We start from the raw sequence: 72,089 nt of genomic DNA, 5'->3' as shown, positions 1-72,089 counted from the left end.
CAATTTCTTTTATCTAGCAACTGCATATCCAAAGAAAGGTTGCTTGTATAAAATAAGGTTTTTAGTATTATGTGTATAATTTCTGTATTTTTCCAATTTTTTAAGGGAACCTCTTTAAAGGGTGTATCACACACTAGGAACAAGAATTGCTTCAAGTGTCTCCACCAATCAATGAAACCTGTGTAAAAATGTATGTTTAGTCAGATAACAATTTACAGGAAGGATGTAGCCTTAATTTTGCAGTTTTTAATTTCATCATTAAACCAAGATTAGGCTTATGGCCTTACAAAACAGAATTGCTTTAGACTATGTTTTAGCTTCAAAAGGAGGGGTATGTGTCCTAATTGAGGAACAATGTTGTGTTTTTATTCCAGATCAGAGTAGCAATGTGAATCATGAACTAGATAAAATACAAGAGATTCAAAAGAGGCTTAGAAATGAAGATGGGATGGAATGGGACCCTCTGGGGTTAGGTGAATGGCTTAAATCACTTGGAGCAAATTTTTTGAATGTTTTGGTGTGTTTGGGGGTGTTACTTGTTGTCATATATGTGTGTGTCACGTGTTGCAAAGGTATGATCCACAGGTGTGCGACCCCCTCCTCCAATCTGATGCCACTCTTTACAGATGCCAGAAACAGCAGTCCCTGGAAGAAAGAAGATGCCGATCACAGTTATTCATCAAAAGACAAATTGGCCGCAGCGCCTTACGAGACTATGACAGTGAAGGGCACGCGCCCTTGCCCTCTGAGTGATCCCTGGACTATTAACATAAACTTAATTCTCAAAAGCTATGTTTTAAGAATAAAAAAAGGAGGGAGTGACAAAGTGAGAATATGACTTAAGGGGGGGGTCTGACATAACAGCACTGGGATCTAAGCAACCATTTTAAGTCAGCATCCATCTTAGGTTTTGTCTGAGTGAACGGGTTATGAGATGAACGGTTTGAAAGGGATTTTTGCTTTCAATTTTTAAAGTGATAATAAACCAAGCAGCTAACTGAAAAAACCTTGAGCAATGTGCCAATGTTATGAAAATACGAGACTGATAGGCACAGTGTCTCATTCCGAAGGTAGGGGGCCATGAGTTCTGTATGTAGAGTAAAAGTCACCGGCTTGTATAAAGAATATTGCTGAATCATTTCATTTAGGCATCCCATAATGTTATTAACTCAATGTGTTCATGTTCATATTTTGTTTACGTAGTGACGACACGCAACCTTGTATAGGGGGCGTGGGTTTAGTATTTTGTGTATAAATAAGGCCTGTATGCCACCATGTCGTAGAAGGGTTTTATTTTGAAACTCTCCTCTGCGTGTGCACCGCACAAAGCAATAAACTTATTTGTCATTCTGCAAAATATATCCTCAGACTTGTGTTTTTTATTCACAACTTTATCACCTGGGACTCACCCTACCACCGCAGATGACCACAATAGAGATTTCTCTCCCACGAATGGTTCTGTTTGAAATCCTGTAAGTGCACATTCTTATGGGTTGCTGATTTTTTAAATAAATGTACCTTATTTATTACTCAGTTACGTGCTATGGAGCTTGCGCTTTTGTTTGTTTTTTGTTCATATATATATATATATATATATATATATATATATATACACACACATATATATATATACACACACACACATATATATATACACACATATACATACACACAGTCACACACGCATATATATATATATATATATATATATATATATATATATATATATATATATATATATATATATATATATATATATATATATATATATATATATATATATATATACACACACACACTATATATATATATATATATATATATATATACAGTATATATATATATACATACATACACACACACACCCTATATATATATATATATATATATATATATACACATACACACACATACATATATACACGCATACACACATATACACATATACATACATATTGTGACAGAAACCAGGGGATGGTAATAAATTCCGTATATAGGGCTCCCAGGATACTAGACAGTTTCTATCCTGTTTGGCCTGGGAGTGCAGCCTTATAATACATACACTCCATCCCACAGTTTGGCAAGCGCTGGAACTGAGGGATGAGAGATCCAGACCAGAGTTTGTCTGCTGCCTGATTTCTGTCACCTGTCATGCTAATTAGGAATCAGGTATGAAAGACTGATTTCCTGTTTGCTCTGGTCTCCCCACAAGAGCCAGGAGGCTGGAAGGCTGCTGAACTACAGAGGGGAGAAGCCTCTTCCCCAAACAGGTTCAATCTTTCTGTTCATTTGTGTAAGACTGCAAAAGTACCGTGTTTTGTTGTTGGAAGTGGAAAAGCCACTTCCAACCCTGAGTCAGGGATATCTAAGTTAAGTTATCGCTCAGGTGAGCAGCTTTTGTTTTTGATCTGTTTTCTGTTGTATGCACTGTGGCAGTCTCAGTGCCTGGGACTGAATAAACCAGGCATAGCCTGTTTAAAGGAACAGTACGTGACGCCTCATCATTTAACCTACCCTAAAAGACCGTGTTCTAAACAGTCCCGGACAAACGACGGAGCCCCGGAGTAAGCCGTTTGTCACATATGGTGGAGAATGCGGGCAGAACACTAGGGGGTCTGCGGGTTGAAGAACTTTGAAAGAAAAAAAAAAAAAAAAGTTTTTTCATCCTCTGCAAACAAGATGGAAGACGTGGTGGGTGCGCTGGTACGCAATGTCGCTGCCCAGAAAGACGCGAATGAAACCCAGCAACAGCTGTTAATAGCCCAGCAAGAAACTAATGCAAACCAGCAGCAGACGAATGCAGCCCAGCAACAGCTGCTAATAGCCCAGCAAGAGATTAATGCAAACCAGCAACAGGCGAATGCAAACCAGCAACAGGCGAATGCAAACCAGCAACAGACGAATGAAGCCCTGCAAAACGCGAATGCAAACCAGCAAGAGACAAACCGCTTGCTGAGAGAGGAGCAACAGCGGTTCGCTCAGGGCTTACAGCAGGAACTCGAGATCCTGAGGGGGACTATCAGTAACCTTCCACTGGCAGCGGCAGCCCCAGTTCCGAAAATGACCAGGGCAAGCCACTACCTTCAGAAGATGGGACCCTCGGATGATGTGGAAGCCTATCTTCTCACGTTTGAACGCACGGCACAGAGAGAGGGATGGCCAGAAGCTGAGTGGGCTGGTCTAATCGCACCCTTCCTAAGCGGCGAACCCCAGAAGGCTTACTTTGATCTAGAGCCAGCCGAAGCTAACGTCTATGCAAAATTGAAGTTCGAGATCCTCGCCCGCCTCGGCGTAACCACGGCTGTTCGCGCCCAAAGGTTTCACGCATGGTCCTTCACGATGGATAAAGCCACCCGAAGCCAGATGTATGACCTCATCCACCTCGCCCGGAAGTGGCTACAACCCGAGATCAACTCAGCCAGCCACATCGTGGAACGGTTGGTCATGGACCAGTTCTTGAGGAAACTTCCCTCTGCCTTACGCCGTTGGGTCAGTCGGAGTGACCCCCACAATGCGGATGAGCTTGTGGCCCTCGTAGAAAGGTACAATGCAGCAGAAGAGCACCCGCAACCCACAGTCGTGGAGCAACCCCACTACCCGAGGTTCCAGGACTCTTCCAGAGACGGTAAAAGGGTACCGGGGTTAAGGGGCGCTGAAGAGCGGCGACCACCTTCACGCAGCACCAGCAACAGTGGTTCGCACACTAAGGGCAATAGCCAACATGGGGAGCCGGGAAAAGGCTCTAAGTGGGACACAGACTATGTACCTAAATGTGTAAATTGTCATGAGAGGGGCCACACAGCAAAAATCTGCCCACTAAATGATGAGCCCATGCAATGCAACAGCGTGGAACCTTATTCGCTGTTGTCCCAATGTATGGGCCCTAGCCCAGAGGACCCCTTGAATAACCATCTGTGGGCATTTGTAAAGGTTAATGGTAAGAGGGTTCGGGCACTTCTTGACTCTGGGAGCATGGTCACACTAGTGTCCGAATACCTCTTGCCCATTAAGAAGAAACAGGGAAACAGTTCACAAAGAGTGGCAATTTGTTGTATACATGGGGATAATCATGAATATTCCACTATTGATGTTTTTTTTTGAAACAGAGTTTGGTTCTTTAGATTTCAAGGTGGGTATTGTACCCAAACTGGCACATGATGTGTTAATAGGGACCGACTTTCCCCATTTTCTAAAAATGTGGTCCCCCACTCAGAATAGCGCCCAGAGTTCAATAGCGGACCATAACGAAGTATTAGAAGAAACAAATCCTTTCCCTTTTTCAGAAATGGAGGTTGACGAGGGCCCAAATAAGAAGGGGGAAAAGGAGGAGTGCTGTAAAATTCCCTTCCCCATCACTACTTTGGTAGGGAATACCCCAAATCAAGATGTTGAGCAGACACTTACCACCCCAGAACCAGATAAGACCCTCGCTGACCTAGAGGTCAGTCCTGGGAGTTTTAAGAAGGCCCAGTGGGAGGACCCCACATTAGCGGTAGCAAGGGGAAATATACGGGACCAGAATAGTACTCCTGGCCAACCAGATAGGTCACTTGCTTACCCCTACTTCGAGGTAGAGAACGACCTAGTATATCGGGTTGATAAAAGGAAATCAGTTACAACTAAACAATTGTTGGTACCACGGACATTCCGTAACGTAGTATTACACCTCGCACATAGTCATCCATTGGGGGGACACCTAGGGGTGGAAAAGACAAAAGAAAAGGTTCTCCGAAGCTTCTATTGGCCTGGGGTTCTGGCAGAAATTACGAATTATTGTTCCTCATGCCCAGAATGTCAGATCACCGCCCCGTTCAAGGCGTACCGCAGCCCATTGGTACCCCTTCCCATAATAGAGGTACCATTTGACCGGATTGCTATGGATCTAGTAGGACCCCTAATAAAGTCTGCTAGGGGACATCAGCATATATTGGTAATATTAGATTATGCCACCCGATATCCGGAGGCAGTTCCCCTACGTAGCACCTCTGCTAAAAACATAGCAAAAGAGTTAGTAGTTCTGTTTTCCCGGGTCGGGATTCCTAAAGAGATTCTATCTGACCAGGGAACACCATTTATGTCCCAAGTAACAAAAGAGCTATGTAAACTCCTAAAAATCAAGCATCTCAGAACCTCAGTCTATCATCCACAAACAGATGGTTTAGTGGAAAGGTTCAATAAAACCTTAAAGAGCATGTTACGGCGGGCGGTTGATAAAGATGGGAAAAACTGGGATTGTTTGTTACCGTACCTCTTATTTGCCATTAGGGAAGTTCCCCAATCATCCACAGGCTTCTCCCCGTTTGAACTATTGTATGGCCGACACCCAAGGGGCTTACTGGATATAGCCAAAGAGACTTGGGAACACGAGGTTACCCCTTACAGAAGTGTAATAGAGCATGTTGCCCAGATGCAGGACCGCATTGCTGCAGTCCTACCCATAGTGAGAGAACACATGGAGAAAGCTCAAGAAGCACAGAGGAATACGTATAATAAGGGTGCTAGGGTCAGAATTTTTTTTCCAGGTGATAGGGTACTAGTTCTGGTTCCCACCGTGGAGAGTAAATTCCTTGCTAAATGGCATGGGCCATATGAGGTCTTGGAAAGAGTGGGAGAAGTAAATTATAAGGTAAGACAGCCAGGTAGGAGGAAACCTGAGCAAATTTTCCATATAAACCTACTCAAGCCCTGGAAAGATAGAGAAGTCTTGTTAACCCTAGTACCCCCAGGTCCGTCAGAGAATCAAGAAACTGACCCAGAGGTTAGCATAGCTGAAACCCTGTCTGTTCATCAGAAACGAGAGGTTCAGAATTTAGTGAGAAGAAACAAAGAAATCTTCTCTATACGGCCAGGTAGAACTAGCGTAATTGAACATGACCTAGTCTCTGAACCGGGGGTCCGAGTTAACCTTAAACCGTACCGAATCCCAGAGGCCAAAAGAAAGGCTATAAGTTTAGAGGTTAAAAAAATGCTAAAACTGGGTGTAATTGAGGAATCCCAAAGTGGGTGGAACAGCCCTATAGTCTTAGTCCCAAAGCCAGATGGTACAACAAGGTTTTGTAATGACTACCGGAAACTAAACGCGGTGTCAAAATTTGATACTTATCCTATGCCCAGGGTAGATGAACTTGTAGAGAGACTGGGCAAAGCCCGATATCTCACAACCCTAGACCTAACAAAAGGGTACTGGCAGGTTCCCCTCACAGAAAGGGCAAAAGAAAAGACAGCCTTCTCAACCCCAGACGGCCTCTTTCAGTATAAGGTGTTGCCTTTTGGCTTACATGGAGCTCCCGCCACATTCCAAAGAATGATGGATAAAATTTTAAAACCACATGCTCGGTATGCTGCCGCCTACCTGGATGATGTGGTAATCCATAGTGAAGATTGGCAATCCCACCTTCCAAAGGTCCAAGCTGTGCTTGACGCAGTCCGGTCTGCTGGACTAACTGCTAACCCCGCTAAATGCACTATTGGTCTGGAGGAGGCCAAGTATCTGGGATATTCTATTGGCAGAGGTTTACTCAAACCCCAAACACTCAAAGTGGAGGCGATACAAAATTGGCCAAGGCCAGTTACAAAAAAACAAGTAAGGACCTTTTTGGGGTTAATTGGGTACTATAGAAGGTTTATTCCCAATTTTGCAACTAAGGCAACCCCACTAACTGACCTCACAAAAGCAAGAGGACCGCTAATGGTAAAGTGGTCCCCCGAAACCGAACAGGCCTTTAGAAGCCTGAAAGAAGCTCTCTGTGCCCAACCAGTGTTGGTCACACCTGACTTCTCCAAAGAGTTCGTAGTCCAAACCGACGCATCTGAGGTAGGGCTGGGGGCGGTACTCTCCCAGGAGTCTCAAGGTGAGGAGCACCCCATCCTTTATTTAAGTAGGAAACTAAATCCCCAGGAGAAAAATTACTCCATAGTAGAGAACGAGTGTCTCGCAATAAAGTGGGCTGTAGAGACGCTCAAATACTACCTGTTGGGGAGAAAATTCCGGTTGGTCACAGATCATGCACCCCTTACCTGGATGTGTCAAAACAGGGAAAAGAATGCTAGAGTGACCAGGTGGTACCTAAGCCTACAACCCTTTAAATTTTCTGTGGAACACAGGTCAGGGCACAAACATGGCAATGCTGACGGGTTGTCAAGGATGCACTCCCTAATATCCATGGTCGCTCATCCCTCGAGGTCTGAGCTGGGGGGGAGGATATGTGACAGAAACCAGGGGATGGTAATAAATTCCGTATATAGGGCTCCCAGGATACTAGACAGTTTCTATCCTGTTTGGCCTGGGAGTGCAGCCTTATAATACATACACTCCATCCCACAGTTTGGCAAGCGCTGGAACTGAGGGATGAGAGATCCAGACCAGAGTTTGTCTGCTGCCTGATTTCTGTCACCTGTCATGCTAATTAGGAATCAGGTATGAAAGACTGATTTCCTGTTTGCTCTGGTCTCCCCACAAGAGCCAGGAGGCTGGAAGGCTGCTGAACTACAGAGGGGAGAAGCCTCTTCCCCAAACAGGTTCAATCTTTCTGTTCATTTGTGTAAGACTGCAAAAGTACCGTGTTTTGTTGTTGGAAGTGGAAAAGCCACTTCCAACCCTGAGTCAGGGATATCTAAGTTAAGTTATCGCTCAGGTGAGCAGCTTTTGTTTTTGATCTGTTTTCTGTTGTATGCACTGTGGCAGTCTCAGTGCCTGGGACTGAATAAACCAGGCATAGCCTGTTTAAAGGAACAGTACGTGACGCCTCATCATTTAACCTACCCTAAAAGACCGTGTTCTAAACAGTCCCGGACAAACGACGGAGCCCCGGAGTAAGCCGTTTGTCACAATATATACACATATACATACATATATATACATATATATATATATTAGAAAAAGAAAAGAGAAAAAGCGCCCGATCCTTGTGTAAAATCAGATGAACATTTTAATAGATCATGGACAAGACAAATGCACACTTACAATTTGTCTGATTAAAATAAGCATTTTATGGGACCTGCCCATGCACCAATCGAAGACTACACAGTCACCTCCGCTCTGCAATCTCACGATCAGTTCGAGACCCAGTAGTTGAGAACGCCGTTTTCTCCAAGGTGTATAGATTATCATCCGTCAGGAGCTTCTCAGCAGCGTGCATCCGCCATTACTCCCACGCATGTGGTACTGGATACCGGAAGGACTTTCCTTGTGGTTACTGTGTCTCTCTCTGGTGCCGAAGGCAGGTCAGCCACCGTAGTTGCAATGCAAACCGTCCCTACGCGTTTCTTCCGCCTTTGCGGATTTCATCAGGGGATGGACACCAAGGGGGCTAGCTGGTGTTAAATAGTCCCTCACATCAATGGCTCACAGGTGTATTTAATACCAATGGTGTCATTAAATCAAGTTGATATCTGGTGCAATATAATTGAAAACTCTAATACATTTAAACTTCACAGAATTTGAAACGTTAGTGCATTTAACAACAGCAAACGAGGATACTATTGCTGATGGAATAATTAGCCAATTTATATGCAGATTACATACTAACATGAATGGGATATGAACATAGAAAAGAACTTGTTCCAACATTTATGTACTAAAAAATAATAAAGAAATGTAAAGAATATATACAGAATATAATTAGATAGAATTAAAAAAATTTTATTTCTTACATATGTATATCAGTCATAAACAAATTAATTATCACATATTATATACATATCCTACCTATAACCAATAATATAAATATAATATCTTTAAATTCTATAAACCACATATATATATAATAAATATAAAAATAATGAATCCAAATACCGTAATAATATCTAGAATATAATAATTGTTCAGAAAACGAATAAATGCATACTTAAGCTTGAAAAAGAGAGAAATATTTCATATGTCTCTCTATGTATGAACTGGAAAGAAGAGATGAAACAGTGACTATTGATTGCAAGGGACAAGCCAAAATTTCTATATGGCTATAGATTTATATATGAAATGTAGCCCTTTTGGGTATTTTGAGTCCTAATTGGTCGAGTTACAATTGTTCCCAAATAAATTTATCTATATCCTTGTGAAGAAAGGATCCCTATAGATATAATGGGGGCAAAAATTGATCTAGCATATGAGGAAAAGGGGACCTAGATTAGAACCACCCCAAAAAGAATATTCTATAAATATATCAGTGTGACGACTAATATTCGTACTAGTTCTAAGTATAATACCTATATAAGGAATGAGAGTGTGTTAATAAATGTCTATTATTGACTAATATATATTGAGTAATAAGAGAAAAAAGCGGAGCTCTATTTTGCTTAAGAGAAAGGGAAAGAATTACCAGCAAGCCAAAAAACCAGCAATCCAAGTGAAATGGACTAACCAATATTTGAATAAAATTTAAATTTAAATTTGGTGTTTTATATTGTGTCTTGTGTAAACATAATTTATATATTTAATAAGTGAACTTAATTTCTAGTCGTGATTATTACATAGTGACTTATTATGATTCATAAAGAAATGTGATAAAAATAATAATTGTAAATGTTGTGTGTTTGTGATGCAGTGCTGACCAAAGGTCCCACAGTTACACCAACTAGGACCCCAGAGGGAGCATGCTAAACATGCTCAACCCAGACCTCTGAGATCCTGTCAATGGGAGTGAAATCTATATTACACTATAGTGCTTATATCAATGCAGTCGTTAAACCCCCTGGACACAATGTCTCTAACATGTAAATCCAGAAGGTCTCCCTTAGGTTCAGTTTTTTAACCCTGTCGCCACTTAATATTGCTAAAGGGATATGTTCTAAACACATGACAGTCAGTGATGATGGATCCTTGTTGTGTGTTTCCAAGAAATGTCTAGATAGGTTGTGAGTGGTAATGCCATGTAGAATGTTTCTTCTATGTTCTAGAAATCTTGTGCTTAGAGTCCTTGTGGTTCTCCCCACGTATTGGAGTCCGCACTTGCATGTAATGACATAGATCACAAATGAGGATAGACAATCCATATGGCTCTTGATTGTATGTGCAGATTTGTTAAAAAAGGATGTAACTTGATTAGTCTTGCACATATGTTTACATGTTATACATCTACTTTTACCACAAGCAAAGTTGCCATTTATTCTCGGTTTTGACAAAGAAGGATCCTTGATTTGTTTAAGGCGACTAGGTGCCAGAATGGTTTTCAAGTTTCTGGCTTTTTTGTATATAATGGGAACCTTAGTTGGTAATTTATTTCCAATTATTGGGTCCCTTAACAATATACTCCAGTGTTTGTTGAGAATTGTTGAGATGCGTTTGACTGAATTATTGAATGTCGTAATGAAAAATGGTGACCTGACTGATTTGACCCCAAAGTCACCATTGATCCTTCCAACCTTGTTTGATTTGGACAATAAAGATTTACGCTCCAGGAGACCTACCTGTCGAAATGTCTCATATATGATGTGTTTGTCATAACCCTTGGCCAGAAATCTAGCAGCCAATATTTCCCCCTGGGCCAAAAAATCAGAACGTGAAGAACAATTCCTTCTAATTCTGAGAAATTGGCCCCTGGGGATATTGGCCAACCATCTTTTATAATGGTTGCTATTGTTGTGTAGATAGCTATTAGTGGCCACTGTTTTAAAGTGTGTTTTGGTGATGATTTCTCCATTTAAATGAGCCTCCAGTTCTAAGTCCAGAAACACAATCATGTTCCTATTAATATTGTATGTAAACTTCAGATCCATGTCATTGTTGTTAAATGCCTGTAGTTTGTGTTCCAGGAATTCCTGATCACCATCCCATATTAGGATGATGTCATCTATGTAACGGCCATAGTACACAAGACTCGCCCCCAGATCCGCATCACCCCACACATGTAGTTCCTCCCACAAACCCATGTAGAGGTTCGCATAGCTGGGGGCAAATCTCGTGCCCATGGCCGTTCCACAGATCTGCAAATAATAGGTGTCTTCAAATAAAAAATAATTGTGTTCTAGTATAAATGCAATAGCCTGTAAAATAAATAAGGATTGTGTGTTACCTAAATTTGTGTCCAAATTAAGAAAATGTTTAACTGCGTCTAGACCTTTGTTATGTTTGATACAAGTATACAAAGATGTAATATCACATGTAGCCCAGATATATGTGGGTTTCCAGGTAATCCCAGAGATGGAGTCGAGGACATGCAACGTGTCCCTTAAATATGATTTTAGTCGTGTGACTAAAGGTTGTAAAAAATAATCCACGTATTGGGACACACTGGATGTCATTGACTCCACCCCTGAGACAATGGGTCTTCCAGGAGGATTAGATATGTGCTTATGTATCTTGGGAATGTGGTAAAAAATGGGTGTTCTTGGAAACCGTATGTAAAGAAAACCAAATTCTGACTTGTTAATGACATTTATATTTAGAGCCTGAGTAAGAAGATCTTTATACTTTTTTTGAAAACTTTCCATAGGGTCTTGCCCCAAAATGATATATGAGGTATTGTCACCTAACAGTCTAAAGGCCTCTGACAGGTAATCTGTTCTGTCCTGCAGAACTATGCCCCCTCCTTTATCCGCCTGTCTAATGACAAGGTTGTTTAGACTACAAAGTTCCTTGAGTGCGATGTTCTCCTCTTTTGATAAATTTCTATTCCGTATTGATGTTGTATTTAAACACATTTGTTCAAAGTCTTTAAGAACCATGGTGTAAAATGTTTCAACAAATGATCCCTTGGAATGGTAAGGAAAATACGTGGACTTTGCAGAAAAGGGAGAGTGGACTATTTTGATATCTTTTACTGAAGAAAGATCAGCGGATCCATCAATACTTGATTCTCTATCTAGAATTGGGGGTCTTCCTAGTTGTGATGTAATATTTAAATGGTTATTCGTGGATGATGTAGGACTATCTAGCTCATAAACGGATAGCTGACTTATATCCAAAAAATGTGACGACTCCTCTATTTGTATCCCTTCTTGTAACAGGGTGGACATTGCATCAATACAGCTATCTCCTGTGTGTTAAGTATATATTGTTGTTTTTCCTTGTTTTGCATGGTGAAATGTCGCATCAGTGTGATTTTTCTAATATATTTGTTCAAGTCTACAAACAGGTCAAATCTGTTTGGAAGACTACTGGGGGCAAATGAGAGACCCTTGGTCAGCAGTGCTATGTGGTTACTAGACAAAATATGTGTTGATAAATTAAAAATGCCATATGTCTCTGGATTGCTGGCTCTTAGCTTACCTTCCTTCTTTCTTTGTTCGCGCTTCCCTCCCCTGGTTCCTCGCAGCTTCTTTTTCTCCGTTGTGGAGTATTTGTGTGATACGTCGGTTTCCGATCCCACAGGGGATAGGATTTTCCTCTCTCCCGATTCTCTTCTTGTGTTACTAATTCTAAAAAAGAGGCAGTGTGAGATTTAATGGTAGGGACAGTATTTTCTGGATGGTTCTTATTACTATCTCTAGTATGTGTTTTAGGTATCGCCCCACTACTTTTGTCAATCACCACAGTCTCCTCACAACTTGCCCCCTTTTCCTGTAGGACTTCAAATCTATTTTCTGTGGGACAGGAAAATTGTGTATTTGCTGTTGTCTTTTCACTTCTATGAGTGTTCTGTCCTTTATCACTAGATGTTGAGTGAGTGTTTGAATTATCTCTACTCTTATCTCTATGTTTATCATCTTTGTAACTGTTTTTTTTGTAATATTTATTTGGAGTATAATGTTTCGACCTATCTCTCCTATCATGTCGTCTCCAATCCCTGATTTTATCAGTAGCATAGTCAGTTTGATCTCTAACATATTTGCTACTCTTGCGATCACTGATCTCCTTTTCATATTTGAGTACCCTAGAGTCAACTAGTTTATCCAACTCCTGGAATTCTTCACTTTCCACATATGGAATCATGATTTTTTGAGTTTCCTCTATTTCCTTTGCGATTTCATTAAGCTTATCTTCCCTATAATTTATTAATAATTTTATTAGGGTAAAGGAACATGACTCCATTGCGTCATTCCACTTACTTTTAAAATCAATATTTGTATCAAATGTTGTTTTTTTTGTAAACCTTAGACCCCTAGGGACTATTTTAGCATCTAGATAATTCTGTAATGAAAGGAGATCAAGCCAATGTTTCATCTCTTCCTTCGCCAACCTTTCAAGCTTAAAAAAATTGTTTTTTTAGATCAATTGTATCCTCTTTAAATTCTGTCATATCTATTTCAGCTGAATCTGCATATTGTTGTCTCCTAATGAGACGCTCTTTACTAGTTTTCATCATTTTGCCAGATGTCCCAGAGATGCAATAGCAAGATGGGCGTATATGAAAAACTGCTGCTGTCTATTGAGGATGACAATTTAAAGGAACAGTTTTAAAGACAGCGCTCCTTTTTCAACACACCCAAATTGCTGCCCCCCTGGTGACGTGTGCCAAAATGTTGCACCAAATATCAAAATTGAGTATGATGTTTACATGAACCAACTAGTGCCTACCTATAACAATTGGAATAAAATATATTATAGCAACATGAATCAAACAAAATCTAATTGTAAAAAATGTGCAAAAAATATAAAAAAATGAAATGGTCTGTTGAACATATAAAAAAGCATAAAAATACAAAAAATTTAACTATAAAAAATGATACTTAAGTCCAAATGAAGTCCATGAATGAATAAAACAAAGGTCCAGGCTGCTTCTTCTTGGGCTCACCAAGTTCCCATAGTGCCTATTAGAAAAAGAAAAGAGAAAAAGCGCCCGATCCTTGTGTAAAATCAGATGAACATTTTAATAGATCATGGACAAGACAAATGCACACTTACAATTTGTCTGATTAAAATAAGCATTTTATGGGACCTGCCCATGCACCAATCGAAGACTCCACAGTCACCTCCGCTCTGCAATCTCACGATCAGTTCGAGACCCAGTAGTTGAGAACGCCGTTTTCTCCAAGGTGTATAGATTATCATCCGTCAGGAGCTTCTCAGCAGCGTGCATCCGCCATTACTCCCACGCATGTGGTACTGGATACCGGAAGGACTTTCCTTGTGGTTACTGTGTCTCTCTCTGGTGCCGAAGGCAGGTCAGCCACCGTAGTTGCAATGCAAACCGTCCCTACGCGTTTCTTCCGCCTTTGCGGATTTCATCAGGGGATGGACACCAAGGGGGCTAGCTGGTGTTAAATAGTCCCTCACATCAATGGCTCACAGGTGTATTTAATACCAATGGTGTCATTAAATCAAGTTGATATCTGGTGCAATATAATTGAAAACTCTAATACATTTAAACTTCACAGAATTTGAAACGTTAGTGCATTTAACAACAGCAAACGAGGATACTATTGCTGATGGAATAATTAGCCAATTTATATGCAGATTACATACTAACATGAATGGGATATGAACATAGAAAAGAACTTGTTCCAACATTTATGTACTAAAAAATAATAAAGAAATGTAAAGAATATATACAGAATATAATTAGATAGAATAAAAAAAAAAATATTTCTTACATATGTATATCAGTCATAAACAAATTAATTATCACATATTATATACATATCCTACCTATAACCAATAATATAAATATAATATCTTTAAATTCTATAAACCACATATATATATAATAAATATAAAAATAATGAATCCAAATACCGTAATAATATCTAGAATATAATAATTGTTCAGAAAACGAATAAATGCATACTTAAGCTTGAAAAAGAGAGAAATATTTCATATGTCTCTCTATGTATGAACTGGAAAGAAGAGATGAAACAGTGACTATTGATTGCAAGGGACAAGCCAAAATTTCTATATGGCTATAGATTTATATATGAAATGTAGCCCTTTTGGGTATTTTGAGTCCTAATTGGTCGAGTTACAATTGTTCCCAAATAAATTTATCTATATCCTTGTGAAGAAAGGATCCCTATAGATATAATGGGGGCAAAAATTGATCTAGCATATGAGGAAAAGGGGACCTAGATTAGAACCACCCCAAAAAGAATATTCTATAAATATATCAGTGTGACGACTAATATTCGTACTAGTTCTAAGTATAATACCTATATAAGGAATGAGAGTGTGTTAATAAATGTCTATTATTGACTAATATATATTGAGTAATAAGAGAAAAAAGCGGAGCTCTATTTTGCTTAAGAGAAAGGGAAAGAATTACCAGCAAGCCAAAAAACCAGCAATCCAAGTGAAATGGACTAACCAATATTTGAATAAAATTTAAATTTAAATTTGGTGTTTTATATTGTGTCTTGTGTAAACATAATTTATATATTTAATAAGTGAACTTAATTTCTAGTCGTGATTATTACATAGTGACTTATTATGATTCATAAAGAAATGTGATAAAAATAATAATTGTAAATGTTGTGTGTTTGTGATGCAGTGCTGACCAAAGGTCCCACAGTTACACCAACTAGGACCCCAGAGGGAGCATGCTAAACATGCTCAACCCAGACCTCTGAGATCCTGTCAATGGGAGTGAAATCTATATTACACTATAGTGCTTATATCAATGCAGTCGTTAAACCCCCTGGACACAATGTCTCTAACATGTAAATCCAGAAGGTCTCCCTTAGGTTCAGTTTTTTAACCCTGTCGCCACTTAATATTGCTAAAGGGATATGTTCTAAACACATGACAGTCAGTGATGATGGATCCTTGTTGTGTGTTTCCAAGAAATGTCTAGATAGGTTGTGAGTGGTAATGCCATGTAGAATGTTTCTTCTATGTTCTAGAAATCTTGTGCTTAGAGTCCTTGTGGTTCTCCCCACGTATTGGAGTCCGCACTTGCATGTAATGACATAGATCACAAATGAGGATAGACAATCCATATGGCTCTTGATTGTATGTGCAGATTTGTTAAAAAAGGATGTAACTTGATTAGTCTTGCACATATGTTTACATGTTATACATCTACTTCTACCACAAGCAAAGTTGCCATTTATTCTCGGTTTTGACAAAGAAGGATCCTTGATTTGTTTAAGGCGACTAGGTGCCAGAATGGTTTTCAAGTTTCTGGCTTTTTTGTATATAATGGGAACCTTAGTTGGTAATTTATTTCCAATTATTGGGTCCCTTAACAATATACTCCAGTGTTTGTTGAGAATTGTTGAGATGCGTTTGACTGAATTATTGAATGTCGTAATGAAAAATGGTGACCTGACTGATTTGACCCCAAAGTCACCATTGATCCTTCCAACCTTGTTTGATTTGGACAATAAAGATTTACGCTCCAGGAGACCTACCTGTCGAAATGTCTCATATATGATGTGTTTGTCATAACCCTTGGCCAGAAATCTAGCAGCCAATATTTTCCCCTGGGCCAAAAAATCAGAATGTGAAGAACAATTCCTTCTAATTCTGAGAAATTGGCCCCTGGGGATATTGGCCAACCATCTTTTATAATGGTTGCTATTGTTGTGTAGATAGCTATTAGTGGCCACTGTTTTAAAGTGTGTTTTGGTGATGATTTCTCCATTTAAATGAGCCTCCAGTTCTAAGTCCAGAAACACAATCATGTTCCTATTAATATTGTATGTAAACTTCAGATCCATGTCATTGTTGTTAAATGCCTGTAGTTTGTGTTCCAGGAGTTCCTGATCACCATCCCATATTAGGATGATGTCATCTATGTAACGGCCATAGTACACAAGACTCGCCCCCAGATCCGCATCACCCCACACATGTAGTTCCTCCCACAAACCCATGTAGAGGTTCGCATAGCTGGGGGCAAATCTCGTGCCCATGGCCGTTCCACAGATCTGCAAATAATAGGTGTCTTCAAATAAAAAATAATTGTGTTCTAGTATAAATGCAATAGCCTGTAAAATAAATAAGGATTGTGTGTTACCTAAATTTGTGTCCAAATTAAGAAAATGTTTAACTGCGTCTAGACCTTTGTTATGTTTGATACAAGTATACAAAGATGTAATATCACATGTAGCCCAGATATATGTGGGTTTCCAGGTAATCCCAGAGATGGAGTCGAGGACATGCAACGTGTCCCTTAAATATGATTTTAGTCGTGTGACTAAAGGTTGTAAAAAATAATCCACGTATTGGGACACGCTGGATGTCATTGACTCCACCCCTGAGACAATGGGTCTTCCAGGAGGATTAGATATGTGCTTATGTATCTTGGGAATGTGGTAAAAAATGGGTGTTCTTGGAAACCGTATGTAAAGAAAACCAAATTCTGACTTGTTAATGACATTTATATTTAGAGCCTGAGTAAGAAGATCTTTATACTTTTTTTGAAAACTTTCCATAGGGTCTTGCCCCAAAATGATATATGAGGTATTGTCACCTAACAGTCTAAAGGCCTCTGACAGGTAATCTGTTCTGTCCTGCAGAACTATGCCCCCTCCTTTATCCGCCTGTCTAATGACAAGGTTGTTTAGACTACAAAGTTCCTTGAGTGCGATGGTCTCCTCTTTTGATAAATTTCTATTCCGTATTGATGTTGTATTTAAACACATTTGTTCAAAGTCTTTAAGAACCATGGTGTAAAATGTTTCAACAAATGATCCCTTGGAATGGTAAGGAAAATACGTGGACTTTGCAGAAAAGGGAGAGTGGACTATTTTGATATCTTTTACTGAAGAAAGATCAGCGGATCCATCAATACTTGATTCTCTATCTAGAATTGGGGGTCTTCCTAGTTGTGATGTAATATTTAAATGGTTATTCGTGGATGATGTAGGACTATCTAGCTCATAAACGGATAGCTGACTTATATCCAAAAAATGTGACGACTCCTCTATTTGTATCCCTTCTTGTAACAGGGTGGACATTGCATCAATACAGCTATCTCCTGTGTGTTAAGTATATATTGTTGTTTTTCCTTGTTTTGCATGGTGAAATGTCGCATCAGTGTGATTTTTCTAATATATTTGTTCAAGTCTACAAACAGGTCAAATCTGTTTGGAAGACTACTGGGGGCAAATGAGAGACCCTTGGTCAGCAGTGCTATGTGGTTACTAGACAAAATATGTGTTGATAAATTAAAAATGCCATATGTCTCTGGATTGCTGGCTCTTAGCTTACCTTCCTTCTTTCTTTGTTCGCGCTTCCCTCCCCTGGTTCCTCGCAGCTTCTTTTTCTCCGTTGTGGAGTATTTGTGTGATACGTCGGTTTCCGATCCCACAGGGGATAGGATTTTCCTCTCTCCCGATTCTCTTCTTGTGTTACTAATTCTAAAAAAGAGGCAGTGTGAGATTTAATGGTAGGGACAGTATTTTCTGGATGGTTCTTATTACTATCTCTAGTATGTGTTTTAGGTATCGCCCCACTACTTTTGTCAATCACCACAGTCTCCTCACAACTTGCCCCCTTTTCCTGTAGGACTTCAAATCTATTTTCTGTGGGACAGGAAAATTGTGTATTTGCTGTTGTCTTTTCACTTCTATGAGTGTTCTGTCCTTTATCACTAGATGTTGAGTGAGTGTTTGAATTATCTCTACTCTTATCTCTATGTTTATCATCTTTGTAACTGTTTTTTTTGTAATATTTATTTGGAGTATAATGTTTCGACCTATCTCTCCTATCATGTCGTCTCCAATCCCTGATTTTATCAGTAGCATAGTCAGTTTGATCTCTAACATATTTGCTACTCTTGCGATCACTGATCTCCTTTTCATATTTGAGTACCCTAGAGTCAACTAGTTTATCCAACTCCTGGAATTCTTCACTTTCCACATATGGAATCATGATTTTTTGAGTTTCCTCTATTTCCTTTGCGATTTCATTAAGCTTATCTTCCCTATAATTTATTAATAATTTTATTAGGGTAAAGGAACATGACTCCATTGCGTCATTCCACTTACTTTTAAAATCAATATTTGTATCAAATGTTGTTTTTTTTGTAAACCTTAGACCCCTAGGGACTATTTTAGCATCTAGATAATTCTGTAATGAAAGGAGATCAAGCCAATGTTTCATCTCTTCCTTCGCCAACCTTTCAAGCTTAAAAAAATTGGTTTTTAGATCAATTGTATCCTCTTTAAATTCTGTCATATCTATTTCAGCTGAATCTGCATATTGTTGTCTCCTAATGAGACGCTCTTTACTAGTTTTCATCATTTTGCCAGATGTCCCAGAGATGCAATAGCAAGATGGGCGTATATGAAAAACTGCTGCTGTCTATTGAGGATGACAATTTAAAGGAACAGTTTTAAAGACAGCGCTCCTTTTTCAACACACCCAAATTGCTGCCCCCCTGGTGACGTGTGCCAAAATGTTGCACCAAATATCAAAATTGAGTATGATGTTTACATGAACCAACTAGTGCCTACCTATAACAATTGGAATAAAATATATTATAGCAACATGAATCAAACAAAATCTAATTGTAAAAAATGTGCAAAAAATATAAAAAAATGAAATGGTCTGTTGAACATATAAAAAAGCATAAAAATACAAAAAATTTAACTATAAAAAATGATACTTAAGTCCAAATGAAGTCCATGAATGAATAAAACAAAGGTCCAGGCTGCTTCTTCTTGGGCTCACCAAGTTCCCATAGTGCCTATTAGAAAAAGAAAAGAGAAAAAGCGCCCGATCCTTGTGTAAAATCAGATGAACATTTTAATAGATCATGGACAAGACAAATGCACACTTACAATTTGTCTGATTAAAATAAGCATTTTATGGGACCTGCCCATGCACCAATCGAAGACTCCACAGTCACCTCCGCTCTGCAATCTCACGATCAGTTCGAGACCCAGTAGTTGAGAACGCCGTTTTCTCCAAGGTGTATAGATTATCATCCGTCAGGAGCTTCTCAGCAGCGTGCATCCGCCATTACTCCCACGCATGTGGTACTGGATACCGGAAGGACTTTCCTTGTGGTTACTGTGTCTCTCTCTGGTGCCGAAGGCAGGTCAGCCACCGTAGTTGCAATGCAAACCGTCACTACGCGTTTCTTCCGCCTTTGCGGATTTCATCAGGGGATGGACACCAAGGGGGCTAGCTGGTGTTAAATAGTCCCTCACATCAATGGCTCACAGGTGTATTTAATACCAATGGTGTCATTAAATCAAGTTGATATCTGGTGCAATATAATTGAAAACTCTAATACATTTAAACTTCACAGAATTTGAAACGTTAGTGCATTTAACAACAGCAAACGAGGATACTATTGCTGATGGAATAATTAGCCAATTTATATGCAGATTACATACTAACATGAACAGGATATGAACATAGAAAAGAACTTGTTCCAACATTTATGTACTAAAAAATAATAAAGAAATGTAAAGAATATATACAGAATATAATTAGATAGAATTAAAAAAAAAAAATTCTTACATATGTATATCAGTCATAAACAAATTAATTATCACATATTATATACATATCCTACCTATAACCAATAATATAAATATAATATCTTTAAATTCTATAAACCACATATATATATATCCATCAGCAATAGTATCCTCGTTTGCTGTTGTTAAATGCACTAACGTTTCAAATTCTGTGAAGTTTAAATGTATTAGAGTTTTCAATTATATTGCACCAGATATCAACTTGATTTAATGACACCATTGGTATTAAATACACCTGTGAGCCATTGATGTGAGGGACTATTTAACACCAGCTAGCCCCCTTGGTGTCCATCCCCTGATGAAATCCGCAAAGGCGGAAGAAACGCGTAGGGACGGTTTGCATTGCAACTACGGTGGCTGACCTGCCTTCGGCACCAGAGAGAGACACAGTAACCACAAGGAAAGTCCTTCCGGTATCCAGTACCACATGCGTGGGAGTAATGGCGGACGCACGCTGCTGAGAAGCTCCTGACGGATGATAATCTATACACCTTGGAGAAAACGGCGTTCTCAACTACTGGGTCTCGAACTGATCGTGAGATTGCAGAGCGGAGGTGACTGTGGAGTCTTCGATTGGTGCATGGGCAGGTCCCATAAAATGCTTATTTTAATCAGACAAATTGTAAGTGTGCATTTGTCTTGTCCATGATCTATTAAAATGTTCATCTGATTTTACACAAGGATCGGGCGCTTTTTCTCTTTTCTTTTTCTAATAGGCACTATGGGAACTTGGTGAGCCCAAGAAGAAGCAGCCTGGACCTTTATTTTATTCATTCATGGACTTCATTTGGACTTAAGTATCATTTTTTATAGTTTAATTTTTTGTATTTTTATGCTTTTTTATATGTTCAACAGACCATTTCATTTTTTTTATATTTTTTGCACATTTTTTACAATTAGATTTTGTTTGATTCATGTTGCTATAATATATTTTATTCCAATTGTTATAGGTAGGCACTAGTTGGTTCATGTAAACATCATACTCAATTTTGATATTTGGTGCAACATTTTGGCACACGTCACCAGGGGGGCAGCAATTTGGGTGTGTTGAAAAAGGAGCGCTGTCTTTAAAACTGTTCCTTTAAATTGTCATCCTCAATAGACAGCAGCAGTTTTTCATATACGCCCATCTTGCTATTGCATCTCTGGGACATCTGGCAAAATGATGAAAACTAGTAAAGAGCGTCTCATTAGGAGACAACAATATGCAGATTCAGCTGAAATAGATATGACAGAATTTAAAGAGGATACAATTGATCTAAAAACCAATTTTTTTAAGCTTGAAAGGTTGGCGAAGGAAGAGATGAAACATTGGCTTGATCTCCTTTCATTACAGAATTATCTAGATGCTAAAATAGTCCCTAGGGGTCTAAGGTTTACAAAAAAAACAACATTTGATACAAATATTGATTTTAAAAGTAAGTGGAATGACGCAATGGAGTCATGTTCCTTTACCCTAATAAAATTATTAATAAATTATAGGGAAGATAAGCTTAATGAAATCGCAAAGGAAATAGAGGAAACTCAAAAAATCATGATTCCATATGTGGAAAGTGAAGAATTCCAGGAGTTGGATAAACTAGTTGACTCTAGGGTACTCAAATATGAAAAGGAGATCAGTGATCGCAAGAGTAGCAAATATGTTAGAGATCAAACTGACTATGCTACTGATAAAATCAGGGATTGGAGACGACATGATAGGAGAGATAGGTCGAAACATTATACTCCAAATAAATATTACAAAAAAAAAAAAACAGTTACAAAGATGATAAACATAGAGATAAGAGTAGAGATAATTCAAACACTCACTCAACATCTAGTGATAAAGGACAGAACACTCATAGAAGTGAAAAGACAACAGCAAATACACAATTTTCCTGTCCCACAGAAAATAGATTTGAAGTCCTACAGGAAAAGGGGGCAAGTTGTGAGGAGACTGTGGTGATTGACAAAAGTAGTGGGGCGATACCTAAAACACATACTAGAGATAGTAATAAGAACCATCCAGAAAATACTGTCCCTACCATTAAATCTCACACTGCCTCTTTTTTAGAATTAGTAACACAAGAAGAGAATCGGGAGAGAGGAAAATCCTATCCCCTGTGGGATCGGAAACCGACGTATCACACAAATACTTCACAACGGAGAAAAAGAAGCTGCGAGGAACCAGGGGAGGGAAGCGCGAACAAAGAAAGAAGGAAGGTAAGCTAAGAGCCAGCAATCCAGAGACATATGGCATTTTTAATTTATCAACACATATTTTGTCTAGTAACCACATAGCACTGCTGACCAAGGGTCTCTCATTTGCCCCCAGTAGTCTTCCAAACAGATTTGACCTGTTTGTAGACTTGAACAAATATATTAGAAAAATCACACTGATGCGACATTTCACCATGCAAAACAAGGAAAAACAACAATGTATACTTAACACACAGGAGATAGCTTGTATTGATGCAATGTCCACCCTGTTACAAGAAGGGATACAAATAGAAGAGTCGTCACATTTTTTGGATATAAGTCAGCTATCCGTTTATGAGCTAGATAGTCCTACATCATCCACGAATAACCATTTAAATATTACATCACAACTAGGAAGACCCCCAATTCTAGATAGAGAATCAAGTATTGATGGATCCGCTGATCTTTCTTCAGTAAAAGATATCAAAATAGTCCACTCTCCCTTTTCTGCAAAGTCCACGTATTTTCCTTACCATTCCAAGGGATCATTTGTTGAAACATTTTACACCATGGTTCTTAAAGACTTTGAACAAATGTGTTTAAATACAACATCAATACGGAATAGAAATTTATCAAAAGAGGAGAACATCGCACTCAAGGAACTTTGTAGTCTAAACAACCTTGTCATTAGACAGGCGGATAAAGGAGGGGGCATAGTTCTGCAGGACAGAACAGATTACCTTTCAGAGGCCTTTAGACTGTTAGGTGACAATACCTCATATATCATTTTGGGGCAAGACCCTATGGAAAGTTTTCAAAAAAAGTATAAAGATCTTCTTACTCAGGCTCTAAATATAAATGTCATTAACAAGTCAGAATTTGGTTTTCTTTACATACGGTTTCCAAGAACACCCATTTTTTACCACATTCCCAAGATACATAAGCACATATCTAATCCTCCTGGAAGACCCATTGTCTCAGGGGTGGAGTCAATGACATCCAGCGTGTCCCAATACGTGGATTATTTTTTACAACCTTTAGTCACACGACTAAAATCATATTTAAGGGACACGTTGCATGTCCTCGACTCCATCTCTGGGATTACCTGGAAACCCACATATATCTGGGCAACATGTGATATTACATTTTTGTATACTTGTATCAAACATAACAAAGGTCTAGACGCAGTTAAACATTTTCTTAATTTGGACACAAATTTAGGTAACACACAATCCTTATTTATTTTACAGGCTATTGCATTTATACTAGAACACAATTATTTTTTATTTGAAGACACCTATTATTTGCAGATCTGTGGAACGGCCATGGGCACGAGATTTGCCCCCAGCTATGCGAACCTCTACATGGGTTTGTGGGAGGAACTACATGTGTGGGGTGATGCGGATCTGGGGGCGAGTCTTGTGTACTATGGCCGTTACATAGATGACATCATCCTAATATGGGATGGTGATCAGGAACTCCTGGAACACAAACTACAGGCATTTAACAACAATGACATGGATCTGAAGTTTACATACAATATTAATAGGAACATGATTGTGTTTCTGGACTTAGAACTGGAGGCTCATTTAAATGGAGAAATCATCACCAAAACACACTTTAAAACAGTGGCCACTAATAGCTATCTACACAACAATAGCAACCATTATAAAAGATGGTTGGCCAATATCCCCAGGGGCCAATTTCTCAGAATTAGAAGGAATTGTTCTTCACGTTCTGATTTTTTGGCCCAGGGGAAAATATTGGCTGCTAGATTTCTGGCCAAGGGTTATGACAAACACATCATATATGAGACATTTCGACAGGTAGATCTCCTGGAGCGTAAATCTTTATTGTCCAAATCAAACAAGGTTGGAAGGATCAATGGTGACTTTGGGGTCAAATCAGTCAGGTCACCATTTTTCATTACGACATTCAATAATTCAGTCAAACGCATCTCAACAATTCTCAACAAACACTGGAGTATATTGTTAAGGGACCCAATAATTGGAAATAAATTACCAACTAAGGTTCCCATTATATACAAAAAAGCCAGAAACTTGAAAACCATTCTGGCACCTAGTCGCCTTAAACAAATCAAGGATCCTTCTTTGTCAAAACCGAGAATAAATGGCAACTTTGCTTGTGGTAGAAGTAGATGTATAACATGTAAACATATGTGCAAGACTAATCAAGTTACATCCTTTTTTAACAAATCTGCACATACAATCAAGAGCCATATGGATTGTCTATCCTCATTTGTGATCTATGTCATTACATGCAAGTGCGGACTCCAATACGTGGGGAGAACCACAAGGACTCTAAGCACAAGATTTCTAGAACATAGAAGAAACATTCTACATGGCATTACCACTCACAACCTATCTAGACATTTCTTGGAAACACACAACAAGGATCCATCATCACTGACTGTCATGTGTTTAGAACATATCCCTTTAGCAATATTAAGTGGCGACAGGGTTAAAAAACTGAACCTAAGGGAGACCTTCTGGATTTACATGTTAGAGACATTGAGTCCAGGGGGTCTAAATGACTGCATTGATATAAGCACTATAGTGTAATATAGATTTCACTCCCATTGACAGGATCTCAGAGGTCTGGGTTGAGCATGTTTAGCATGCTCCCTCTGGGGTCCTAGTTGGTGTAACTGTGGGACCTTTGGTCAGCACTGCATCACAAACACACAACATTTACAATTATTATTTTTATCACATTTCTTTATGAATCATAATAAGTCACTATGTAATAATCACGACTAGAAATTAAGTTCACTTATTAAATATATAAATTATGTTTACACAAGACACAATATAAAACACCAAATTTAAATTTAAATTTTATTCAAATATTAGTTAGTCCATTTCACTTGGATTGCTGGTTTTTTGGCTTGCTGGTAATTCTTTCCCTTTCTCTTAAGCAAAATAGAGCTCCGCTTTTTTCTCTTATTACTCAATATATATTAGTCAATAATAGACATTTATTAACACACTCTCATTCCTTATATAGGTATTATACTTAGAACTAGTACGAATATTAGTCGTCACACTGATATATTTATAGAATATTCTTTTTGGGGTGGTTCTAATCTAGGTCCCCTTTTCCTCATATGCTAGATCAATTTTTGCCCCCATTATATCTATAGGGATCCTTTCTTCACAAGGATAAAGATAAATTTATTTGGGAACAATTGTAACTCGACCAATTAGGACTCAAAATACCCAAAAGGGCTACATTTGATATATAAATCTATAGCCATATAGAAATTTTGGCTTGTCCCTTGCAACCCTCAGATCGTTCATCTTATGGCCAGAGTCAGAGAAATGTTCGCCAACAGGACTGTCTCTTGTTCTGCGTGTGATGCTGAGGCGATGCAGGTTCATTCTCTTGTTTAGCCCCTGTCCTGTCTCACCTATGTAGTAGCAGCCCCCTGGGCATTTCATGCACATGATGAGGTACACGACATTGCTGGAGGAACAGGTGAACCCTCCTCTGATTTTGTATTCCCGATTCTTGTGTGATATTTGTATTGTGTCCGCTGTATATATATATACATGTATGCAATCACCGAGATGGATGTACTTCATTTGGAACGAAGCTTGTCAGTACCGTGCGGCCGCCATTACTCTCTCACTGGAATCAGGGACCCGGAAGATCTTCACTCACGTCCTCACACTGGCGTCTGGACTGCTCGACCACCGTAGTTTCAATGCCACGTGACCCTACGCGTTTCTTCCGTCTCAGCGGATTTCATCAGGGGATAGACTCCAATTGAACTGTCTGATGTTAAATAGTCCCATTGACCAATAAAAAGTGTTCTTCCACAAATGTGTTCAATTCAATTAGTGTCTTTAGGTCATCTGTGCTCGATACAACTAATAACTTTAGCAGTTAAACGGTTGCTAGATAAATTAAAAACACACATAAACAAAGTTTGACATAAATTGCAACAACATCGTTAAAAATCTACAATAGGATAATATGGCAACATGAGTATAGTTAGAGAATAAGATTAACATTACATAAGTTTAGTATTTGAATGTCTAATGCATAATTGTGAAATTACATTACTAAGTAAAAAACCTTATCCTATGTTGGTGAATGCAATGGACCTAACAAAAACTCACATATACAAACCATACTAATTTACATAATAATTTTATATAAAGGACAATATTGCATTGAATATACAGTTAGTAAAAGTACCTAAATGGTTATACCTAAATGTAACTAGAATAAGCTTGAAATGGTGAGATAAATAGAGATAATGCTCTCCATATATTATATAAGGAAGAGATGAAACAATGAACAATTAAACATCAATGTTTGTATCAAATGCCTAATGGCTATGAGAACTAAGATACCATAATATATTTTTGTGAAAGTCTATTCTGATATAAATGACTATGTCTGTGATGATTCTTAAATAGGACAATCTACATATGGAGACAGGTACAGAATGGTAATACTGTTAACATATTAATTACTTATATATTAAATAAACCAATAGAGATTACATACTGAAACTATTGATAGTTCTAAATAAGCATATAATACTGTTTCCACTAGAATATTATTAGAAAAATAAAATTGTATAGACTTTGTATGGATTATATCGTCACTTATGGGGATGTATCCTGTGGGGATTGAAAATGTGGAGATGAATGTTCCAGATGAATGTACATTTTTTTTATATATATATATATATATATTTTATTAGTGTGATTATTTCATTTTTTCATTTTTATTTTTATTTTTATGCACACTTTTTTGTTTTTTTAGATTTTTATTTTTTGGGCAATTCATTTATTACTATTGTATTTATATTTATTTCACACCACAAACATATTGGCATGTTTTACTTATAATAGGCATCTGTGCTGGGTGCAACATCTTGCCACATTTGATCAGTGCTGCAGCAATTTGGGTGTAGTGTGTGAAGGGCGCTGTCTTTATTACTGTTATCTCAAATATCCATCCTAATCAGATAGCAGCCTCTCTCCATTTACACCTATCCTGCTTTTGTATTTCTGATCTATCTGGCAAGATGATGAAAAGTAGTAAGGAACGGCTCATTAGGAGACAACAAATGCTGAATCAGCAGAAATAGATATGACAGAACATAACGAGGACAGCATTGATTTAAAGACCAACTTTTTTAAGCTTGAAAGGTTGGCAAAGGAAGAGATGAAGCATTGGCTTGATCTTCTATCACTACAAAACTATTTAGATGCAAAAATAGTCCCTAGGGGATTGAGGTTTACAAAAAAAACTACATTTGATACAAATATTGACTTTAAAACTAAATGGAATGATGCAATGGAGTCTTGTTCATTTACCCTAATAAAACTATTAATCACCTATAGGGAAGATAAACTTAATGAGATTGCAAAGGAAATAGAGGAAACACAACACATTATGATTCCATTTGTGGAGAGTGAAGAATTTCAAGAACTAGATAAATTGGTTGACTCTAGGGTACTCAAATATGAGAAAGATATTAGTGAACGTAACAGTAATAAATATGTAAGAGATCAAACTGACTATGCTACAGACAAAGTCAGAGATTGGAGACGACATGACAGGAGGGACAGATCTAAACATTATACTCCAAATAAATACTATAAGAAAACCAAAACTGATAGATATAGGGACAATAGTAAAGATCAAAGAAATACTCATTCAACATCTAGTGAAAAGGAATCAAATACCCACAGAAGTGAAAAGAAACCAGTTAAAGCTCAGTTCTCTTGTCCTACAGAAAACAAATTTGAGGTTTTACAAGATAGGGGGGAATCATGTGAGGAGGCGTTGGTGGAAAAGAAAGACATTGACAGAAGTAGTGGTGCCATACCAAAAACCCAAAATAGAGATTCTAGTAAAAATAATTCAGATAGTACTGTTTCCACTATTAAATCCCACACTGCTTCTTTTTTAGAACTAGTGACACAACAAGAAAATCGAGAAAGGGGAAAATCCTATCCTCTGTGGGATCGGAAACCGACGTATCATTCAAACACCCCTCAACGAAGAAAGAGAAGTTGCGAGGAGCCAGGGGAGGGAGGCGCGAGCAAAGAAAGAAGGAGAGTAAGCTAAGAGTCAGCAATCCAGAAGTACACGGTATTTTTAATTTATCCACTTTTATTTTATCAAGTAACCACATATCACTCCTGACCAGGGGTCTTTCATTTGCACCAAGCAGTCTTCCAAATAGATTTGATCTATTTGTAGATTTAAACAAGTACATTAGGAAAATCAACTTAATGAGACATTTCACCATGCAAAACAAAGAACAACAAAATATATTCAATACACGAGAAATTGCTTGTATTGATGCAATGACTGCATTATTGATGGAAGGTACACAAACAGAGAATTCACTACACTTACTAAATCCAAGTCAACTATCCATATGAGTCAGATAACCTTACACCATCGAACAGGAATCATGACACCATCACATCACAATCAGTGACAACCCTAAATCCAGTCATGGAACCAACTTTGTATGGGCCTACTGATCTTGATTCAACAGGAGACACAAAAATAGTCCATTCCCCATTTTCAGCCAAATCCACGTATTTTCCTTATCATTCAAAAGGATCATTTGTAGAAACATTCTACACTATGGTACTTAAAGACTTTGAATCAATGTGTCTAAATACCACTTCTATACGAAATAGAAATTTATCAAAAGAGGAGAACATTGCACTTAAGGAACTTTGCAGTATGAATAATCTTGTCATCAGACAAGCAGATAAAGGAGCGGGCATAGTCCTGCAAGATAGAACTGATTATCTCTCTGAAGCTTATCGATTACTAGGTGACAACACCTCCTATCTGGTTTTGGGTAAAGACCCAATGGAAGAACTCCAGGGTCAATATAAGGACTTTCTTACCAAGGCCCTAGCTATGGACATCATTAGTAAAGCAGAGTTTGGTTTTCTTTATATACGGTTTCCCAGAACTCCTATTTTTTATCACATTCCGAAGCTACATAAACACATTTCCATTCCTCCTGGTAGACGCATTGTTTCGGGAGTGGAGTCGATGACATCCAGCGTGTCCCAATATGTGGACTATTTTTTACAACCCATAGTGAGCAGATTAAAATCTTATTTGAGAGACACGCTGCATGTCCTTGACTCCATCTCTGAAATCAAATGGAAACACACATATGTTTGGGCTACATGTGATATAACATCTCTATACACATGTATTAAGCACCATAAAGGTATAGAAGCGATCAAACATTTCCTTGATATGGACACCAACATAGGTAACACACAGTCCACATTTATTTTACAGGCTATTTCTTTTATATTAGAGCACAATTATTTTTTGTTTGAAGACTCATATTTTTTTACAGATCTGTGGGACGGCCATGGGCACGAGATTCGCCCCCAGTTATGCGAACCTCTACATGGGTTTGTGGGAGGAACTCCATGTTTGGAGTGATGCAGATCTGGGGGCGAGCCTTGTGTACTATGGCCGCTACATAGATGACATCATTCTAATTTGGGATGGTGACTTGGAACATTTAGAACATAAATTAAATTCATTTAACAATAACGACATGGACTTAAAATTCACATTCAATATTAACAAAAATAGTATAGTTTTTCTGGATCTTGAACTGGAGGCTGGTCCTAGTGGTGATATCACCAAAACTCATTTCAAAACGGTTGCAACAAATAGTTATTTACACAATAAAAGTAACCATTATAAAAGATGGTTGGACAATATCCCCAGGGGCCAATTTCTCAGAATCAGGAGAAATTGTTCTCTACATTCTGACTTTTTGGCCCAGGGGGAGTTATTGGTCCAAAGGTTTCTAGCCAAAGGTTATAATGTTCACACCATATTAGAAACATTTCGACAAGTCAGTTTGTTGGATCGAAAGTCCTTGCTCAATAAATCTAAAAAGGAATATCTGAAAGATAGACCGGTGAATGTTAACACAAAGGATAGCTCTGTCAAATCACCATTATTTATTACGACATATAATTACTCGGTGAGAGGTATCACATCAATTCTAAATAAACACTGGAGCATATTGTTGAGGGACCCTATAATTGGGCAGAAGTTACCACCAAAAATTCCTATCATCTATAAGAAAGCCAGAAATTTGAAAACAATGTTGGCTCCTAGTTGCTTAAAACAGAACAATGATCTCCCCATAACCAGACCAATAACAAAAGGCAATTCCACCTGTGGTCGCAACAGATGCTTAACCTGCAGACATATATGCAAACATGATCAAATAACTTCATATCACAACAAATCCACTCATACAGTTAAAGGCCATATGAATTGTTTATCCTCATTTGTTATTTATGTTATCACATGTTTATGTGGTTATCAGTATGTGGGGAGAACCACACGGACTTTAAGCACAAGATTTCTAGAGCACAGACGAAATATTATACATGGAATTACCACACACAATCTGTCTAGACATTTCTTGGAAAAGCACAATAAGGATCCATCTTCTCTGATGGTGATGGGTTTAGAACAAATTCCTTTAACACTGCTTAGTGGTGATAGAGTTAAGAGACTGAATCTAAGGGAGACCTACTGGATATATATGTTGGAAACATTGAGCCCGGGAGGTCTCAATGACTGTATTGATACCAGCACTATTGTATAACATTATCCATTTAATGCACTGATGGGATCTCAGAGGTCTGGGTTGAGCGTGTTAACCATGCTCCCTCTGTGTTTTCCCAGATGGTGAATTTAATGGGGGACCCCTGGTCAGAACTGCACTACATCACAACCATTTAAGTATTCATTTATCATCACACATACACCATTGTCAAAGTTTTCACGTATATCGACACTTTATTCAATTAATTCAATTCACTCTTTTTGACTTAAATACATATTTAATACACATCATTAAAACAATCATAGACTAATCACAATATATCCATATAATTGTCAAGTATATTAAATATAGTTATGGATTCACTTGCCACATAATATTAATTCACACACACTAGTTATTTCACAAATTTAACATTCATTGTCTAGTTTAGATTTATATATCACTTCATTACACCACACACTAGCACATCAATGATTGCTGACTCTTTGCTATTACGTCCCATATTTACTTCCTTTCCAATTGCTGCACTGGCTGCACTCCCTTTCTTGCATGAGATTTCCTATCACTAAAGTGGAACATTCATCTCCACATTTTCAATCCCCACAGGATACATCCCCATACTGTAAATCACGATATAATCCATACAAAGTCTATACAATTTTATTTTTCTAATAATATTCTAGTGGAAACAGTATTATATGCTTATTTAGAACGATCAATAGTTTCAGTATGTAATCTCTATTGGTTTATTTAATATATAAGTAATTAATATGTTAACAGTATTACCATTCTGTACCTGTCTCCATATGTAGATTGTCCTATTTAAGAATCATCACAGACATAGTCATTTATATCAGAATAGACTTTCACAAAAATATATTATGGTATCTTAGTTCTCATAGCCATTAGGCATTTGATACAAACATTGATGTTTAATTGTTCATTGTTTCATCTCTTCCTTATATAATATATGGAGAGCATTATCTCTATTTATCTCTCCATTTCAAGCTTATTCTAGTTACATTTAGGTATAACCATTTAGGTACTTTTACTAACTGTATATTCAATGCAATATTGTCCTTTATATAAAATTATTATGTAAATTAGTATGGTTTGTATATGTGAGTTTTTGTTAGGTCCATTGCATTCACTAACATAGGATAAGGTTTTTTACTTAGTAATGTAATTTCACAATTATGCATTAGACATTCAAATACCATACTTATGTAATGTTAATCTTATTCTCTAACAATACTCATGTTGCCATATTATCCTATTGTAGATTTTTAACGATGTTGTTGCAATTTATGTCAAACTTTGTTTATGTGTGTTTTTAATTTATCTAGCAACCGTTTAACTGCTAATGTTATTAGTTGTATCGAGCACAGATGACCTAAAGACACTAATTGAATTGAACACATTTGTGGAAGAACACTTTTTATTGGTCAATGGGACTATTTAACATCAGACAGTTCAATTGGAGTCTATCCCCTGATGAAATCAGCTGAGACGGAAGAAACGCGTAGGGTCACGTGGCATTGAAACTACGGTGGTCGAGCAGTCCAGATGCCAGTGTGAGGACGTGAGGACGTGAGTGAAGATCTTCTGGGTCCCTGATTCCAGTGAGAGAGTAATGGTGGCCGAACGGTACTGACAAGCTTCGTTCCAAATGAAGTACATCCATCTCGGTGATTGCGGCAAAAGCAAACGTTGATCTGGAGCCATTTCGGACGCAATCGTGCGGAGGTGACCGTGGAGTCTTCAATCTGGTGCATGGGCTGGTCCCATAACATGCCTTATTTTTATTGACAAAGTGTGAGTGTGCATTTGTCTGTCCATGATTTATTAAAACTTTTTATATCTGATTTTATACAAGGATCGGGCGCTTTTTCTCTTCTTTTTTTCTAATAGGCACGTTGGGAGGTTGGTGAGCCCAAGAAGAAGCAGCCTGGACTTTTATATTGTCATTTCCATGGACTCATATGGACTTAAGTATCATCATTTTTATTAATAGTTTTCCCTAATATTTGGCTTATTTTTAATAATTATATTTTTTATGGCACCTACATTATTAGCCATATAGCTCTATCTACATTTTTTTATATATATTTTTTAGTCCATATGTCACATTAGTGTGATTATCTCATTTTTTCATCTTTTTCATTTTTATTTTTATGCACAATTTTTTTTTTTATATTTTTTTTTTTTGGGCAATTCATTTATTACTATTGTATTTATATTTGTTTCACACCACAAACATATTTTCATGTTTTACTTATAATAGGCATCTGTGCTGGGTGCAACATCTTGCCACATTTGATCAGGTCTGCGGCAAATTGGGTGTAGTGTGTGAAGGGCGCTGTCTTTATTACTGTTATCTCATATACATATACATACATATATATATACATATATACATATATACACATATACATACACACATATATATATACATATATACATATATATATAAATATATACATATATATACATATATATATATATATACACACATATATATACATATATATATATACATATATATACACACATATACACATATATACATATATATACACACACATATATATATACATATACACATATAGCATACAGAAACACTTGCCTAGACAAGTGAGAGAACCCCTTTTGAACAAGCACTCATAGTATGATTGATACAAGTAATTAAAAAAGTAACCTTTATTAGTGTCTGTGGGTAAAATAAGTGAAGTACATAAACACTCAACACAATTAAAACACGTATTAAACTTAATGTCTCTGAGTCTGAATCATAGACTAATGAAGGTGATGTTTGAAGGAATATAGTGTAACTGGCACCATATGCAATAAAATCAAAACAAAAGAAAGAATTTTTGATATTACAGTGTAGAATGAATAGGGTGCCTCAGTGTTGTGTGTATATTGTAGTTGAAAGGGTCTGGTGTGTGTCACGTAGGTAAAGTGTCAATCACACCGCTTTCAAACCACATCTGATTAATATGTGGTTCTCTGACAGTATGCAAGGTGTAATATATCTAGTACTTTTCTTGCCAGACCAACATGATCAGTGCTGAGTGTGGCCTGGTTGGAATCGGTTGTCAGAGAGACCACCAAAGGGTTAATATATATCCTTCAATACAACGCTGGATGAAGTAAAATGTCAAAAAGGAAGGCTACTATGTAGCTAGGGGTAGTGAGGCTAGATTGTGGAGACTATTGGTATATAATGATGCTTATATTGCATTATAATTGCATTATATTGTTTCCCCCTTGTCAGTAATTATTCCAAGGTTATTATAGCCTCAAATGAGCTCAACAAAATTTACTTAATAAATAAATAGTGAGATAAATAACTGCTCGTGTCCCCTGTGAAGGTAGCAAGTGTGTTAGTGGATAGGCTAGCTGGTATCTCTAAATTGATAAAGCCAATTACAGGAAGTTGACTTCAGCTGCCTATAGAATAAAGATCACTCTATATCTGCAGACTTCTATAGATGGTATAGGTAAGTGATTGATATTTATAATAGCCGCCCTGTTGGGTCAATCCATATAGATGTTGTAGATGGGCAGGCTATATTGTCATAGACAAATTTGTCTCAATAGCTACTTATCTTCTAGGGCGAATAAGCCCTGTCTGCTAGATATAGGCGACTAAATATAGTATAGGTGGTGCCCAGCAGCCGCTCGGTGACGTACCCTCTACAATACAGGGGTGCTGTGGGGGGCTGCTATCTCGGAGCGTTTAATCCCTGCTCACGAGTGGCGGCATCTGTTGAGTCTCCGCCCGGCATGGTGTATTCATGAACACCGCTGTGTATAAAACTGCCGGGTGGAGCTCAAAGTGAAGCTGCGGCTATTCTCCGCGCTCTCAGAACAGACGTCGCCGCACCAGTGCGCGTGCTGACATCACAAAGGACCGCCCACCGACGTACGTTTCGCATCACACTGACGCTTTCTCAAGGTGGCCCCGCCTCTACGTTTGCCAACAGTTTAAATAGCCAAGCGTTGCTATGGTAATGATCGCACTTGGGTAAGTATATCAATGTAATAAAGACAATGGTTTGTGTTGATATTTATTGCTGTTTGAGCTGTTTATTTAATTATTTTGGCTGGCTAGGAGTGAAACCATGTTCGAAATAGAACCCTTATTAACTCAGGTAAGTGAATGGTGATGTTACTATTAAACAAACGTGAGAATATTGTAAGAGTTCAAACTGGGTAACTAATGCTATCTGTAGAGTGTGGATATGTATCCCAAGCAAATTAGGACTGGTAGCTACCTACATACAATGATGATATAAAGAATTTCAATTATCCTTGCATTAATATTTAGTTTTTAATTTATTGGGCAATGTGGAGGCTGTATAGTGCAGATGAAGACACATAATTCCTATATACTGAGCCAAAGTTGCTTAGATAGCACCATCTTAGGGGTATGGATAGTACAAGCACATATAGCAGAGTGAATAGTCGCTGATAGTTAGCTCAGTGGGTTAAAGATATAGTAAGGTGGAGGTATGTTTGCAGATGGATATACCTTACATTTGCTGTGTAAATGCATGAATGCAACAAATGCAAAGAGTGTATTGATCCTACCCTATAAAGGGGGCAAACATAAAACCTTCATTAAGACCCTGGGGATACAACGTTCCCAGGGTATAAATCCACTTTGCTTCTTTTTTAAGCAACTCTCAGTCCCAATCGCCCCTTCTGATGGTTTCAGGGAGTTGGCAGATACCTTTGAAGCGTAACTTGGAGTAATCACCATCATGTGTATTGTTAACATGTTTGGCCAGTGGGGTGTCAGATTTATTACGAATTGACCCAATGTGCTCTAAGACCCTTTGTTATGGATTACAGGTATTTTCTGGCATATAACGCATAATGAATACAGGTCACAGGTACTTATATACGTAGTATCATAGTAAGGCCTAGTATAGCCTAGAGTATATTGTTAAAATCCTGGTTTTTCTTGTCTTAGAAATAATAGCTTGTTTTGCTCAGAAGTGGCAGGATATTAGGACAGGTTACAAAGACATAAAAAGGGGAACTTATAACGGTAAACACGCTGTGGTTTGAACGGGAACTTATGAAATATCATAAGTTACTAAATGTACGTCCTAAGATCGTAAACATCATACGTCACTAACTATAATTTCTGACTCGTAAACATCATACGTCACAAACCACAGAGTATGGACACATGACACGTGACACACGTACGCAGTAACTAATACACTCTATATTAGGTTGGCCCGACTCCATGTTAGATCAGAGAGAGAGAGAGAGAGAAAGAGAACCGAACTTAAGTGTGAAGTCACACAGATGAGACTGGGACTGGCTGACCTGACCTGATATAATATCTTTTGGTTTGTGAGTATTGACAATGCATATCTAGTTATAATCTCTGCATAGTTAGGAATGGATTGGTAACATACTGTAACTGTTAGCCATTGGCTTATAAGAAGCTTGTTCTGATATTTCTGATATTTCTGAATATTGTTGTAATACAATAAAGGATAAACCTTTTCTTATACAAACTCTGAGTACCCTTTCTTTATAAATAATAATCTCACAATACCCTCCATATATCATAATATGTGAGGGTGTGGCCGAGGCTTTTTCAAGTGCAACATTCTTGGTTTGTGTTCTCTGCTTAGAGCAGGATATAACTCACCATAAGGCGACACTTGATAAAGAGAGGTAGGATTGAACCCAGATTATGGCGCTCCAACGTGGTTAATTACTCATGAGTTGTATAATAAATCTGACGTTACCCATTTAATCTTGAAAGTACACGTGTATGCTATTTCCTCTTTATAAAAGAGAAGGTACAATTTTCATTATATATATATATAGTATATCATGGCTGTTACGGATTTTGCACGAGTTGCAGATCTGAATGTTTTAATGAGGAATCAGTATCAGAGAAATCTGATTGACGGTGAAACTCTGGCATTTGAAATTCAATTTGGCCCGTGGGGACCTGGGGCAAGATACTGCTATCTAACAATAGACACCACAACTGATCCAAACACATATCAGTACGTACAACAGGCATATGATCCGTTAATACACACGATCATTAATTTGACACATAATGCAGCGACTGTCATTTTGGGACAACAGCCTGTGATTGCTACAGGCGTGGACAGACATGGTCCTATTAATTCTGGTGCGAAATATGGGGAGAATCGCACACACTTATTTACACCAGTTACATTACCTGAGTTAACACCAGCAGCACGCGACATTCTGACAGAGCGCGCAAATGCAACTGCAGAAATCACGCTGTTAAGAGAAATTGTTAATGCCCTCTTTGCAATTAGAGGAGCTGCTCCAGCGTTAATTGATGTACCAGCTCGGGTACAAGTTTGTATTCCCATGGCGAACATTAAGGCTACTATTGGAAAGTTGCCAACTAATCCAAAAGACATTGCATTGTGGCTTAATGAGAGAACGCATTGTTTAGATGGGGTGTATCCTACACCGACCGCAAATCAGAAACTTGCTTTGGTAAATTCTCTGCTACCAGCGGGTTTGTCAATCACATTAGCTGAAGCACGAGACTGGGATTCAGTCATCAGCAATGTGTATGAGAAAACCCATGGAAAAGTTACTATCTCATCACTGGCAGATACGCTAGGACAAGTTAATAAGACTAGTGGGATTGTAGCAGCTTATATTCTAGGGTTACGCTTTACACAAGGCAACCATGAGATTGTGTGGGGTTGTCTGAAGGCTTTGATTAAGGGACAGGGTTTGCTGTTAGACCTTGAAAGACAAATTCAAGGTGTACCAGTGGAACAAAAACCTATTATGGTTCCTGAGATTCTGAAAAATACTTACACTCTTGTTGGCAGATCACTCACTGGGGATCCGATTGGATTAACTAAGCCACAAACCAGTGACAGGAAACCTGAGAGATCAAACGCAGAAAAGAGGGGAAATTTTCTTGTCCAAGAGAGAAAGTGGAGACCTCCGTTCACCCAGTATCAGACTCCAGTTTATCCTAGAGACGAGCAGTGGGACAGAAGAGGTAATTTTCAAAGAGATAATAGAAGTTTTCAGACTCCTACACAGAGACAAAACACTCCTACACCACAGACTACACAACAAAATACACGCTTTGAACAGCAAGCTCGTAATGAGGGTGCAGTGTCCAGATATAATCTGAGACAATACATTAAAACTCCTGACAGATATGGGCAAGGCAAGGCTAGCGAAATTAAATTTCGTGACAAGCGTACAGGTTTTGCTACGCAGACTTCAGGATTAACGAACAGCCAACGTGAGGTTAAACAGGCTGCAGCAGCGACGACACCGGCGAGCACAGAGAAATTTGTTGGGAAGATAACTCACCTCCCTACAGACCTCCTCTTTGAGGAATGACAAACTTAACGTTACACATTCACTACAAGGGAAAAGATTATACTGGCCTATTAGATACACAAGCCGACATATCCCTTGTAAGAACTGATATTTTAATAGATGAAAATTATGTACACGACATCACGATACAAACAATTGAGGGAAATGGCACTTATCCTTCATATTATTTAGACTTAAAAATTAATGACAGGAGAGTTTCTATTGAATTAGTTGAACATGACAGATTAGGTTGTGACTTTCTTATAGCATACAAAGATGTGGCTTCCTTCTTTACAATAAAAGAGGAAGTTACAGAAAACCGCAAGCAGACGGAATTGACTGTGAAATTTGACTTGGAAAAAATTATCACAGATCAATGCAATGAAAGTGCTTTTAATGATAAAACAAAATTGTATAATTGGTTAATGACACACAAATATATTTTTCAACAATGGGAAAATCAGGTCGGATTTAGAAAACAAATAGTACACAATATTAATACATGTTCTACACTTCCAAAGAAACAGGCACAATATAAAATTAATCATGCCGCCTTACCAAGCATACAAATTGTAATCAATGATTTACTTAAACAAGGAGTACTGCTTGAACAGTATAGCCAAATGAATACTGCAGTATATCCAGTGCCTAAAAAAGATGGTTCATGGCGAATGGTGTTAGATTATAGGGAAGTGAACAGAGTCACACCTTCAGTGGCAGCACAGAACACACATTCACCTTCAATCTTAAGCGGATTACAGCGTAAACGCTTTAAAACTACGTTTGATCTAAGCAACGGGTATTTTAGCCACCCAATCACGCCTGAGAGTTATTGGCTAACCGCATTTACCTGGCAAGGTAAACAATTGGTTTTTACACGCTTACCACAAGGTTTTGTAAATAGTCCAGCTTTATTCACTGCAGACGTAGTCTCACTATTGTCTAAATTTGCTAATACAGAAATTTATGTTGATGACGTGTACCTATCACATGACACAGAAGAAGAGCATTTTAAAGCTATGACAGAAGTGTTAATTACATTGACAGAAGCAGGTTACCTTGTTTCCCTAAAGAAATCTCAGCTTGCAAGAGAAACTGTGACATTTTTAGGCTTTGAAATAGCTGAAAATGGCAGAGGCCTCTCTACTAATTACAGAGAAAAAGTTTCCAACATCAGTGTTCCAAAATCACTAAAACAGTTAAGAAGCATTATTGGGTTACTGAATTTTTCAATGACGTTTATCCCAGATTTTAATGTACTGATTGAACCATTACATCACGCAACATCACGCGAGATTAAGTCAGAGCAGACTAGACCGAAAACACCTTTTAAATGGTTAACAGTTGAGGATGAGGCATTGCGAAAGTTATTAGCAGCAGTTAATGATGCTTCCTACTTAGCGCAGCGCGACCCGACAAAACCATTGTCAGCATATGTCAACATTTCACCTCTAGCTGCATACATTAGAATTTACAATGCTATGGAAACAGTACCAATTACATTATTATCTTATGTATTTACAAACACAGAGAAGAGATATTTGTCGCTTGAAAAACTATTATCAGCGATTACACTCACAGTGCTAAAATCACGTGATTTGGCACAGGGACAGGATATCTATATATACACTTCAGTAGCTTCACTAGCAACATTGCAGAAACAGACCATTCCGGATAGGAAGGCGTTAAGAAGTCGCTGGTTAAAATGGTATACCATTATAGAAGATCCCCAAATACATTTTGTGCATGATAAAACTTTAACTACATTAGATGACCTCCCATCACCCTTTGAAGGGGTAACATGGGAAAATCAAACACACCCAAATGATTTTTACACATGCATTTTCTACACAGATGGTTCAGCTGTAGACTCCAGCAAAGAAGGAGTGAATAAATCTGCAGGTTCAGGAATTGCAAAATATGATGCACATATGAATTTGTTGCATAGTTGGCAATTACCTGTTGGAGACCACTCTGCACAGTTTGCAGAGATTCATGCATTAGCTTTTGCTATGAAAGAAGCGCTTACAGTTAAGGGACATGTACTTATAGTTACAGATTCCGCTTATTTAGCACGTTCAGCATTGCAGGACCTACCAATTTGGAGATCAAATGGATTTTTAAATGCCAAAAGGAAACCACTAACGCATATAGCTAAGTGGAAGGCCATTGCGGCCTATCTTGATCAAAAGCCTGATATTGAAATTGTACACGAGCCAGCGCACAGAACGCTTGGTTCATCGGTTCATACTATGGGTAACCAGTTTGCAGATAGTCTCGCGCAAACTGTAAGTCAGAAATTTGCCGTTAACAAAGTGTTAACAAGGGCACAGTCAAAGTCAGCCAGTCTCGATGCAGAGTTGTATGCTTGTCTGGATACCACCAGGCCTAATCCACCTGGGTATCCTAAGAAATACTCATTTAAACAAGTCGACAATAATTGCATGGTTGTAATTGATGCTAATGAATTCATTGTTCCCCCTGTAGCAAGCAGAATGCAGATCGCTACGCAAGCACACGACAGTGTGGGACACCCTCACCTAGGGAGAGAAAATGTTTTGTTGACACTGAAACACAAATACTGGTGGCCGAACATGAGGAAAACAGTTAAGACAGTTCTAAGCAACTGTAAACCATGTCGGTTGGTGAACGCTCCTAATCATCAGACCCCACCATTTATTATTAATGCAATACCGAACAAACCGTTTGATTTAATATATTTGGACCATATTGGACCTTTGCCAGCATCACATTCCTACAAACATGTTTTGGTTTGTGTTGATGCTTGTACAAGGTTTACGTGGTTATACCCCGTTCGTGGTACGACATCTAGCTCTACGCTTAAATGTCTCAACACCTTAGTAAGTGTGGCTAAGCCCAAGGCCTTTCATTCCGATGGTGGACCTGCTTTCACAGCAGCAGAAACCAAGGAATGGGCCGCAACATTAGGTGTTGATTGGGCCTTCAGCTCACCGTGGCATCCGGAAAGTACTGGAATTGCTGAGCGTAGAAATTACGAGGTAAAACGACTTTTAACCAAAATGCTATCTAATCGTCCTACACAGTGGTATCCACTCTTAGTTACGGTTCAAATTGGCCTAAATAATATTCCTAACTCAGTAACTGGTAAAACACCCCATGAACTGTTATATGGTACTCCTATGAATACACCGTTTACTAATGATTCTATTTCTGTCCCAGGGAGACTTGAACAAATATTAATTTTACAGGAATTGAGGGATTCTTTTTCCCATACAGCCCACACACCACGTAATCCTGCAGCTTGGACGCCGCAGATTGGACATTCGGTCCAGGAGAGGGTTGCTAAGGTAAAGCCGTTGCGGCCTAAGTGGAAGAAACCTACCACGATACTTAAAAAGATAAATGAAAGAACCTTTATCATCCAAGATACAAAAGGAAGAGAAAGAAAAGTGAGTATCGATAATCTTAAGCCTACAGCACATTGCAGTAATGTCACTGTTCAAGATGGAGGAGACACCGTATCTGCGACAGACTTCGATCGAGCTGCAGCCTCTCGAAGCACAGATTGCAAGACAACAGGATGTGGAAAATAATCACGCAGGTGAGGTCCTACAAGCTGAAGCTGACTTCCCTGACAGTGACCAAAGACATATATATGTGTTACCTGCCATACCGGATCAACGCAACATTTACCAGAAGGCCTATCAAACAGTGGCTAAGGTGATCACAAAGAAAAGACTGTTAAAGACTATTTTGTGTTTCTCAATCTGTTTTGCTTTTCTAGCAATATCGGCCAGCGTTATTTTCAGGTTACAATGGCATTTTGTGACTCAGCAAGAAGGAGAGATCATCGACTGGAAACGTACAGCAGCACACGGTATTACCACACCAGACTCCGGCATCGTGAAACGAGGACTACATTACGATTTGAAACCGGTGGACATACAGTCGGTGGGTATACCTCAAGGTGTGTATTGGAAGCCGTTTCCTAAACCTATCATCCAGAAACGAAAGACTTTGGGGATTTCACAGGTTGTGCTGTTTGATTCTACTGTGCTAGCTAAAGAAGCTGGTATAACTACGCCAGAAGGAAGGAAGCTGGTGACACAACATCTGAATGCACAGATGCAACAGCTGCAATCTACAAGCCTGAAATATGATTTACCCCTTCATGACCATTGGAAGCAGCAAAGCTACCGTGAACAACGTTGTCATGCTGAATTTGGACATTGTTATTTCATTGACTTTCAAGGAACACGTAAATGGCCAACGAAGGAGCTAAAAGCTGATCATTGCCCTCGGCCTGGTGTGACCATGGACAATATAAGGTATAAGCAATACCCTATTTTCTATCTGAATACAGGTCAAATTACTCAGAACGGATTCGTTCCCAATGGACAGACTGATCCAAGAGTGGCATTCTGGGAAGGTGCTGAAGAAGAAGAGTACAGAATACCTGGGGGGGTAAGACCGTATATATCTGCTGTTTTTTGTACTGACAGTATTTACTCAGGATGGTGGAACTCATCAATAACCGCTGAGGACCTGTTACACAAACTTCAAGATGTGATGGAAGATGCTAAAACTGGACAGCTAAAGACAGCAGCACTTCCGAAAGAATGGAATACAAAAGGTGATGGTATGTTGTTTCGTGAACCTACAGCATGGGACACTTGCACTCAACCACGCTTTGCTACATTTACCAATACGACATACTACAGCCATTCATGTAAAGGTTTCAAGAATGCGTGTGGTATCACATTGGAGAAATTGATTAATGAAGGAATCTGTGATAAGGACACTACAGTATTCAAGTACGGTTGTAAACCGTGTTCCTTTTATTACAATCTCACGCAAGGCTATTTTAACTGGCAACCGAAAATGATTGATCAAGGATTTTTACATTTTTCTGGGTTACGAGGTTTTTGGTGTGTGGAGCGAATAGTGATTATGAAACCTAATTACAAAGTCTACTCCCTGTTCCAGAAATGTCTCAATGATAGTTTGCATATGAATGTTGACACGGTAATCAGGGCAATGAGCGATTTGATGAATGTTCAAATAGCTCCAGATGATAAACCCTGTGAGTATGACACGTGCACCACACGTAATATTGTTAACATGCCCTACTCAGAGGCAATGTGGGGTACGAATGCAACGATTAATGCCATAGTGTATTATGAAAATGACACAGAGTTCATGAATGAATGTAAAGTTTCAAGTAAAACATCTGCAAGAAAATTGCTTACTAACGATGATATTCTTATAACCACAGGACACCTGCTGAGTGATTCTGTTTCTGTTATAAGTCAAATCTCTGACTCAAATGATGAAGAATTAAGGAGAGGTATTTTGGTGTTAAGAGATCACATGATAAAATTTGCTTCCTACACAATTTCAGATATAACAGTGTTATCTGAAGAAATTAAAGCTTTGGTTATTCTTAATCACATTACTTCTATCAGGTTAACATTGCAAAGTAAAAAGGTTGACATATCACTTTTAAATCTCACTTTGATCACACAGACTCTCAATTTAAGTCCGAAGGAATCTGAAATCCTGGCATATGTTTCACAAACCACAGTTTATGACATACGAGAAAGAAACCACAGACGGGTTCATAACCCTGATGACTCATTATGGGAAGTTTTTATATACTATGAATTATTTATTCCAGGAGACGTGTATACAACAAATTGGGAACTGCTTAATTTTGGACACATAACACACACAGGTTCTTATTTCGCAAGGATGCAGGTTGCGCAGCCATTTCAATACATGTCTGTGAAATGTGATCGTAAATTTTTCATCAGCACTATAAGATGTGTTGATAGAGGTTACTTGATTTGTGATGACATTATACAGCACATGCCTTGCAATGATCAAATGCAAGGTAGCAACTGCCCGATAACTGTAATGCCTATTCAAACCCCTTTTACATTAATTCACAGCCTAGATAATGGGAGTTACATAGTGTTATCTACAGAAAAGGATTGCGATATTCCTCCTTTTCAGGCATCACTTGTCACGGTTAATGGGAGTATACAGTGTTATGGTACTACACTTATTCCACCTCTGTTACATCAGAAATTCACATCTGGAGTACATTTCCAGGTACCAGCTATCACACTGATCCTTCCTCACATGACAGCCTATTTGGCACATTTAAAGAAGATGAAAGTTACTATAGGGTTCACACATGATATAGTACATACCCTTTTACAGAGAGTTCACAGTGAATTATTACGTGTTGATTTGCACCCAGGTGATTTTCCCCAGTGGTTAACTACACTAGGTGAATCATTGAAAACTTTTTGGCCCATGACAGGTAATTTTTTGACAAAGATAGGTACTAGCCTACAATCTACTGGTAAAAGTATTTTTAGTGGACTGGGAAATGCGTTTGGAATCCTAGGTTATTTAAAACCAATATTGTTTTTTATTTTAGGGATAATAATCCTTGTTATTTTGCTTCGTATTTTCTCATTTCTTCCGAAGATGAAGATGAAGAGGCGTTCAGCTTAATCACATTTTGCTTTATAGCATATATTCTTATATTTTACCTAGATACTAATATACTGTTTTAAGCACACAGGTCAAATCTAACCTGCTGCAGTATGCTTTGTTGCAAGGACACAGACGAAAAGAAAGATGCTTCACAAATCTTGCGTCTACCACGTTCCTATCAGACCTCCATGAGGATGTACTTAGATGAACTGGTTTTGCCAAATCGGAAACCCCGCAAAGTGCATGCAGTTCACGATACGATGAGAGACTTTATGTATCAGGACTCTCTTGCTTCCTCTGGACCGTTTTCTGTTTTAACACCTAATGGGACATTGCTACCGCGTAGCTTGCTAATGTTATGTAATTTTTGGCAAGTGAAATCTTTGCTGTCTCTTGGTGATCAACCCAACTTCAAGTGTAGAGACATTCACCGTCAAATATTTCAAATGTCTTTTTATACAATTGAAGAAGGTCATATCAGTATTGTCAGCCACGGGTCATATAATTGTACCACTTTGCTTGCATGTTCAGGTAATAAACATCAACATTGTTTTGGTGCCCGTTGGAATACTACGCTCTTGAGTGTGTATGAAAGCCAACATCAACCCGCTTTACAATTGGGTGATTTTTACAAATTGATACCTTCCCATCGTGGAATAACTTGTGCACATATGCGCAGTTGTGGGTGTTTTGGCGATCAGTCACATACTCCTATGAGTTCAAGCTCATCAACATCAGAGAGCTGTGACACTGTCTTCCAATAGTACACATAATGAATATTTTCTGCTTTGATAGTTTTTCTTGCATTTGCAAAAATATGATAATTATGTGTAGGAGAGGGTGTTATGGATTACAGGTATTTTCTGGCATATAACGCATAATGAATACAGGTCACAGGTACTTATATACGTAGTATCATAGTAAGGCCTAGTATAGCCTAGAGTATATTGTTAAAATCCTGGTTTTTCTTGTCTTAGAAATAATAGCTTGTTTTGCTCAGAAGTGGCAGGATATTAGGACAGGTTACAAAGACATAAAAAGGGGAACTTATAACGGTAAACACGCTGTGGTTTGAACGGGAACTTATGAAATATCATAAGTTACTAAATGTACGTCCTAAGATCGTAAACATCATACGTCACTAACTATAATTTCTGACTCGTAAACATCATACGTCACAAACCACAGAGTATGGACACATGACACGTGACACACGTACGCAGTAACTAATACACTCTATATTAGGTTGGCCCGACTCCATGTTAGATCAGAGAGAGAGAGAGAGAGAAAGAGAACCGAACTTAAGTGTGAAGTCACACAGATGAGACTGGGACTGGCTGACCTGACCTGATATAATATCTTTTGGTTTGTGAGTATTGACAATGCATATCTAGTTATAATCTCTGCATAGTTAGGAATGGATTGGTAACATACTGTAACTGTTAGCCATTGGCTTATAAGAAGCTTGTTCTGATATTTCTGATATTTCTGAATATTGTTGTAATACAATAAAGGATAAACCTTTTCTTATACAAACTCTGAGTACCCTTTCTTTATAAATAATAATCTCACAATACCCTCCATATATCATAATATGTGAGGGTGTGGCCGAGGCTTTTTCAAGTGCAACATTCTTGGTTTGTGTTCTCTGCTTAGAGCAGGATATAACTCACCATAAGGCGACACTTGATAAAGAGAGGTAGGATTGAACCCAGATTACCTTCGTCTTAGTTGTCTACTGGTTTTCCCCACATATTTTCTGCCGCACGTGCAGATAGCTTGGTAGATCACTCCAGTTGTTCTACAATTCACGAAATTGCGCATAGTGAATGTTCCGGCTGCCATCCCAATTGTCAAAGGTTTTTGAAACATGAGCGTACTGACAGGCACGACAGCCTTGGCATTTGTAGTTCCCAGGTGATCTCTTATCTAACCAGGTGCCAGTGGTGTTGGGTTGAAGGTGGCTGTGGACCAAGAGGTCTCTAATGTTTGTCGATCTTCTGGTGACCATAGTAGGTCTAGATTGTAACACTTCCCTCAGATCCGAGTCCTCTAGGAGGACATGCCAGTGTTTGTTCACAATTTCAAAGATGTTAGACCATTGTCTATTGTGAGTGCCTATCAGGCGTATGATTTTGCGTTCTCGTTGCTTGGGGTTAGGATGTAATAGTGATGCTCTATGTGTATTTTTAGCTCTGTTATATGCTTTATTCAAGCTATTCTTGCTATAAAATCTAGCGAGGAAGCGTTGGCGCATAGAGCGGGCTTGTACTTCAAATTCCTCATCATTCGAGCAGTTTCTTTTTACTCTTAAATACTGGCCAGTTGGAATGCCATGGATGAGGTTTTGAGGATGATGGCTTTTGGCATGTAGGAGGCTGTTAGTGGCTGTTGTCTTGCGGTGAATAGTAGTTTCTATCCTCCCATTGCTTGCACGTGTTATTCTTAGGTCTAAGAAAACTATGCTATCAGCCCCTATTTCATAGGTGAGTCTTAGATTGAGAGAATTCTGATTGAGTTTATTGATGAACTCAATAAACAGCGTGCGTGGTCCTTGCCATAAGATGATAATATCATCTATGAATCTGGCCCATAGAATGATGTGGTTGGTATATACATCATTCTCTTCCGTAAACACTATCTCGGCCTCCCACCATCCCAGGTACAGGTTCGCATATGATGGGGCGCATGTCGTCCCCATTGCTGTTCCCTGCACCTGATGGTATAGTTTGCTGTTAAAGAGGAAATAATTTCTTGTTAGTACAAACCGAAGGAGTTGTTCCACAAATTTGTTATGATTCGTATATAGCAGGCCTCTGGTTTTCAGAAAATACAACATTGCATTTATACCATTTTCATGTATAATGCTTGTGTATAAGGCCTCCACGTCCATGCTTATAAGGAGTGTGTCTTCATCAATTATGATATCATCAATTCTGGTGAGAATGTCAGTGGTATCTCTCAAATAAGAGAGTAGTGCCACCACGAATGGTCTCAGTATTTTATCTAAGTATACACTCGCTTGTTCACTCAAGTTATTGATTCCGGAGACGATTGGTTGTCCCGGTGGTGGACTAATAAGCTTGTGAATCTTCGGGAGGCTGTAGAAGGTAGCTATCTTTGGGACCTTGTTGTACATACAGTTGAATTCTCGTTTGTTTATCACTTTTTCTGTTAAGCCCAGATTCAGAATGGTCAGAAGTTCTTGATTATATTGGATGGTGGGGTCTTTGGCTAGAACCTCATAGCAAGTTTGATCGGACAAGAGTCTAAGGTTTTCTTTGATATAGGCCTCTCTTTCCAAGATGACAATATTTCCCCCTTTATCAGAGGGTTTTATTACTATGGATGAGTTGGAGCGTAGATCATTGAGAGCTGCTCTTTCATGAATGTTAAGGTTGCCTGTATTTTTGGCATATCTTATTTTCTCCAAGTCGGTAACAACCAATTTGGTGAATACCTCTACATTGGGGCAAATTCCTGGTGGTGGAATAAAGGTGGCTCTGGGTTTCAGATCGGTGAATGGTCCTTCACCAATGGGTCTAGTTGACTCTTCTTCGAGTGAGGTGAGTGCGGTCAGGTTCTCACGGTCTAATTGGTCTAGATCTAAAAGGCCCATGTTCTTATACATAAAGTCCTCTCTGCGTTTAAAGAACTTATGTAGCATTAAGTTCCGGCCAAAGAGATTGACATCTTTCACCCACTCGAAGATGTTCAGATCCGATGTAGGTGAGAAAGAGAGGCCCATAGAGAGTACTTTCAAGTGTGAGTCATCTAATACCATTGGTGAAAGATTGATAATTTGACTACTATCTTCCTGGGGTATTGTTAGTACCGACGTCTCCTTTTCGGTCTCCTTCTCCCATTCTGGCCTCTGAAACCCCATATCTCTCTGTCTCGAAGACCGACTCCTCTTCCCCCTTCTTGTCTTATATTTGGATCGGGGAAGGGTATTTGGCCATCTGTGTCCTTGTCTAAAAAAGAGGTTCTACCTCCTTCTGCCCCTGTGTGTCGTGACTCTCGTTCACCCTCATCATTAGAGGTGTCCCAATCTGTGCTGGAATCGCTGTGTGCGGGTCTAAATGGTTTCTTTGGGTTGTTGTGTTTAAAGACATATCCCTCCGTGTAATCCTTTTTGTCACGTAAATACTTGCGCTGTTTACGTGCTTTGAGATCATTTGTAAACTTAGATACATTATTTTTAAATTTGATCTCAAGTGCAATGAATTCATCGGATTCTTTCCAAGTCGGAACATCAGCTAGGCATTTGTTCAATTCCTCAGTTGTAATAGTTAATTTCTCTTTTTCATGGGTTACAATCAATTCCATTAGGTTAATAGAACACTGAATTAGAATCTTTTCCCAGGATTTAAAGAAATCACTGTCTGTGGGTGGGACGGATGGGGCCAAGTTGACCCGCAATCCCCTTGGTATTATGTTATTTTTCAAATAATTTTCTATACTCGTGATTTCCCACCACATTTTTGCCTGCTTTATACGTAATCGTTCAAGATTTATAAAGTAACTTTTGATGTCGTCGTTGGGAGAGGAGTTTATGATGGTCTCAGAAGAAAACACATCACTGGCTTCCTTTTGCCATGAAGAGAAGTCTGAGATGGTTGTCAAAAAGCCTGCCATGTTAGCAAGGACGTGCTTAGAGCTATAAGAATGCGGGGTAACCGCTATCGTGTGTAGTAATAGGGAATAGGGGGGGGAAGGATAGTAAGCTCTAGCTACTGTCTGTGATTTGGTGCCAGGGGTGAGAGGATCATTGAGCATACAGAAACACTTGCCTAGACAAGTGAGAGAACCCCTTTTGAACAAGCACTCATAGTATGATTGATACAAGTAATTAAAAAAGTAACCTTTATTAGTGTCTGTGGGTAAAATAAGTGAAGTACATAAACACTCAACACAATTAAAACACGTATTAAACTTAATGTCTCTGAGTCTGAATCATAGACTAATGAAGGTGATGTTTGAAGGAATATAGTGTAACTGGCACCATATGCAATAAAATCAAAACAAAAGAAAGAATTTTTGATATTACAGTGTAGAATGAATAGGGTGCCTCAGTGTGGTGTGTATATTGTAGTTGAAAGGGTCTGGTGTGTGTCACGTAGGTAAAGTGTCAATCACACCGCTTTCAAACCACATCTGATTAATATGTGGTTCTCTGACAGTATGCAAGGTGTAATATATCTAGTACTTTTCTTGCCAGACCAACATGATCAGTGCTGAGTGTGGCCTGGTTGGAATCGGTTGTCAGAGAGACCACCAAAGGGTTAATATATACTGTATCCTTCAATACAACGCTGGATGAAGTAAAATGTCAAAAAGGAAGGCTACTATGTAGCTAGGGGTAGTGAGGCTAGATTGTGGAGACTATTGGTATATAATGATGCTTATATTGTTTCCCCCTTGTCAGTAATTATTCCAAGGTTATTATAGCCTCAAATGAGCTCAACAAAATTTACTTAATAAATAAATAGTGAGATAAATAACTGCTCGTGTCCCCTGTGAAGGTAGCAAGTGTGTTAGTGGATAGGCTAGCTGGTATCTCTAAATTGATAAAGCCAATTACAGGAAGTTGACTTCAGCTGCCTATAGAATAAAGATCACTCTATATCTGCAGACCTCTATAGATGGTATAGGTAAGTGATTGATATTTATAATAGCCGCCCTGTTGGGTCAATCCATATAGATGTTGTAGATGGGCAGGCTATATTGTCATAGACAAATTTGTCTCAATAGCTACTTATCTTCTAGGGCGAATAAGCCCTGTCTGCTAGATATAGGCGACTAAATATAGTATAGGTGGTGCCCAGCAGCCGCTCGGTGACGTACCCTCTACAATACAGGGGTGCTGTGGGGGGCTGCTATCTCGGAGCGTTTAATCCCTGCTCACGAGTGGCGGCATCTGTTGAGTCTCCGGCCGGCATGGTGTATTCATGAACACCGCTGTGTATAAAACTGCCGGGTGGAGCTCAAAGTGAAGCTGCGGCTATTCTCCGCGCTCTCAGAACAGACGTCGCCGCACCAGTGCGCGTGCTGACATCACAAAGGACCGCCCACCGACGTACGTTTCGCGTCACACTGACGCTTTCTCAAGGTGGCCCCGCCTCTATGTTTGCCAACAGTTTAAATAGCCAAGCGTTGCTATGGTAACGATCGCACTTGGGTAAGTATATCAATGTAATAAAGACAATGGTTTGTGTTGATATTTATTGCTGTTTGAGCTGTTTATTTAATTATTTTGGCTGGCTAGGAGTGAAACCATGTTCGAAATAGAACCCTTATTAACTCAGGTAAGTGAATGGTGATGTTACTATTAAACAAACGTGAGAATATTGTAAGAGTTCAAACTGGGTAACTAATGCTATCTGTAGAGTGTGGATATGTATCCCAAGCAAATTAGGACTGGTAGCTACCTACATACAATGATGATATAAAGAATTTAAATTATCCTTGCATTAATATTTAGTTTTTAATTTATTGGGCAATGTGGAGGCTGTATACTGCAGATGAAGACACATAATTCCTATATACTGAGCCAAAGTTGCTTAGATAGCACCATCTTAGGGGTATGGATAGTACAAGCACATATAGCAGAGTGAATAGTCGCTGATAGTTAGCTCAGTGGGTTAAAGATATAGTAAGGTGGAGGTATGTTTGCAGATGGATATACCTTACATTTGCTGTGTAAATGCATGAATGCAACAAATGCAAAGAGTGTATTGATCCTACCCTATAAAGGGGGCAAACATAAAACCTTCATTAAGACCCTGGGGATACAACGTTCCCAGGGTATAAATCCACTTTGCTTCTTTTTTAAGCAACTCTCGGTCCCAATCGCCCCTTCTGATGGTTTCAGGGAGTTGGCAGATACCTTTGAAGCGTAACTTGGAGTAATCACCATCATGTGTATTGTTAACACGTTTGGCCAGTGGGGTGTCAGATTTATTACGAATTGACCCAATGTGCTCTAAGACCCTTCGTCTTAGTTGTCTACTAGTTTTCCCCACATATTTTCTGCCGCACATGCAGATAGCTTGGTAGATCACTCCAGTTGTTCTACAATTCACGAAATTGCGCATAGTGAATGTTCGGCTGCCATCCCAATTGTCAAAGGTTTTTGAAACATGAGCGTACTGACAGGCACGACAGCCTTGGCATTTGTAGTTCCCAGGTGATCTCTTATCTAACCAGGTGCCAGTGGTGTTGGGTTGAAGGTAGCTGTGGACCAAGAGGTCTCTAATGTTTGTCGATCTTCTGCTGACCATAGTAGGTCTAGATTGTAACACTTCCCTCAGATCCGAGTCCTCTAGGAGGACATGCCAGTGTTTGTTCACAATTTCAAAGATGTTAGACCATTGTCTATTGTGAGTGCCTATCAGGCGTATGATTTTGCGTTCTCGTTGCTTGGGGTTAGGATGTAATAGTGATGCTCTATGTGTATTTTTAGCTCTGTTATATGCTTTATTCAAGCTATTCTTGCTATAACCTCTAGCGAGGAAGCGTTGGCGCATAGAGCGTGCTTGTACTTCAAATTCCTCATCATTCGAGCAGTTTCTTTTTACTCTTAAATACTGGCCAGTTGGAATGCCATGGATGAGGTTTTGAGGATGATGGCTTTTGGCATGTAGGAGGCTGTTAGTGGATGTTGTCTTGCGGTGAATAGTAGTTTCTATCTTCCCATTGCTTGCACGTGTTATTCTTAGGTCTAAGAAAACTATGCTATCAGCCCCTATTTCATAGGTGAGTCTTAGATTGAGAGAATTCTGATTGAGTTTATTGATGAACTCAATAAACAGCGTGCGTGGTCCTTGCCATAAGATGATAATATCATCTATGAATCTGGCCCATAGAATGATGTGGTTGGTATATACATCATTCTCTTCCGTAAACACTATCTCGGCCTCCCACCATCCCAGGTACAGGTTCGCATATGATGGGGCGCATGTCGTCCCCATTGCTGTTCCCTGCACCTGGTGGTATAGTTTGCTGTTAAAGAGGAAATAATTTCTTGTTAGTACAAACCGAAGGAGTTGTTCCACAAATTTGTTATGATTCGTATATAGCAGGCCTCTGGTTTTCAGAAAATACAACGTTGCATTTATACCATTTTCATGTATAATGCTTGTGTATAAGGCCTCCACGTCCATGCTTATAAGGAGTGTGTCTTCATCAATTATGATATCATCAATTCTGGTGAGAATGTCAGTGGTATCTCTCAAATAAGAGGGTAGTGCCACCACGAATGGTCTCAGTATTTTATCTAAGTATACACTCGCTTGTTCACTCAAGTTATTGATTCCGGAGACGATTGGTCGTCCCGGTGGTGGACTAATAAGCTTGTGAATCTTCGGGAGGCTGTAGAAGGTAGCTATCTTTGGGACCTTGTTGTACATACAGTTGAATTCTCGTTTGTTTATCACTTTTTCTGTTAAGCCCAGATTCAGAATGGTCAGAAGTTCTTGATTATATTGGATGGTGGGGTCTTTGGCTAGAACCTCATAGCAAGTTTGATCGGACAAGAGTCTAAGGTTTTCTTTGATATAGGCCTCTCTTTCCAAGATGACAATATTTCCCCCTTTATCAGAGGGTTTTATTACTATGGATGAGTTGGAGCGTAGATCATTGAGAGCTGCTCTTTCATGAATGTTAAGGTTGCCTGTATTTTTGGCATATCTTATTTTCTCCAAGTCGGTAACAACCAATTTGGTGAATACCTCTACATTGGGGCAAATTCCTGGTGGTGGAATAAAGGTGGCTCTGGGTTTCAGATCGGTGAATGGTCCTTCACCAATGGGTCTAGTTGACTCTTCTTCGAGTGAGGTGAGTGCGGTCAGGTTCTCACGGTCTAATTGGTCTAGATCTAAAAGGCCCATGTTCTTATACATAAAGTCCTCTCTGCGTTTAAAGAACTTATGTAGCATTAAGTTCCGGCCAAAGAGATTGACATCTTTCACCCACTCGAAGATGTTCAGATCCGATGTAGGTGAGAAAGAGAGGCCCATAGAGAGTACTTTCAAGTGTGAGTCATCTAATACCATTGGTGAAAGATTGATAATTTGACTACTCTCTTCCTGGGGTATTGTTAGTACCGACGTCTCCTTTTCGGTCTCCTTCTCCCATTCTGGCCTCTGAAACCCCATATCTCTCTGTCTCGAAGACCGACTCCTCTTCCCCCTTCTTGTCTTATATTTGGATCGGGGAAGGGTATTTGGCCATCTGTGTCCTTGTCTAAAAAAGAGGTTCTACCTCCTTCTGCCCCTGTGTGTCGTGACTCTCGTTCACCCTCATCATTAGAGGTGTCCCAATCTGTGCTGGAATCGCTGTGTGCGGGTCTAAATGGTTTCTTTGGGTTGTTGTGTTTAAAGACATATCCCTCCGTGTAATCCTTTTTGTCACGTAAATACTTGCGCTGTTTACGTGCTTTGAGATCATTTGTAAACTTAGATACATTATTTTTAAATTTGATCTCAAGTGCAATGAATTCATCGTATTCTTTCCAAGTCGGAACATCAGCTAGGCTTTTGTTCAATTCCTCAGTTGTAATAGTTAATTTCTATTTTTCATGGGTTACAATCAATTCCATTAGGTTAATAGAACACTGAATTAGAATCTTTTCCCAGGATTTAAAGAAATCACTGTCTGTGGGTGGGACGGATGGGGCCAAGTTGACCCGCAATCCCCATAGTATTATGTTATTTTTCAAATAATTTTCTATACTCGTGATTTCCCACCACATTTTTGCCTGCTTTATACGTAATCGTTCAAGATTTATAAAGTAACTTTTGATGTCGTCGTTGGGAGAGGAGTTTATGATGGTCTCAGAAGAAAACACATCACTGGCTTCCTTTTACCATGAAGAGAAGTCTGAGATGGTTGTCAAAAAGCCTGCCATGTTAGCAAGGACGTGCTTAGAGCTATAAGAATGCGGGGTAACCGCTATCGTGTGTAGTAATAGGGAATAGGGGGGGGGAAGGATAGTAAGCTCTAGCTACTGTCTGTGATTTGGTGCCAGGGGTGAGAGGATCATTGAGCATACAGAAACACTTGCCTAGACAAGTGAGAGAACCCCTTTTGAACAAGCACTCATAGTATGATTGATACAAGTAATTAAAAAAGTAACCTTTATTAGTGTCTGTGGGTAAAATAAGTGAAGTACATAAACACTCAACACAATTAAAACACGTATTAAACTTAATGTCTCTGAGTCTGAATCATAGACTAATGAAGGTGATGTTTGAAGGAATATAGTGTAACTGGCACCATATGCAATAAAATCAAAACAAAAGAAAGAATTTTTGATATTACAGTGTAGAATGAATAGGGTGCCTCAGTGTGGTGTGTATATTGTAGTTGAAAGGGTCTGGTGTGTGTCACGTAGGTAAAGGGTCAATCACACCGCTTTCAAACCACATCTGATTAATATGTGGTTCTCTGACAGTATGCAAGGTGTAATATATCTAGTACTTTTCTTGCCAGACCAACATGATCAGTGCTGAGTGTGGCCTGGTTGGAATCGGTTGTCAGAGAGACCACCAAAGGGTTAATATATATCCTTCAATACAACGCTGGATGAAGTAAAATGTCAAAAAGGAAGGCTACTATGTAGCTAGGGGTAGTGAGGCTAGATTGTGGAGACTATTGGTATATAATGATGCTTATATTGTTTCCCCCTTGTCAGTAATTATTCCAAGGTTATTATAGCCTCAAATGAGCTCAACAAAATTTACTTAATAAATAAATAGTGAGATAAATAACTGCTCGTGTCCCCTGTGAAGGTAGCAAGTGTGTTAGTGGATAGGCTAGCTGGTATCTCTAAATTGATAAAGCCAATTACAGGAAGTTGACTTCAGCTGCCTATACAATAAAGATCACTCTATATCTGCAGACCTCTATAGATGGTATAGGTAAGTGAATGATATTTATAATAGCCGCCCTGTTGGGTCAATCCACATGTGTTAGATGGGCAGGCTATATTGTCATAGACAAATTTGTCTCAATAGCTACTTATCTTCTAGGGCGAATAAGCCCTGTCTGCTAGATATAGGCGACTAAATATAGTATAGGTGGTGCCCAGCAGCCGCTCAGTGACGTACCCTCTACAATACAGGGGTGCTGTGGGGGGCTGCTATCTCGGAGCGTTTAATCCCTGCTCACGAGTGGCGGCATCTGTTGAGTCTCCGCCCGGCATGGTGTATTCATGAACACCGCTGTGTATAAAACTGCCGGGTGGAGCTCAAAGTGAAGCTGCGGCTATTCTCCGCGCTCTCAGAACAGACGTCGCCGCACCAGTGCGCGTGCTGACATCACAAAGGACCGCCCACCGACGTACGTTTCGTGTCACACTGACGCTTTCTCAAGGTGGCCCCGCCTCTACATTTGCCAACAGTTTAAATAGCCAAGCGTTGCTATGGTAACGATCGCACTTGGGTAAGTATATCAATGTAATAAAGACAATGGTTTGTGTTGATATTTATTGCTGTTTGAGCTGTTTATTTAATTATTTTGGCTGGCTAGGAGTGAAACCATGTTCGAAATAGAACCCTTATTAACTCAGGTAAGTGAATGGTGATGTTACTATTAAACAAACGTGAGAATATTGTAAGAGTTCAAACTGGGAAACTAATGCTATCTGTAGAGTGTGGATATGTATCCCAAGCAAATTAGGACTGGTAGCTACCTACATACAATGATGATATAAAGAATTTAAATTATCCTTGCATTAATATTTAGTTTTTAATTTATTGGGCAATGTGGAGGCTGTATACTGCAGATGAAGACACATAATTCCTATATACTGAGCCAAAGTTGCTTAGATAGCACCATCTTAGGGGTATGGATAGTACAAGCACATATAGCAGAGTGAATAGTCGCTGATAGTTAGCTCAGTGGGTTAAAGATATAGTAAGGTGGAGGTATGTTTGCAGATGGATATACCTTACATTTGCTGTGTAAATGCATGAATGCAACAAATGCAAAGAGTGTATTGATCCTACCCTATAAAGGGGGCAAACATAAAACCTTCATTAAGACCCTGGGGATACAACGTTCCCAGGGTATAAATCCACTTTGCTTCTTTTTTAAGCAACTCTCGGTCCCAATCGCCCCTTCTGATGGTTTCAGGGAGTTGGCAGATTCCTTTGAAGCGTAACTTGGAGTAATCACCATCATGTGTATTGTTAACATGTTTGGCCAGTGGGGTGTCAGATTTATTACGAATTGACCCAATGTGCTCTAAGACCCTTCGTCTTAGTTGTCTACTGGTTTTCCCCACATATTTTCTGCCGCACATGCAGATAGCTTGGTAGAGCACTCCAGTTGTTCTACAATTCACGAAATTGCGCATAGTGAATGTTCGGCTGCCATCCCAATTGTCAAAGGTTTTTGAAACATGAGCGTACTGACAGGCACGACAGCCTTGGCATTTGTAGTTCCCAGGTGATCTCTTATCTAACCAGGTGCCAGTGGTGTTGGGTTGAAGGTGGCTGTGGACCAAGAGGTCTCTAATGTTTGTCGATCTTCTGCTGACCATAGTAGGTCTAGATTGTAACACTTCCCTCAGATCCGAGTCCTCTAGGAGGACATGCCAGTGTTTGTTCACAATTTCAAAGATGTTAGACCATTGTCTATTGTGAGTGCCTATCAGGCGTATGATTTTGCGTTCTCGTTGCTTGGGGTTAGGATGTAATAGTGATGCTCTATGTGTATTTTTAGCTCTGTTATATGCTTTATTCAAGCTATTCTTGCTATAACCTCTAGCGAGGAAGCGTTGGCGCATAGAGCGGGCTTGTACTTCAAATTCCTCGTCATTCGAGCAGTTTCTTTTTACTCTTAAATACTGGCCAGTTGGAATGCCATGGATGAGGTTTTGAGGATGATGGCTTTTGGCATGTAGGAGGCTGTTAGTGGCTGTTGTCTTGCGGTGAATAGTAGTTTCTATCCTCCCATTGCTTGCACGTGTTATTCTTAGGTCTAAGAAAACTATGCTATCAGCCCCTATTTCATAGGTGAGTCTTAGATTGAGAGAATTCTGATTGAGTTTATTGATGAACTCAATAAACAGCGTGCGTGGTCCTTGCCATAAGATGATAATATCATCTATGAATCTGGCCCATAGAATGATGTGGTTGGTATATACATCATTCTCTTCCGTAAACACTATCTCGGCCTCCCACCATCCCAGGTACAGGTTCGCATATGATGGGGCGCATGTCGTCCCCATTGCTGTTCCCTGCACCTGGTGGTATAGTTTGCTGTTAAAGAGGAAATAATTTCTTGTTAGTACAAACCGAAGGAGTTGTTCCACAAATTTGTTATGATTCGTATATAGCAGGCCTCTGGTTTTCAGAAAATACAACGTTGCATTTATACCATTTTCATGTATAATGCTTGTGTATAAGGCCTCCACGTCCATGCTTATAAGGAGTGTGTCTTCATCAATTATGATATCATCAATTCTGGTGAGAATGTCAGTGGTATCTCTCAAATAAGAGGGTAGTGCCACCACGAATGGTCTCAGTATTTTATCTAAGTATACACTCGCTTGTTCACTCAAGTTATTGATTCCGGAGACGATTGGTCGTCCCGGTGGTGGACTAATAAGCTTGTGAATCTTCGGGAGGCTGTAGAAGGTAGCTATCTTTGGGACCTTGTTGTACATACAGTTGAATTCTCGTTTGTTTATCACTTTTTCTGTTAAGCCCAGATTCAGAATGGTCAGAAGTTCTTGATTATATTGGATGGTGGGGTCTTTGGCTAGAACCTCATAGCAAGTTTGATCGGACAAGAGTCTAAGGTTTTCTTTGATATAGGCCTCTCTTTCCAAGATGACAATATTTCCCCCTTTATCAGAGGGTTTTATTACTATGGATGAGTTGGAGCGTAGATCATTGAGAGCTGCTCTTTCATGAATGTTAAGGTTGCCTGTATTTTTGGCATATCTTATTTTCTCCAAGTCGGTAACAACCAATTTGGTGAATACCTCTACATTGGGGCAAATTCCTGGTGGTGGAATAAAGGTGGCTCTGGGTTTCAGATCGGTGAATGGTCCTTCACCAATGGGTCTAGTTGACTCTTCTTCGAGTGAGGTGAGTGCGGTCAGGTTCTCACGGTCTAATTGGTCTAGATCTAAAAGGCCTATGTTCTTATACATAAAGTCCTCTCTGCGTTTAAAGAACTTATGTAGCATTAAGTTCCGGCCAAAGAGATTGACATCTTTCACCCACTCGAAGATGTTCAGATCCGATGTAGGTGAGAAAGAGAGGCCCATAGAGAGTACTTTCAAGTGTGAGTCATCTAATACCATTGGTGAAAGATTGATAATTTGACTACTCTCTTCCTGGGGTATTGTTAGTACCGACGTCTCCTTTTCGGTCTCCTTCTCCCATTCTGGTCTCTGAAACCCCATATCTCTCTGTCTCGAAGACCGACTCCTCTTCCCCCTTCTTGTCTTATATTTGGATCGGGGAAGGGTATTTGGCCATCTGTGTCCTTGTCTAAAAAAGAGGTTCTACCTCCTTCTGCCCCTGTGTGTCGTGACTCTCGTTCACCCTCATCATTAGAGGTGTCCCAATCTGTGCTGGAATTGCTGTGTGCGGGTCTAAATGGTTTCTTTGGGTTGTTGTGTTTAAAGACATATCCCTCCGTGTAATCCTTTTTGTCACGTAAATACTTGCGCTGTTTACGTGCTTTGAGATCATTTGTAAACTTAGATACATTATTTTTAAATTTGATCTCAAGTGCAATGAATTCATCGGATTCTTTCCAAGTCGGAACATCAGCTAGGCATTTGTTCAATTCCTCAGTTGTAATAGTTAATTTCTCTTTTTCATGGGTTACAATCAATTCCATTAGGTTAATAGAACACTGAATTAGAATCTTTTCCCAGGATTTAAAGAAATCACTGTCTGTGGGTGGGACGGATGGGGCCAAGTTGACCCGCAATCCCCTTGGTATTATGTTATTTTTCAAATAATTTTCTATACTCGTGATTTCCCACCACATTTTTGCCTGCTTTATACGTAATCGTTCAAGATTTATAAAGTAACTTTTGATGTCGTCGTTGGGAGAGGAGTTTATGATGGTCTCAGAAGAAAACACATCACTGGCTTCCTTTTGCCATGAAGAGAAGTCTGAGATGGTTGTCAAAAAGCCTGCCATGTTAGCAAGGACGTGCTTAGAGCTATAAGAATGCGGGGTAACCGCTATCGTGTGTAGTAATAGGGAATAGGGGGGGGAAGGATAGTAAGCTCTAGCTACTGTCTGTGATTTGGTGCCAGGGGTGAGAGGATCATTGAGCATACAGAAACACTTGCCTAGACAAGTGAGAGAACCCCTTTTGAACAAGCACTCATAGTATGATTGATACAAGTAATTAAAAAAGTAACCTTTATTAGTGTCTGTGGGTAAAATAAGTGAAGTACATAAACACTCAACACAATTAAAACACGTATTAAACTTAATGTCTCTGAGTCCGAATCATAGACTAATGAAGGTGATGTTTGAAGGAATATAGTGTAACTGGCACCATATGCAATAAAATCAAAACAAAAGAAAGAATTTTTGATATTACAGTGTAGAATGAATAGGGTGCCTCAGTGTGGTGTGTATATTGTAGTTGAAAGGGTCTGGTGTGTGTCACGTAGGTAAAGTGTCAATCACACCGCTTTCAAACCACATCTGATTAATATGTGGTTCTCTGACAGTATGCAAGGTGTAATATATCTAGTACTTTTCTTGCCAGACCAACATGATCAGTGCTGAGTGTGGCCTGGTTGGAATCGGTTGTCAGAGAACCACCAAAGGGTTAATATATATCCTTCAATACAACGCTGGATGAAGTAAAATGTCAAAAAGGAAGGCTACTATGTAGCTAGGGGTAGTGAGGCTAGATTGTGGAGACTATTGGTATATAATGATGCTTATATTGTTTCCCCCTTGTCAGTAATTATTCCAAGGTTATTATAGCCTCAAATGAGCTCAACAAAATTTACTTAATAAATAAATAGTGAGATAAATAACTGCTCGTGTCCCCTGTGAAGGTAGCAAGTGTGTTAGTGGATAGGCTAGCTGGTATCTCTAAATTGATAAAGCCAATTACAGGAAGTTGACTTCAGCTGCCTATACAATAAAGATCACTCTATATCTGCAGACCTCTATAGATGGTATAGGTAAGTGAATGATATTTATAATAGCCGCCCTGTTGGGTCAATCCACATGTGTTAGATGGGCAGGCTATATTGTCATAGACAAATTTGTCTCAATAGCTACTTATCTTCTAGGGCGAATAAGCCCTGTCTGCTAGATATAGGCGACTAAATATAGTATAGGTGGTGCCCAGCAGCCGCTCAGTGACGTACCCTCTACAATACAGGGGTGCTGTGGGGGGCTGCTATCTCGGAGCGTTTAATCCCTGCTCACGAGTGGCGGCATCTGTTGAGTCTCCGCCCGGCATGGTGTATTCATGAACACCGCTGTGTATAAAACTGCCGGGTGGAGCTCAAAGTGAAGCTGCGGCTATTCTCCGCGCTCTCAGAACAGACGTCGCCGCACCAGTGCGCGTGCTGACATCACAAAGGACCGCCAACCGACGTACGTTTCGTGTCACACTGACGCTTTCTCAAGGTGGCCCCGCCTCTACATTTGCCAACAGTTTAAATAGCCAAGCGTTGCTATGGTAACGATCGCACTTGGGTAAGTATATCAATGTAATAAAGACAATGGTTTGTGTTGATATTTATTGCTGTTTGAGCTGTTTATTTAATTATTTTGGCTGGCTAGGAGTGAAACCATGTTCGAAATAGAACCCTTATTAACTCAGGTAAGTGAATGGTGATGTTACTATTAAACAAACGTGAGAATATTGTAAGAGTTCAAACTGGGAAACTAATGCTATCTGTAGAGTGTGGATATGTATCCCAAGCAAATTAGGACTGGTAGCTACCTACATACAATGATGATATAAAGAATTTAAATTATCCTTGCATTAATATTTAGTTTTTAATTTATTGGGCAATGTGGAGGCTGTATACTGCAGATGAAGACACATAATTCCTATATACTGAGCCAAAGTTGCTTAGATAGCACCATCTTAGGGGTATGGATAGTACAAGCACATATAGCAGAGTGAATAGTCGCTGATAGTTAGCTCAGTGGGTTAAAGATATAGTAAGGTGGAGGTATGTTTGCAGATGGATATACCTTACATTTGCTGTGTAAATGCATGAATGCAACAAATGCAAAGAGTGTATTGATCCTACCCTATAAAGGGGGCAAACATAAAACCTTCATTAAGACCCTGGGGATACAACGTTCCCAGGGTATAAATCCACTTTGCTTCTTTTTTAAGCAACTCTCGGTCCCAATCGCCCCTTCTGATGGTTTCAGGGAGTTGGCAGATTCCTTTGAAGCGTAACTTGGAGTAATCACCATCATGTGTATTGTTAACATGTTTGGCCAGTGGGGTGTCAGATTTATTACGAATTGACCCAATGTGCTCTAAGACCCTTCGTCTTAGTTGTCTACTGGTTTTCCCCACATATTTTCTGCCGCACATGCAGATAGCTTGGTAGAGCACTCCAGTTGTTCTACAATTCACGAAATTGCGCATAGTGAATGTTCGGCTGCCATCCCAATTGTCAAAGGTTTTTGAAACATGAGCGTACTGACAGGCACGACAGCCTTGGCATTTGTAGTTCCCAGGTGATCTCTTATCTAACCAGGTGCCAGTGGTGTTGGGTTGAAGGTGGCTGTGGACCAAGAGGTCTCTAATGTTTGTCGATCTTCTGCTGACCATAGTAGGTCTAGATTGTAACACTTCCCTCAGATCCGAGTCCTCTAGGAGGACATGCCAGTGTTTGTTCACAATTTCAAAGATGTTAGACCATTGTCTATTGTGAGTGCCTATCAGGCGTATGATTTTGCGTTCTCGTTGCTTGGGGTTAGGATGTAATAGTGATGCTCTATGTGTATTTTTAGCTCTGTTATATGCTTTATTCAAGCTATTCTTGCTATAACCTCTAGCGAGGAAGCGTTGGCGCATAGAGCGGGCTTGTACTTCAAATTCCTCGTCATTCGAGCAGTTTCTTTTTACTCTTAAATACTGGCCAGTTGGAATGCCATGGATGAGGTTTTGAGGATGATGGCTTTTGGCATGTAGGAGGCTGTTAGTGGCTGTTGTCTTGCGGTGAATAGTAGTTTCTATCCTCCCATTGCTTGCACGTGTTATTCTTAGGTCTAAGAAAACTATGCTATCAGCCCCTATTTCATAGGTGAGTCTTAGATTGAGAGAATTCTGATTGAGTTTATTGATGAACTCAATAAACAGCGTGCGTGGTCCTTGCCATAAGATGATAATATCATCTATGAATCTGGCCCATAGAATGATGTGGTTGGTATATACATCATTCTCTTCCGTAAACACTATCTCGGCCTCCCACCATCCCAGGTACAGGTTCGCATATGATGGGGCGCATGTCGTCCCCATTGCTGTTCCCTGCACCTGGTGGTATAGTTTGCTGTTAAAGAGGAAATAATTTCTTGTTAGTACAAACCGAAGGAGTTGTTCCACAAATTTGTTATGATTCGTATATAGCAGGCCTCTGGTTTTCAGAAAATACAACGTTGCATTTATACCATTTTCATGTATAATGCTTGTGTATAAGGCCTCCACGTCCATGCTTATAAGGAGTGTGTCTTCATCAATTATGATATCATCAATTCTGGTGAGAATGTCAGTGGTATCTCTCAAATAAGAGGGTAGTGCCACCACGAATGGTCTCAGTATTTTATCTAAGTATACACTCGCTTGTTCACTCAAGTTATTGATTCCGGAGACGATTGGTCGTCCCGGTGGTGGACTAATAAGCTTGTGAATCTTCGGGAGGCTGTAGAAGGTAGCTATCTTTGGGACCTTGTTGTACATACAGTTGAATTCTCGTTTGTTTATCACTTTTTCTGTTAAGCCCAGATTCAGAATGGTCAGAAGTTCTTGATTATATTGGATGGTGGGGTCTTTGGCTAGAACCTCATAGCAAGTTTGATCGGACAAGAGTCTAAGGTTTTCTTTGATATAGGCCTCTCTTTCCAAGATGACAATATTTCCCCCTTTATCAGAGGGTTTTATTACTATGGATGAGTTGGAGCGTAGATCATTGAGAGCTGCTCTTTCATGAATGTTAAGGTTGCCTGTATTTTTGGCATATCTTATTTTCTCCAAGTCGGTAACAACCAATTTGGTGAATACCTCTACATTGGGGCAAATTCCTGGTGGTGGAATAAAGGTGGCTCTGGGTTTCAGATCGGTGAATGGTCCTTCACCAATGGGTCTAGTTGACTCTTCTTCGAGTGAGGTGAGTGCGGTCAGGTTCTCACGGTCTAATTGGTCTAGATCTAAAAGGCCCATGTTCTTATACATAAAGTCCTCTCTGCGTTTAAAGAACTTATGTAGCATTAAGTTCCGGCCAAAGAGATTGACATCTTTCACCCACTCGAAGATGTTCAGATCCGATGTAGGTGAGAAAGAGAGGCCCATAGAGAGTACTTTCAAGTGTGAGTCATCTAATACCATTGGTGAAAGATTGATAATTTGACTACTCTCTTCCTGGGGTATTGTTAGTACCGACGTCTCCTTTTCGGTCTCCTTCTCCCATTCTGGTCTCTGAAACCCCATATCTCTCTGTCTCGAAGACCGACTCCTCTTCCCCCTTCTTGTCTTATATTTGGATCGGGGAAGGGTATTTGGCCATCTGTGTCCTTGTCTAAAAAAGAGGTTCTACCTCCTTCTGCCCCTGTGTGTCGTGACTCTCGTTCACCCTCATCATTAGAGGTGTCCCAATCTGTGCTGGAATTGCTGTGTGCGGGTCTAAATGGTTTCTTTGGGTTGTTGTGTTTAAAGACATATCCCTCCGTGTAATCCTTTTTGTCACGTAAATACTTGCGCTGTTTACGTGCTTTGAGATCATTTGTAAACTTAGATACATTATTTTTAAATTTGATCTCAAGTGCAATGAATTCATCGGATTCTTTCCAAGTCGGAACATCAGCTAGGCATTTGTTCAATTCCTCAGTTGTAATAGTTAATTTCTCTTTTTCATGGGTTACAATCAATTCCATTAGGTTAATAGAACACTGAATTAGAATCTTTTCCCAGGATTTAAAGAAATCACTGTCTGTGGGTGGGACGGATGGGGCCAAGTTGACCCGCAATCCCCTTGGTATTATGTTATTTTTCAAATAATTTTCTATACTCGTGATTTCCCACCACATTTTTGCCTGCTTTATACGTAATCGTTCAAGATTTATAAAGTAACTTTTGATGTCGTCGTTGGGAGAGGAGTTTATGATGGTCTCAGAAGAAAACACATCACTGGCTTCCTTTTGCCATGAAGAGAAGTCTGAGATGGTTGTCAAAAAGCCTGCCATGTTAGCAAGGACGTGCTTAGAGCTATAAGAATGCGGGGTAACCGCTATCGTGTGTAGTAATAGGGAATAGGGGGGGGAAGGATAGTAAGCTCTAGCTACTGTCTGTGATTTGGTGCCAGGGGTGAGAGGATCATTGAGCATACAGAAACACTTGCCTAGACAAGTGAGAGAACCCCTTTTGAACAAGCACTCATAGTATGATTGATACAAGTAATTAAAAAAGTAACCTTTATTAGTGTCTGTGGGTAAAATAAGTGAAGTACATAAACACTCAACACAATTAAAACACGTATTAAACTTAATGTCTCTGAGTCTGAATCATAGACTAATGAAGGTGATGTTTGAAGGAATATAGTGTAACTGGCACCATATGCAATAAAATCAAAACAAAAGAAAGAATTTTTGATATTACAGTGTAGAATGAATAGGGTGCCTCAGTGTGGTGTGTATATTGTAGTTGAAAGGGTCTGGTGTGTGTCACGTAGGTAAAGTGTCAATCACACCGCTTTCAAACCACATCTGATTAATATGTGGTTCTCTGACAGTATGCAAGGTGTAATATATCTAGTACTTTTCTTGCCAGACCAACATGATCAGTGCTGAGTGTGGCCTGGTTGGAATCGGTTGTCAGAGAGACCACCAAAGGGTTAATATATATCCTTCAATACAACGCTGGATGAAGTAAAATGTCAAAAAGGAAGGCTACTATGTAGCTAGGGGTAGTGAGGCTAGATTGTGGAGACTATTGGTATATAATGATGCTTATATTGTTTCCCCCTTGTCAGTAATTATTCCAAGGTTATTATAGCCTCAAATGAGCTCAACAAAATTTACTTAATAAATAAATAGTGAGATAAATAACTGCTCGTGTCCCCTGTGAAGGTAGCAAGTGTGTTAGTGGATAGGCTAGCTGGTATCTCTAAATTGATAAAGCCAATTACAGGAAGTTGACTTCAGCTGCCTATAGAATAAAGATCACTCTATATCTGCAGACCTCTATAGATGGTATAGGTAAGTGATTGATATTTATAATAGCCGCCCTGTTGGGTCAATCCAGATAGATGTTGTAGATGGGCAGGCTATATTGTCATAGACAAATTTGTCTCAATAGCTACTTATCTTCTAGGGCGAATAAGCCCTGTCTGCTAGATATAGGCGACTAAATATAGTATAGGTGGTGCCCAGCAGCCGCTCGGTGACGTACCCTCTACAATACAGGGGTGCTGTGGGGGGCTGCTACAGCAGCGGCAGCTCTTATTCGAGCAAAAGACGCTGGCTGTATGTGGCTGGGAAGCGGGTAGCCGCGGCGCGTGGCGGCGCACTGTGACGTCACAGTCACATGCGCGCCCGGCTTCCCCGTCTTCCCCGGCTTCCCCAGGCTTCCCCGACACCCCTGGAGATGACATTAAGGTAAGCGGGGGTTCGGGGAAGCAGAGTGGCAGAGCAGAAGGGGTACAGGGGTCCGGAAGCGTGTGTAAATTGCGCGCGATGGAGGAGGGGGGGTGAGTGGGGGAACGCGGCGGCGCGCGTGCATTACTGGCGGCAGCTGGGGCAGATCCCGGCATGCCGCCGGTATTTAGTGCAATAAGATATGTCGCTACTGTATCTCGGAGCGTTTAATCCCTGCTCACGAGTGGCGGCATCTGTTGAGTCTCCGCCCGGCATGGTGTATTCATGAACACCGCTGTGTATAAAACTGCCGGGTGGAGCTCAAAGTGAAGCTGCGGCTATTCTCCGCGCTCTCGGAACAGACGTCGCCGCACCAGTGCGCGTGCTGACATCACAAAGGACCGCCCACTGACGTACGTTTCGCGTCACACTGACGCTTTCTCAAGGTGGCCCCGCCTCTACGTTTGCCAACAGTTTAAATAGCCAAGCGTTGCTATGGTAACGATCGCACTTGGGTAAGTATATCAATGTAATAAAGACAATGGTTTGTGTTGATATTTATTGCTGTTTGAGCTGTTTATTTAATTATTTTGGCTGGCTAGGAGTGAAACCATGTTCGAAATAGTACCCTTATTAACTCAGGTAAGTGAATGGTGATTTTACTATTAAACAAACGTGAGAATATTGTAAGAGTTCAAACTGGGTAACTAATGCTATCTGTAGAGTGTGGATATGTATCCCAAGCAAATTAGGACTGGTAGCTACCTACATACAATGATGATATAAAGAATTTCAATTATCCTTGCATTAATATTTAGTTTTTAATTTATTGGGCAATGTGGAGGCTGTATAGTGCAGATGAAGACACATAATTCCTATATACTGAGCCAAAGTTGCTTAGATAGCACCATCTTAGGGGTATGGATAGTACAAGCACATATAGCAGAGTGAATAGTCGCTGATAGTTAGCTCAGTGGGTTAAGGATATAGTAAGGTGGAGGTATGTTTGCAGATGGATATACCTTACATTTGCTGTGTAAATGCATGAATGCAACAAATGCAAAGAGTGTATTGATCCTACCCTATAAAGGGGGCAAACATAAAACCTTCATTAAGACCCTGGGGATACAACGTTCCCAGGGTATAAATCCACTTTGCTTCTTTTTTAAGCAACTCTCGGTCCCAATCGCCGCTTCTGATGGTTACAGGGAGTTGGCAGATACCTTTGAAGCGTAACTTGGAGTAATCACCATCATGTGTATTGTTAACATGTTTGGCCAGTGGGGTGTCAGATTTATTACGAATTGACCCAATGTGCTCTAAGACCCTTCGTCTTAGTTGTCTACTGGTTTTCCCCACATATTTTCTGCCGCACATGCAGATAGCTTGGTAGATCACTCCAGTTGTTCTACAATTCACGAAATTGCGCATAGTGAATGCCATCCCAATTGTCAAAGGTTTTTGAATAATGAGCATACTGACAGGCACGACAGCCTTGGCATTTGTAGTTCCCAGGTGATCTCTTATCTAACCAGGTGCCAGTGGTGTTGGGTTGAAGGTGGCTGTGGACCAAGAGGTCTCTAATGTTTGTCGATCTTCTGCTGACCATAGTAGGTCTAGATTGTAACACTTCCCTCAGATCCGAGTCCTCTAGGAGGACATGCCAGTGTTTGTTCACAATTTCAAAGATGTTAGACCATTGTCTATTGTGAGTGCCTATCAGGCGTATGATTTTGCGTTCTCGTTGCTTGGGGTTAGGATGTAATAGTGATGCTCTATGTGTATTTTTAGCTCTGTTATATGCTTTATTCAAGCTATTCTTGCTATAACCTCTAGCGAGGAAGCGTTGGCGCATAGAGCGTGCTTGTACTTCAAATTCCTCATCATTCGAGCAGTTTCTTTTTACTCTTAAATACTGGCCAGTTGGAATGCCATGGATGAGGTTTTGAGGATGATGGCTTTTGGCATGTAGGAGGCTGTTAGTGGCTGTTGTCTTGCGGTGAATAGTAGTTTCTATCCTCCCATTGCTTGCACGTGTTATTCTTAGGTCTAAGAAAACTATGCTATCAGCCCCTATTTCATAGGTGAGTCTTAGATTGAGAGAATTCTGATTGAGTTTATTGATGAACTCAATAAACAGCGTGCGTGGTCCTTGCCATAAGATGATAATATCATCTATGAATCTGGCCCATAGAATGATGTGGTTGGTATATACATCATTCTCTTCGGTAAACACTATCTCGGCCTCCCACCATCCCAGGTACAGGTTCGCATATGATGGGGCGCATGTCGTCCCCATTGCTGTTCCCTGCACCTGGTGGTATAGTTTGCTGTTAAAGAGGAAATAATTTCTTGTTAGTACAAACCGAAGGAGTTGTTCCACAAATTTGTTATGATTCGTATATAGCAGGCCTCTGGTTTTCAGAAAATACAACGTTGCATTTATACCATTTTCATGTATAATGCTTGTGTATAAGGCCTCCACGTCCATGCTTATAAGGAGTGTGTCTTCATCAATTATGATATCATCAATTCTGGTGAGAATGTCAGTGGTATCTCTCAAATAAGAGGGTAGTGCCACCACGAATGGTCTCAGTATTTTATCTAAGTATACACTCGCTTGTTCACTCAAGTTATTGATTCCGGAGACGATTGGTCGTCCCGGTGGTGGACTAATAAGCTTGTGAATCTTCGGGAGGCTGTAGAAGGTAGCTATCTTTGGGACCTTGTTGTACATACAGTTGAATTCTCGTTTGTTTATCACTTTTTCTGTTAAGCCCAGATTCAGAATGGTCAGAAGTTCTTGATTATATTGGATGGTGGGGTCTTTGGCTAGAACCTCATAGCAAGTTTGATCGGACAAGAGTCTAAGGTTTTCTTTGATATAGGCCTCTCTTTCCAAGATGACAATATTTCCCCCTTTATCAGAGGGTTTTATTACTATGGATGAGTTGGAGCGTAGATCATTGAGAGCTGCTCTTTCATGAATGTTAAGGTTGCCTGTATTTTTGGCATATCTTATTTTCTCCAAGTCGGTAACAACCAATTTGGTGAATACCTCTACATTGGGGCAAATTCCTGGTGGTGGAATAAAGGTGGCTCTGGGTTTCAGATCGGTGAATGGTCCTTCACCAATGGGTCTAGTTGACTCTTCTTCGAGTGAGGTGAGTGCGGTCAGGTTCTCACGGTCTAATTGGTCTAGATCTAAAAGGCCCATGTTCTTATACATAAAGTCCTCTCTGCGTTTAAAGAACTTATGTAGCATTAAGTTCCGGCCAAAGAGATTGACATCTTTCACCCACTCGAAGATGTTCAGATCCGATGTAGGTGAGAAAGAGATGCCCATAGAGAGTACTTTCAAGTGTGAGTCATCTAATACCATTGGTGAAAGATTGATAATTTGACTACTCTCTTCCTGGGGTATTGTTAGTACCGACGTCTCCTTTTCGGTCTCCTTCTCCCATTCTGGTCTCTGAAACCCCATATCTCTCTGTCTCGAAGACCGACTCCTCTTCCCCCTTCTTGTCTTATATTTGGATCGGGGAAGGGTATTTGGCCATCTGTGTCCTTGTCTAAAAAAGAGGTTCTACCTCCTTCTGCCCCTGTGTGTCGTGACTCTCGTTCACCCTCATCATTAGAGGTGTCCCAATCTGTGCTGGAATTGCTGTGTGCGGGTCTAAATGGTTTCTTTGGGTTGTTGTGTTTAAAGACATATCCCTCCGTGTAATCCTTTTTGTCACGTAAATACTTGCGCTGTTTACGTGCTTTGAGATCATTTGTAAACTTAGATACATTATTTTTAAATTTGATCTCAAGTGCAATGAATTCATCGGATTCTTTCCAAGTCGGAACATCAGCTAGGCATTTGTTCAATTCCTCAGTTGTAATAGTTAATTTCTCTTTTTCATGGGTTACAATCAATTCCATTAGGTTAATAGAACACTGAATTAGAATCTTTTCCCAGGATTTAAAGAAATCACTGTCTGTGGGTGGGACGGATGGGGCCAAGTTGACCCGCAATCCCCTTGGTATTATGTTATTTTTCAAATAATTTTCTATACTCGTGATTTCCCACCACATTTTTGCCTGCTTTATACGTAATCGTTCAAGATTTATAAAGTAACTTTTGATGTCGTCGTTGGGAGAGGAGTTTATGATGGTCTCAGAAGAAAACACATCACTGGCTTCCTTTTGCCATGAAGAGAAGTCTGAGATGGTTGTCAAAAAGCCTGCCATGTTAGCAAGGACGTGCTTAGAGCTATAAGAATGCGGGGTAACCGCTATCGTGTGTAGTAATAGGGAATAGGGGGGGGGAAGGATAGTAAGCTCTAGCTACTGTCTGTGATTTGGTGCCAGGGGTGAGAGGATCATTGAGCATACAGAAACACTTGCCTAGACAAGTGAGAGAACCCCTTTTGAACAAGCACTCATAGTATGATTGATACAAGTAATTAAAAAAGTAACCTTTATTAGTGTCTGTGGGTAAAATAAGTGAAGTACATAAACACTCAACACAATTAAAACACGTATTAAACTTAATGTCTCTGAGTCCGAATCATAGACTAATGAAGGTGATGTTTGAAGGAATATAGTGTAACTGGCACCATATGCAATAAAATCAAAACAAAAGAAAGAATTTTTGATATTACAGTGTAGAATGAATAGGGTGCCTCAGTGTGGTGTGTATATTGTAGTTGAAAGGGTCTGGTGTGTGTCACGTAGGTAAAGTGTCAATCACACCGCTTTCAAACCACATCTGATTAATATGTGGTTCTCTGACAGTATGCAAGGTGTAATATATCTAGTACTTTTCTTGCCAGACCAACATGATCAGTGCTGAGTGTGGCCTGGTTGGAATCGGTTGTCAGAGAGACCACCAAAGGGTTAATATATATCCTTCAATACAACGCTGGATGAAGTAAAATGTCAAAAAGGAAGGCTACTATGTAGCTAGGGGTAGTGAGGCTAGATTGTGGAGACTATTGGTATATAATGATGCTTATATTGTTTCCCCCTTGTCAGTAATTATTCCAAGGTTATTATAGCCTCAAATGAGCTCAACAAAATTTACTTAATAAATAAATAGTGAGATAAATAACTGCTCGTGTCCCCTGTGAAGGTAGCAAGTGTGTTAGTGGATAGGCTAGCTGGTATCTCTAAATTGATAAAGCCAATTACAGGAAGTTGACTTCAGCTGCCTATAGAATAAAGATCACTCTATATCTGCAGACCTCTATAGATGGTATAGGTAAGTGATTGATATTTATAATAGCCGCCCTGTTGGGTCAATCCA

The 72,089-nt window shown here is 39.5% G+C and overlaps 1 protein-coding gene across 1 annotated transcript; it reads left to right on the top strand.

The window, feature by feature from the left end:
- The first annotated feature begins 38,046 nt into the window (after positions 1-38,046).
- LOC142496034 (uncharacterized) lies at positions 38,047-44,420 on the top strand. The gene is made up of 3 exons (XM_075602343.1): positions 38,047-38,150; positions 41,741-44,261; positions 44,416-44,420. The coding sequence occupies exons 2-3, from the start codon at positions 41,954-41,956 to the stop codon at positions 44,418-44,420; spliced, it is 2,313 nt and encodes a 770-aa protein (XP_075458458.1). The 5' UTR covers positions 38,047-38,150; positions 41,741-41,953.
- Positions 44,421-72,089: the final 27,669 nt, after the last annotated feature.

Source organism: Ascaphus truei, chromosome 1 (assembly GCF_040206685.1).
Source record: "Ascaphus truei isolate aAscTru1 chromosome 1, aAscTru1.hap1, whole genome shotgun sequence".
Lineage (NCBI taxonomy): Eukaryota > Metazoa > Chordata > Amphibia > Anura > Ascaphidae > Ascaphus > Ascaphus truei.
The sequence above is the reverse complement of the archived record's forward strand: the minus strand, read 5'-3'. Positions and strand labels throughout refer to the sequence as shown.

Bases quoted from the DNA above. Each gene is read 5' to 3' on its own strand.
- LOC142496034 (XM_075602343.1), top strand. From the start codon at position 41,954: ATGTCACTGTTCAAGATGGAGGAGACACCGTATCTGCGACAGACTTCG.